The 72,089-nt window shown below is 41.5% G+C and overlaps 2 protein-coding genes and 1 pseudogene across 2 annotated transcripts; all 3 read right to left on the bottom strand.

Annotated features, from left to right (window-relative positions):
- Positions 1 to 21,667: 21,667 nt before the first annotated feature.
- On the bottom strand, positions 21,668 to 37,844 carry LOC147431775 (Transcription initiation factor TFIIE, beta subunit). Its single transcript, XM_086494273.1, has 4 exons — positions 37,533 to 37,844; positions 22,927 to 23,058; positions 22,716 to 22,832; positions 21,668 to 22,608 (listed from the first exon to the last, which is right to left on the bottom strand). The coding sequence occupies exons 1-4, from the start codon at positions 37,794 to 37,796 to the stop codon at positions 22,261 to 22,263; spliced, it is 861 nt and encodes a 286-aa protein (XP_086350399.1). The 5' UTR covers positions 37,797 to 37,844; the 3' UTR covers positions 21,668 to 22,260.
- Positions 37,845 to 44,059: 6,215 nt separating this feature from the next.
- Positions 44,060 to 45,735, bottom strand: LOC147431774 (uncharacterized; annotated as a pseudogene).
- A 6,746-nt stretch (positions 45,736 to 52,481) lies between these two features.
- Positions 52,482 to 55,304, bottom strand: LOC147431773 (uncharacterized). Its single transcript, XM_086493032.1, has one exon. The coding sequence runs from the start codon at positions 53,701 to 53,703 to the stop codon at positions 53,071 to 53,073; it is 633 nt and encodes a 210-aa protein (XP_086349158.1). The 5' UTR covers positions 53,704 to 55,304; the 3' UTR covers positions 52,482 to 53,070.
- Between the last annotated feature and the right edge of the window lie 16,785 nt (positions 55,305 to 72,089).

Here is a 72,089-nt window from a genome sequence, read left to right as displayed (position 1 = left end):
ACTTGCAATATCAATCATAACAATGATCAACATAAATGTAAGTATGACTTTTCCTTCCCCATTTAAACTTCTTTTTATCCTTTATTAGATGAAAATACACAAAGATGGACCTATTTTAGACCTACTTTAGAACATAGAAACATAGTTCCATACCATTAAGATTGGAAAGCTCATATGAATATACAAAAATCTACAAAGGCAGGGATCTCATACTATTTACTTAAATACGCTTTCAAAATAGAACCAAGGCGTCAGCTAAATTTGAACTCAAAAGATGCTAAGGCACTAGGTCTAGAACATTTGGATCCTTTGTAATTAAAAATCATTTTAGCCCAAGTACTATCAAAATATGTATCTTGTATAGAAGCAGCATTTGCCTGCTTGCACATCCCAACAATTCAAAGAAGCAATGTTGTACATTATATAGATTGTCCACCGCCAAAACTACATCATCATTATTTAAGAAAATATTGCAAAACCACACTACATCCTATTGATAGATATATTGCAAGACCTATTGATTTAGAATCCATTACATTCTATGACTTTTGGAAGACTTACACCATAGAAAAAATTCCAAGATTTAAATACGAAAGTTACTTTAGAGATACATTAGGACACTAAATAATTATTCATATTAAACGATTAAAACAAAAAAAAAGATTATATAAGAATAAGCATTTTCCAAATGGTTTAAATGATCTTCTCAAAAATAAGAATGAACACACGTCATCCATATAAACTTCTAAGAAGATTCTTATGTATTCTTCAAAGGCAAGACTCATTAGTCTTTAAAAAGTGGTTCGATCATTAGTCAATCCAAATGGCATGACTATGTAAGCAAAAATTTCCCGTTTGCTGACAAAAGCTATTTTGTGATGATCCTTAGGATGTATAGAAAATTGTTTATATCCCAAGAAACCATCCAAAAAACTATATGCTTTCTTGACTACCACCCTTTCCAAGACATGTTCTATAACTCGTAGAGAATAACTATATCCGCATTCACTTATTTGAGATTCACACATACTCAAAGTTTTGCTCATTGATTATTAGCACACTTCTACAATAGTGAATTTTGGAAATAAATATAACTATGATGTCATATTAGTAAGACCATCCATGAGAAATTTGAAAATTATTTGAGACTAAGGATACAACTATATGTACCTTAGATAAGTGGGTTGAATCACAAGAATTAATTTAGAAAATTACTCCTTCAAAGATGTGTCAAAAAATGCTATTCAAAATTTGACTCAGCAACAACTACATTTAATACTAAGCTACCCTCTTGGTTGAATTTGAGAACACAACTCTGGATGTGTGGTGCTTTGGACCATAGTACCTTGACAAGGGAGGATTGTATTTTGGAGTGGGAAGTAGAAGACAAAGACTACATCCCAAAGTCGTTTCCAAAACACATATACAAAGCCATATGAGTAGAATTAGATTTTGGCAACATTTGTTGATACATTTGTGAATGAAACCACTCTTACTTGATTTTGAAATGAGTAAGGTGATTATATAATCCCCATTCAAAAGATTTTCATAATAAGAGAGATTGGGGAAAGCTTGAGTGAAGGAATCCGATCCCATTCATACAACACTGACATAGTCTTCTAGAGAGCTTAATTCTTATTGGTTCTTTTATTAAGTGTTTTTAAATTAATTAAACTAGATTTACTCTAGCCTAATTCTCATTGGTCCACCTCCATGGCCATCCAATAGGATTTGAGTACACCTTGTGGGCATGTGGGCTAGGGAGCTGACATGTGTCCCTCATTCCCTTTGTGTAAAGGAAGTTTGTGAGTGTGTGTGTGTGTGTGTGTGTGTGTGTGTGTGTGTGTGTGTGTGTGTGTGTGTGTGTGTGTGTGTGTGTGTGTGTGTGTGTACGCGCGTGTGTGCACGTGTGCATGTGCGTGTGCGTGTGCGTGTGCGTGTGCGTGTGCGTGTGCGTGTGTGTGTGTGTGTGTGTGTATGTGTTCCTCTCTCTCCCCTACTTCCAGAGCTCGCCCCCTCCTATGTAGGAACCTTTGAAGACTTTTTGTACACACACAAAGCATCCAATTTAACTAAGCTTTGACCATTGGACACAACCTTTGAATTTTGGAACCTTAGCATTCTGAAAGTCTTAAGGGGCTGAACCTTAGGGTCTTTAAATCCCATTGTTGCACATTGCTCTTTTGCAGATGGCCCCCCCTTTGGATCCCTATTTTCCCTCCTTTGGATCCCTATTGTGGTCGGTCTGCCAGCTTAACCAATATTCTAGCTTTTTCTCCCATGGCACTTCCCCATATTAAATGATCAATTTAACATGAGAAAATCATCTAGGAGAATTAGATATTAGTTATTATGACATTACCTCTCTCTTGAAATCATAGTCGACGATTGAAATCATAGTCGTCCTTGACTGTGTGGTAGAGAAGATAAAGCCTATCCATTAGTCCTTTTTCTAGCGGGTAGAGAATTCCTATGTTACCCTACGACATCGTTCCAGAATGGATGACTAGTCCATTTGGCGCTTGAGAGCCTAAGCTGCTGCAAGCATGTCTACAGATTAGTCCTATGAATCTTCCATAGTAGAGTGACAAGCTCTACTTGGTGTTTGGGAAACTTCGTCTCCGCAAACTTGATCTAAGAATGCATACTACTTCACATTTGTGCACAATAAAGAAAAAGAGAGTCTTATAAGACAAAAACTTTGTTCATTTTAAACATTTGTACATTTGCTTACTCTAGGGAAGCATTGTAAGCATTGACAAGGTTTAGGTTATCCTTTAATTGTATGCATTGCATCCATCTAGCATCTTCAAAAGGATAATTCGTAAACTTAATAAGATATCGTCGGATAGTCTTACAGCCTCTTAATACCTTGTCTTCATGTTGGAAAATGGACTCGGGCTGCAGCACCTCTTCTTGGTCCTCAATCTTTGGTGGGTCTTCAATAGTTGGTTCTTGAGGTGGCTCTCCTTTGTAAGGCTTTAGTAGGCTCACAAGAAAAAGCATTGTGTATGAGCCAATGGCTGGGCAACTTGAGTTGATAGGCCATCTCATTGATTGGCCTAAGAATCTAGAAGGGACCATAGTACCTTTTTGCTAACTTACCATAGTACTTTTGGTGTCCTGTAGGATTCTTGCCGTCGTGTGCCTTAATCGAGCCTTGGAAAATTTTAATAAGACCCAATCATTTTCTTTAAAGTCTTGGGGTTTTCTATGATTATTAGCAGCAACCTTTTGCCTTTGCTATCAGATAGAAATAGCATCCTTAATCTTTTGGAAAGATTCTTGTAGGTCTCAGCTATACTCATCTGCAGTGAAGATTCCCGTGTACTTTGAGTAGCAAAGGACTTTTTGATCTTCCCTCAATTACCTCGAAAGGTACTTTGCCCATATAAGTATGTACAGTGTTATTGTAGGCATACTCTACTAAGGGTAAGTACTTCTTCCATTTGGATCTTTGATCTACTACCGTTACATAGGCTTTTAGTAGATCCAGAATTGTTAGGTTAGCTATTTCACTTTGACCTTCCGTTTGTGGGTGATAGGCCAAAGAGAAGTTTAGCCTTGTCCCTTAATTCTCAAAGAGACCCTTCAAAAAAGTACTGGTCATTCTAGGATCTCTATCCGACACTATGGACATTGGCAAGCCATGGTACTCAAAGATTTGTGAAATGAGGAGGGTTGCCATTTGATGGGCCTTGATAGTCTTTTTGACAAGTATAAAATGAGCTTCTTTGCTAAACCTGTCTACTATCGTCTATATTCATGTATTCCCATGGATAGACTTAGGCAATCCAAAGATAAAATCCATGGATATGCTCTCCCATGGTGAATTAGGGAGTGGCAAAGGTTGAAGCAATCCAGGTTGCTTCCCTCTATCAAACTTCGTCTTTTGGCATACCACACATTTAGAAACATACTCTTGTATGTTTGCTTTCATGGTAGGCCAATAGAAATATGTTTCAACCCCTTTTTGGGTAGATTGAATCCCTCTATGCCCCGCATAAGGAGGAGCATGAGATTCATACATTACTTTCTCACGTAGTGAGCTAGTAACGCATAGTCTATTGCCATAGAGAAGATAAACATATTGTAAAGTAAACGGTTCCTCTTTCTTCCCTAATGCAAGGGCTGAAATAACATATCTAAAATCAGGATCAATAGCATGCTCATCTATCATAGAAGATAGATCATTATGAGTTGCTATGGAAACCGCATTCACTCTCGGTAGTCTTGAGAGTGCATCGGCTACTTGATTATGCTTGCCAACAACGTGAGCAATATGAAAATGAAATTGCGAAAGTAAATTTTCCCACCTCATTTGTTTGTTGGAGAGCTTGGTCTGCGTCATGAAGTACTTAAGACTTTGGTGATCCATCCGCAGAATGAAAGGAGTCCCCAATAAATAGTGCTTCCATGAGTCTAAGGCATGTAGAACTGCGAGGAGTTCCTTTTGATATATGCCTAGAGCTTGCTCAACATGATCGAGCCTTCAACTTTCATAGGCTATGGAGTGCCGTTCTTGGAGCAAAACAACTCCAAGGCAATCACCACAAGCGTCACATTGGACCTCAAATGGCTTTGAGAGATTCGGCAGTGTAAGCACAGGTTGAGAGATAAGCTTTTCTTTAAGCTTTTCGAAAGCATTGTTCTCCTTGGCAGACCATGTATACCTAAAGTTTTTCATTGTTAGGTCATGTAATGGTCCCTCGATTTGTGAGAACTTTTTTATGAAGCGTCTATAGTATGCACACATACCTATAAAGCTTCTTAATTCATGAAGATTCCTTGGTTTAGGTCATCCTTTTATTACCTCTAACTTTGATGGATCCATTTGGATGCCATCTTGAGAGATAATGTGACCTAAATACTGAATCTCTTGTAAGAAAAACTCACTTTTCTTTCGATTAACATAAAGTTTATTCTCTCTTAAGACTTGAAATATAACTTGGAGGTGTTGATTGTGTCCATCTAGTGAATTAGAGTAGATGATAATATCATCAAAGAACACTCTAGTAAAGGTTTGGTGAGGCCTGAATAGCTTTTCCATCAAGCGATTGAATGTGGCTGGTGCATTGGTCAAGCCAAAAGGCATGACAATGTATTTGTAAAGACCAAACATAGTGCGAAATGTGATCTTTACAATGTCTTGATTAACTATCCTTATTTGATGGTAGCCACTTTTTAGGTCAATCCTATTGAAGTAGGTCGACCCTTGTAGCTTATCAAATAGGTCTTCTACCCATGGAACAAGAAACCTATTTTTGATAATGATCCTATTTAGTGCTCTATAGTCGACACACATACAATATGTGCCGTCTTTCTTTTGCACTAGTAACACGGGTGAGCAAAATGGAGATGAGCTAGGCCTAACCATGCCCTTCTCAACTAACTCATGCACTTGCTGCACATAATCTCCTCTTGTTGAGCTTGAAAAACTCTATAAGGAGGTTTATTAGGTGGTGAACTTCCTGGAAGGAGTTCAACTGCATGGTCATTATTGCCTCGTTTAGGAGGTAGTTCACAAGGGATGTCATCAATAAAGACATCTTGAAACCCCTTGAGAAAATTGGATAACTCTAATTCCTTGTGATTGTTTATATTTTCTTTTGCTAAAGCATTAGGTTCATTTTGAGAATCTTCAACAAAAATCATGTACACGGAAATAGAGCTCTTTATTGACTTATTGAAATCTTGCGTATGTATAATGGGTATGGTGTTGCCCATTTCCGTAGCATCTATGTACATATCTTTTTCCCTGAACCTAAAGTAGATTCTCCTTTCAGGGAATTTAACATTGGCAGCCATGCGATCAAACCATGGTGACCCTAGGATTACATCCTCGTGCTTGAGAGGAGAGATAAAGAAGTCCTCTTTGTCCACATAGCTTTGGACATGGAGCCTCAACTTCCCAATTAAGGAAGTGACTGAAGCTTCTAGTCCCTTGAAAGCACCATCTGCGGGTAGGACATCTCCCATCTCATAGGCTTGGATGCCTAGCTTGGTGGCCAACTCTGTGGATATGAAATTGTGAGTGGAACCAGGGTCAAAGAGAATAAAAGCATCATGTTCTCTTATCTTTCCCCAAGCATGGCATAGAGGAGATCCTTTGTGGTGAGCTTCCTCTTCTTGGATTTTGACCAAGGCACCTCTAGGAGACTCATGGCGGGTGTTCTTTTGGGGACAAGCACGGTACACATGCCCTTGCTCGCTGCACTTGAAACACCGGTTATCCTTGCGATAACACTCAAGATCTTCAAGAGAAAGTTTTTTTTTGCCTTTGTAAACTCCCTTCTCCTTAGCTTTATTGTTATTGGAATTGCCCTTAGGAGACTTTTGGACATTGTCCTTCCCCTTAGGCTCATTAGAACCCTCGTTTTCCGTGGGCATAGGATTTCTCTTAGCCCCTGTTTGGAAATTGATTATAGAAGCCACCATAGTATGGTATATAACCATGGATATAGTGTGTGGCCTTTGGGAGTTGACATACTCCGCCATTTCTTCAGTTAAGCCCGCACAAAATTGTTGTTTTTGCTCTCCAAAATCCATCTTTTTGAAGACAGTGGCTTTGAGATGTAAGTCCCAAAACTTGTCTACATATTTGTGAATGGATTCGTAGGGAGAGAGCTTCAAGCTTCACCATTCGGTGAGTACTTTGTCTTTGGCATCAGTGGCCAAAAACTGCTTCATGATGGAAGCTCTTAAAGCTTTCCAGGTTTGTGGAGCTTAACCGTTGGCCCGTAGGCTAGACCACCATTGCCTGGCGGACTTTTGAAAGTGGATAGCTAAATGGTGTAGCTTAGAGGACTCCGTGAAGCCCTCATCTCTGAAACGCCGCATTGAATTGTTGGATAAAGACCAAGACTTTGTCTGTAGCACCAAAGGTGCCATCGAAGGTAAGAAAAGAAATTCTCTTTCCTCCCTCTTTGAACTTCTTGAGCTTGGATGACCTCTTCCACGCGGCATAGGACTTCCTATGGCCTCTTCTTTTTTATGGTTCAAAAGTTGCACCATCGCTTTCTTCAAAAGATGAAGAATTTGAGGAAGATGGAGAAGAGGGTGACCTCTTTCTCGCCTTTTTCTTTTCTTGCTTTTTGTCATCCCTCTTTGAATTATGGTGTGGAGAAGTGTGCGATGGTCTTCTCCGTTTAGGAGGTGATGGAGAGCGTTTAGCCCACCGTCTTCGTGGAGCCATCTCCACCGAGGTGGCAAGAGACTCACTTCTTTCTCGTTCCTTTGGTGGGGGCTCTTGAGTTCTCCTTTGGGAAGGAGATGTGTCATCAAGAAGAAAATTTTTGAGCCCTTCGTCTGGATTCTCTTCTTCTTCCCAAATCAGAGAGAGGCCTCTTTTGGAAGTTTCGCATGGAGGCTTCCTAGGTACTCTCTCGTCATGGTGGGGAGCTTGGAGAATCCCATGAGCACGAAGCTGCCGTTTCACTTCACTTTGGAGGGATGGATTGCTCATGGCTTGTTGAAGCCTAGAAACAAGGTAGTTAACAAGCATAGGGGCATCATTAGTAGCCTGCTCATTAGCAAAATCAAAGCTATCAACATTAATTTCACTTTCTTTACTATTGTCAGCCATTCTAACAACTTTTAGGTGTAAACTTTTTTAGGTGTACTTTGTCACTTCAAGCCCTAGTTGCTACTCCTCTTTACCCTTTACCCTTTATAAAAGCACTCAAGCTATTGTACCCGTGGCTCAAATACCATTAATTGCAAGGAATAGAAGAGAGGGTCGTTCAACACCAAAACAGCACTAGCTCCTGTCAAGCTTCTAATAGCTCAATAGTGGTTAAGCCGTAGGCAAGCCCCGTGGGACTCCACTATTAAGACCATAGCTCTCGACGGTGTTGCCTTGTTATCTGCACAATGGCGGCAGGCGCACTGCAAGGCTGAAAATTCCCTATTCTACTTACTCAATTGCAAGGCTGAAAAATCCTTATTCACTACCTTTTTTGCTGATTTGATTAGGAGTGGGGTAAGTAGAGGCTAAGGTGGATTTGCCATCAATCTCTCTCTGAAATTCCATCAATGAAGTGATTTATAGAATGTAACATTTAATGGCCTAGTAACTTGTCTGTAGCGGAAACTAGCATGAACATAGTGAGAATTTCATTGGAATAGATTCCTAATGAGCATAACAAGAGTGCTTGGGTGGAAAGAGCAACAAAAATCATAACACCTAGTTAGATAGCATGAACAATACTTCAAAAGAGAGAGAAATTAAGCTATTGACAAAGTTGAGGACCGGATTTACATGGAGCCGATCCCCCCTCCAAAAGGCTTTGTATTATAGGTTTCCCCCTTCAAGAGAGACATTTTACAATACAATTCTTTGTGTTCCTTCAATAACTAGCTAGTGCAATGAAGATGGAAGCTTCAAGCACTAAGCACAACACTTATAAAACACAACATCAATTCCCATGGTCTCAGACCCAAGACCTCACACACCTTCGAAGATGGTGAGAGCTAGCGTGGTATGAGAGTACATTGAGAGGAAGAAGGAGTAGTCTTACGAGAAAGATGTACATTTCCTCACATAATCACTCATATTAGCATATCATAGCTTAGTAGTTAGCATGGTAGAGGAGATGAGCATGCATTGAAGCTTGGCTCTTGGTTGGATGTGCATCACAAAGCCAAGAGTTGTTGGGGTAGGCCTCCCTTCTCACAAGCTTGGAGTAGGTGAGAAGCTTTCCATTAAAGCTTAAGAAGGAGAGAGAGAGTCTTCTTGCTTCACACATGAGATTGTGTGAGTGTGTGTGTGTGTGGAATAATGACTTGACAAATTCATCCCCCTCTCTCTCTTGGTCGACCCCTCTTGCATTGTACTCATGCTGACACCCCATTGGACCTCTCCCAACTTAGCCAATGACATTTAAGCAGCATAAGTGATAGCCTTCTGACATGTGTCCCCCTTTCCCCTTATGTGAGATCTTTAGGTAATTAACTAATGCAACTAAACTCTCATGGACCCCTTTGTCTTCTGGCCAATAGGAATCAGGCAAGCCATTGGGCTGTTGAATGCTCATTGGACCCCTTGGGAGACTGTCCAATAGTCTTCTAGAGAGCTTAATTCTTATTGGTTCTTTTAGTAAGTGTTTTTAAATTAATTAAACTAGATTTACTCTAGCCGAGTTTTCATTGGTCCACCTCCATGGCCATCCAATAGGATTTGTGGGCATGTGGGCTAGGGAGCTGACATGTGTCCCTCATTCCCTTTGTGTAAAGGAAGCTTGTGAGAGTGTGTGTGTGTGTGTGTGTGTGTGTGTGTGTGTGTGTGTGTGTGTGTGTGTGTGTGTTCCTCTCTCATCCCCTACTTCCAGGGCTCACCCCCTCCTATGTAGGAACCTTTGAAGACTTTTTGTACACACACAAGGCATCCAATTTAACTAAGCTTTGACCATTGGACACAACCTTTGAATTTTGGATCGTGCTAGCTAGGGTGGATGAAAGAGAAACATAGTGTCAATGTGTGAGTGTGTGTGTAAGCAAGAGTATCACCCAAGTGAATTAGGTTCCAAGATAGAATTAGCTTGGACTCATAAACACAATCTTGAGTATTGACTTAGCTTAGCACAAGTTCACCATAGACAAGCATGTAGTGCAAAATGGAGTTATTTATTATTCATTCATGAAATGAGCTTTAAGTAGCTCTACAGCCTTGCTCCATAGTATGTGGGATAAATCCACTCTCCTCTCCTTGACTCACACCTTAGGACAAAGCTCACACTTTACAATCCTCCCCTTGAGGTTTTGACTATCACGAGATATTGAAGATGCATGATCCACACAGGCTAACAAAATCCACATAGGATGGTGATATCCACACTGGAAAATGAAGTCCACAAAGGATGGTGATATCCACACAGGATGGTAAAATCCACACAAGAAAATTCCACAAAGGATGGTGATATCCACACAGGATGATGAAATCCACACAGGAAAAAGTCCTCCCCTACAAGTAGAGAGTCTGCATCTTCAAAATGGGTCTTCATAAAAGACAATGTTGCTCTCGTCTTCATCCTTTTTGTCTTCTACTATGTGAGCTGATCCTCTGTCAGGTCTCTTGCCTTCGTTGCTTCTACTGTTGCTTCCAACTGCTTCATGGTCTGACTTCGTATCCTCCCCTAGAATGAGTGCTTCTGTCCCCCTTTTTGTTGTGCAATCAGGCTTTATTCCATGCGTCAGAATGACATGCAACAATATGCTAAAATGTCCTATGAAAAGGTTTATGCAAAAATTAATGCTCTCTTCCATCTTGGTTATACTCCGAGAGCCCAAGCATGCAGTGTTTCTCATACACTTTGTCACAAAGTCTTCACACATAGAGAGATTTTAGCAATTTGGAGACTCTCCAATGCCAATGTCTATCCCCTTACAAAAGCACATAATATCATCCATGTAGACAAATACAATTACATACATTGCAAGAAATTGTTGTGCTTGGTTGCAAGATTAATGTGTACTTTGGATTTTCCCTTCAATGTGAAGCTCCTCTTCACTATCAGCGAAGCCCCTCTTCACAGATAGGGGAAATGATTCTTTGTTTTTTCTTTTGATGCTCGAAAGAACTCCTTGAAGCTTGGTAATGCCGCGGTTGGTGAGAATGGCCCCTTTGGCAGCCTTTGGATGCTCGATAAAGGTTTGAAGTTTTACCCTCCCTTAAATTGCTTGGAAATGCCCTTTGAAGCTCAATGAGATCCGCCTTTGAATGCCTTTTGGAAGGCTTTGAAAGCCTTGCTGCAGCTTTGGTGTACTTGCCTTGGAGCTCTTGAGTCAGCCCAGGAAGGGGGGCTTTGGGCCTCTTGGAGTGCTCGATGTTGCTGGTAGTCAGTCCGTGGGAATGAGGTTTTAAGAAACTAGTGGCATTTGAAAAACTTTGTGGGAAAGCAAGCTTTTTAAGGGCGGGCTTCTATAGTCGTGGGAAGCGGGGCCTGTTAAGGGGCCGAGGTGAGCTTGATGGAGCTCTTGAGGCTCGGGAGCAGCGCGTGGGAAGGGGGGCCCAAGAGCAATAGCTTGGTCAAGGGCGGTTCGTCGAGCATGCGCGGGCAGGCGCGGGTAGCTCTGGGGCACACCGGGCAAAGCCAAGGCGCGTGGTCGACTGACTGTGGGATCTCCCCCTTGCGGACTCGCCAACTCTACAAAAACCCAATTGAAATCCGTTTCGGGTCCGCCCAGCTTGCCGAATTTAGGCAACCCGATTTGAGCCTCGGATTTCAATGCCTCAAATGGACTAACTAATTTGAGCTAGCCAACAAGCCCATGTGCTTGCTTGTGGAAAAGCTCCAAAAAAGAGAGTGTTAAGCTAAAGTCGGCAGGCACTTTCCCACACAAACTCACACACACACCTAATAATAGGCAATATTGAAGATAGCTTTAATGGAGTTCTCGGGCTCGGATTTGAGTGCTTGCAGACTCTATGGAAAGCTTGCGAGGAGAGCTTCGAGATGAGGTGAACAATGCAAAAGATAAACGAGTTTAATTAATTTAATTGAAGAGGAAATGATGCAAAAAGGCAATCTAAAATGCAATTCAAATGATGCTAATCCTCTCCCTAATCAAGTCTACCTAGCCATGGAGGGTAGTGGCCTCTTGGGTGTGCCAAGGACATGCCCACACATAGCTAGATTAGTGCTTAATTAGTGAGATATGCAACTTAACTATGAAATTGTTAATGGGCCATGACAACAATTATGCAATGCTAATCGATCTAATGGAGATGCTAATGATTAACACACACTAATGCATAATGAAAAATCCTAGCTAGCACACCATGGCTCTGATACCATATGTTAGGAATTGGATCGTGCTAGCTAGGGTGGATGAAAGAGAAACATAGTGTCAATGCATGAGTGTGTGTGTAAGCAAGAGTACCACTCAAGTGAATTAGGTTCCAAGATAGAATTAGCTTGGACTCATAAACACAATCTTGAGTATTGACTTAGCTTAGCACAAGCTCACCATAGACAAGCATGTACTGCAAAATGGAGTTGTTGTTTATTCATTCATGAAATGAGCTTTAAGTAGCTCTACAGCCTTGCTCCACAGCATGTGGGATAAATCCACTCTCCTCTCCTTGACTCACCTTAGGACAAAGCTCACACTTTACAAACCTTAGGGTCTTTAAATCCCATTGTTGCACATCACTCTTTTGCGGATGGCCCCCCCTTTGGATCCCTACTGTGGCCGGTCTGCCAGCTTAACCAATATTCTAGCTTTTTCTCCCCTGGCACTTCCCCATTTTAAATGATCAGTTTAACATAAGAAAATCATTTAGGAGAATTAGATATTAGTTATTATGACATAGAATTTCAAAATTTTCAATATTTAGACTCATAAGGTAAGCTTGAGAGACCACAAAACAGATTGTCTGGTCAAAATTGGCCTTCGAAAAGCTGTGGAAACTCATCGGTAAGTCAAAACCAGCTTTTGAGAAAAAAAAATTAAGACTTGTCAAAATTTTCAACTTTTTGAAAATTCTCAAAGGGGATTTGACCTATGGTAGTAATAGAGTGCTTGTGTGAAATTTCAAGTGATTCAAATTTTTTTGACTTGACTAGCCACTTGAATTGCATTAAAAACAACCAAACATAGAAACTATTGAAAATTTGAGGTAAACTTTCCCAAAATTTGTAAAAAATCATTTATATCTTATCATACATTCACTTGACCAGTGGAAATCAACAAAAGTGAAAAATATTGCTTTTTTGATTCACTAGATTAATAAGCACGCTTATTACCTCCCACTATCTAGAGAGCTCATTTTTTACATTTTTTGGTTGCCAAGATTAGAAGACCTATCATACATATAGCCTGAAAAATTTGGAGGCATTTGGACACTGTTTGCCACAAAAACTGAGTGGGTTTTTATGAATTAAAGGTTGCAGATTAGTCCTTTGGCTACTTTTTCAAAATTGAAGCTCAAGAGTCCTTGTACATACTTGTAGTTAGTAGACTGACTTGTATATTGTTGATTGTGAAGGAGTGATCAAGATCAAGCTTGAGTCGATAGCCAGTTTGGAAGTGCGATATAAGAAACAAGTCGCTATTGGGTCTAAAGGCCAGATATTTACTTCTAGGGAGCATCTTGGGTCTTTATGTACCTTAGATTAGGTTGTGTAGTAGAAAATTTAGGTTGTAACAAAGAAACCAAGAGAAAATTGTTATTGAGGAGAGTATAAACCAAGGGGGGCCGTAAGAGATCGAGGTTGAAGAATTGCTAGACACTTACTCCGGTTCTAGTTTCAAAATGTCTTCCTTTTCTACGCACTCAGGTATTGGAACCTTGCTCTGGTTTAACACTAGTTTGGTTCCACAACCCGACATTACAGTGTCCTTTCTAGATCATTTTGTAGAAAATACCAAGGCTAAATCATAATAAATTTATACCATCTTACATAGTGTGTGACTTGCCACATGGATATACTACATAAAAAAACATTACAAAGTTATTTTGAGAATTCCTATTTAACTAAAAAAAGGTTCTTTTCTACCATGTCTACAAAAATGTGTGTGAATTTTAGTATGTGGTGCATAAATCATATTTAAAAATTCTATTGGCTCTAAATTACATGAATATGTGATGTTCCTAACTCTATAGAGTGGCACATAAAGTATTGTGACAAACAAAATTTATTTGACCTAGAAAAAAATTATTCAATATGAGTGGGCTGGACAAAATCGTGCAAAAAACATGGGACACTGATGTGTCCATTTAAACTGTAAAAACTTTTCTATCTATCAAAAATAGCTTTTTGTTGCATATTTAAGTTTTGTCCATTGGTAGCTTTCCTAGAAAAATCAATTTGACATTGTTTGGATCATAGAAGCGACCTATGATTTTTTCCAAGTTTTAGGACATTATAATGTCCACACGAAATTTCAGTGTCCAGGTACTAAAATAGCGTTAAGCATATATTGACCTTCTAATAAGACCAACAAGCACAATACTCAAATTTATATGCACCCTAATGAGATATATGTGATTGGAGTCGATGACCACACTATAGAATTTGAAGTGAAGGTTAGAGCCAATAAAGAAGAAACCTTCTATATGGATCAAAACAAAGTGTAGTATCTAAATATTGTGGATCCTGACACTGTGGAAAAATGGGGTTTGGAAGTCGATACGTTGTCTCCAAACATGAACACCAAACAGGGACCCCCAATGTTAGAGTTAGAAGGGTATGATTAGGTCAATGTCAAACCTCTCAAGCATATACCAGCTGATAACCTAAGACTAGGAGTTTATTGTTGGGAGTACAATAATGTAAAATATTTGTTGTGGATAGCTCTTGCAAAACCAGGGAAACCAACACTCTCAAAAATCATGTACATTTTCAAGATTAGGGAGAAAGGTGCAAAGAACCAAATATCAGAGCTACTCGATTAGAGACATGATCATGGATATGGGACCTAATGATGCCCCAATTGCTGGATGAAAACCAGTAGCACCAAAAGTGCCATCATAGGTGAGAAAAGAGATACTCTTTCCTTCCTCTTTGAACTTCTTAAGCTTGTGGGACCTTGTCCAAGCAAGATAGGAATTGCAATGTCCTCTCCTCTTGTATTCTCTAGGAGAATAGCCATTGCTTTCATCGGAAGAGGAGGAAGGTGATGAAGGAGGAGAAGAGGGTGACCTCTTTCCCGCCTTTTTCTTCCTTTGTTTCCTCTCTTCCCTTCGGAGTGACAAGGAGAAGGACTATAGGATAATCTTTTCCTCTTGGGAGGAGTTGGGGATTGTCGAGACCACATCTTCAGAGGAATTCGGAGATTCACTCCTTTCTCGTTCATTGGATTCCTCGTCTTCTCTTATCGGAGAGAGTCTTCTTTTGGAAGTCTCAACAAGAGGCTTCCTAAGCTCGCTCTCTCTCTCTCTCTCTCTCTCTCTCTCTCTCTCTCTCTCTCTCTCTCTCTCCTTGGAGAGGTAGGGAAATCCCATAAGCACGAAGTTCTTGGGTAACTTTGGCTTGCAAGGCAGGGTTGCCCATAGCTTGTTGCAACCTAGTAACAAGATAGTTCACAAACATTGGGGCATCATCAGTAGCACCTTCATGTGCAAAATCAAAGTTATCAATATTCATTCTACTCTCTTTATTATTGTCAACCATGCTAACTAAACTTATGTAGATGCTACTTTGTGCTTTGGTACCCTCAAAAACTTTAGTTGTTACTCTTCTTTACCTTTGAAAATTAGCTCTCAAGCAGCCACACCCATGGTTTAGAGACTGTTGATTGCAAAGAGTAGTGGAGAGGTCTAACATTGCTCAGTTGATTATGTTGAGCTTGCTAGTAGCTCAATAATGGTTAAGCCAAAGGCAAGCCCCGAGAGACTCCATTATTAAGTCTATAGTTCCCAAAGGTGTACCTCAAACTAAGCCCTTTTCAACCAAGATAATAGATCCCTGTCCCACTTACCCTCTTGCAATGAACAGGTCCAACCTTTCATGGACAACTTAAGGACCTCTCTTCTTAAGCAAGAAAAGAGAAACCAATAGCTCTGATACCAATTGTAACGGAATTGGACTATGAACAATGAGAATAGCGGAATTAAGAAAAATGTAGTGAGCATTTTTATGAGAATTTTTTAAGAGCATACGGAGAAAAATTGATTAGGAATAGCAACATAACCATTATACTTAATTAGCTTTGCATGAACAATACTTTGCAAGAGAGAGAATTAGAGAAATTGACAACATTTGAGGACCGGATTTATGTGGAGGCGGTCCCCCCTCCAAAAGGCTTTTGTGTTATAGCTTCTCCTATAAAGAGAGACTTGGTACAATACAAGCCTTGTGTTCCTTGAGACCTTGATGGTGCAATGAGATAGAAAGCTTAATCCACCACAATTTATGATGCCTGTAACTTAAAACTAATGAAAGCGTTAACTTGTCCCCGGCCTCAGTCCCAAGACCTCAAACACCTTCAGAGGTGGAGAGATCTAGCAGGGAATGAGAAAGAAGTAGTGTCCTCTCATACCATGACTCATAGAGCTTAGCATTGCATAGTAGCATAGTAATGGAGATAAAGAAAATGGCAAGCATAGCATTGAAGCATGGCTCTTGGTTGGATTTGCATTCCATAGCCAAGAGTGTTGGAGTAGTATCTCAACTTCTCAAGCTTGGAGAAGGAGATGAAGTTCTTGCACTTTCACAAATTGAGAATGAGAGTATGTGAGTGTGTGTGTGTGTGTGTGTGTGTGTGTGTGTGTGTGTGTGTGAGAGAGAGAGAGAGAGAGAGAGAGAGAGAGAGAGAGAGAGAGTATCTCCCCAAGCACACCCCCAACTTGCCTTGGTCGACCCCTCCTTGTAGCTCATGATTGAATTTATAGCTCATGATTGAATTTGATTGGACCCCTGCAAGCCTATCCAATCACATGCTTAGTGCATATCGAGCAACAAGGGTAGCATTTGGACAAGTGTTCTCCTTACCCCAGGTCTTGATAATGCCTAGATAATTATTTAATTAAACTATGGACCCCTTTAAAGCCTAGCCAATAGAATTCAAGCACACCATGAGGGCAACATGAGGAGGAGCTTGACATGTGTCCATGTTGCCTCTTGTGGAAAGGGGTGACCCTTGAGAGGATGCAAGTGTAGTCTCTCATATCCCCTACTTGTAGGGCTCGCCCCCCCTCATTGTAGGCCTTGGTTTGACTTCAATCTTTTCAAGCACCTTGTCCCATAAGCATGACAAGCACCTCAAGCACCTTAGTCAAAGCAAGCACCTTAGTCAGCAAGCACGACAAGCACCTCAGGCTTGGGCCGAGTTCCCACCTCAAGCTCACTAGCTTGCCTAAGGTCCTAGGTCTAATGACTTTTAATACTAACCTTTGGAGTTCTTTAATGAAGCTATTCCTAAGGTCTTTTAAGCTCCATTAGCTGGCATTGCTCTTTGCTAGACCATCCCATTTGGACCCATTGCCTTTGGTCCCGTGTTGAGATAAATCTAAAAGCACATGTCTCTATTCTAACTCTTGTTCCCGTTTATTCTCCCACATTAAATGATTAGGTTTAATATGAGAGAATCATTTGGGTTAGTTAGATATTAGATTTTATGACAGATACAATCTCAAAACAGTCGAGACACTGCCAAAAAATGGCTCCACACGTTATACAATAGGCATTGTCCGTAATTCAATATACATGAGTGAAAACACGCACAAACAAGTGCCAAAAGTCATGTAAGAAGTGTGTCAAATTGCGGCGGTGATATCACTCTCAAAAGAACTCAATGTCACTCTAGGTGCTAAAAAAAGCGCATCTACCGATACATAAACCTCCCATTGGAACCAAAATCTCGTGCAAAACTTGTATACAACAACCTCTAATCCATGTGTCTGTAAGTGATGCGCAAACAGTATCCCTACTAGTTTAAAACTCTACCTACGATGTCGATGCAGAAAACTACTCCTCATACGAAATAAACTCCACGGTTGGAACTCCAAAAAACTCCACGTATGATGTAGATGCCAATACTCTGCCTCTGAGATGTATGCTCGGGAAACCAGCCTCTCAAGAGATCCAAAAGGGAGTGAAAAAGTATGCTCTTGTAAAAAAAGATCAGTGAGTGTAAGTTGGGAATGTCGTCAATCCGTAGGTATGTGTCAATGGTAAGCCGGAATGCACTGTTGATGTCAACGGTGCCACCGAGCCAATGTGATGCCGAAGACGATGTGAGTCGATGTCGATGTACGGCTCGCTGATACTCAAAATCATTGAGATGTAGTATCGGACTCTCCTGTTGCTCTTAAACTCCCAAATCCTATCCTCGAAGGGAAAGTATGATGGTGGTTGTCAATGAATGTGCTACACACTCTATGTGGCGTGTGTGTTTTACACACTCCCTTGTTGAAATTCATCGATGTGAAGGCTCCGATGCAAGAATGTCAATGCCCAAACTCACACACAAGATTGTGTATGTGTGTGTGTGCGCGCACAATGAAACACAAAACTTCTCCATTAGAGATCTTGAATAGAAAACTTTGCAAGCCCAAAGTCTCCAAGAATTTGCTAAAGTTGATGTCTCCCTTCTCCCAAAGCTTTAAAAGGAGATTCCATTTCTTCATATCTATTTTTTTTTTCTGGGATGTCAAGCTTCACATTTCTTTCCAAGCTTCTCTTTGCTTATTTTCCAAAGCAATGCACCTTAGCTTCTCTCAGGTTCCAACATTCCCTAAAAAAGGCTCCAAGCTACACTTTCTGTCTTTGCACATATCCAGGAAGCTCACACTTTTTTTTCCTTCTGAATTTGCTCCAAAGCTACAGTCGTCACACACGCGAGGAGAGGGAGAGTGTCAAGAAGCCAGGGTTATGGTGTCATCGTGCTTTGATACTAGTTGAAGGGCATGATGTGTGCCCCTATTAGTGTGTGCTGCCTTTATTAGGTGCATTAAGATCATTTAGTTAGTGAGTTAGTTATTAGGTGCCAGTTAGTCACAAATGGGTGGTCACATGCATTAACCCCACACTTTGATCTTCCTTTTGACCTCACCCATAGCTTTCAAAATTCAAGCCCTTAATGTTGCTATTCTTTATCATATTTCAAACTTCTCTTGATCCATTGCTTGTTCGATAGTCGAGTTATTAATCTAAGAACTTTGTAAACTCTCCATCGTTAATGTCATTGTTTGAGGAGGTCTCATCCACCATTAACTTCTGTTGGGTTTTCCGTACATTCATGTTGTTTGGTTGTTGAGAATGGGTCACGACAATTGTATCTTGTAAAATGGAATTAACCCTTGAGCTCTGCTAGCCAACTTTTTCCCTCACCACAAATAGATCACAACCCGTAAAGTCTTCACAATGCAAGCCTCACCACATGGACGTCCCCTCGCAAGGTAGAAGTCCCCTCTCTGATCTTCCCTTAGCTATGGAAGAGGAGCGTATAGCAGCACCTTGCGAGCGTCTTGCAAGCTTGCTCATTGACAATTCCCTTTGAGACAGTAATGAGAGATAGAAAATGCACAAAAAGACATGCTTGGTCTATATTTATAGAATTAAAGACATGCATACCATAAAGAAGATGTTTCTTTTTAACCCAAAATGATTTCTTCATTTAATTCTATAAACACGATCACCTACTTAGTTTTAAAATATAATCTCACACCCTCCCCACACAACTACCCTTCATATAAAGTCGGATGCCTTTGTGAGGAAGGTTAGGATAACAACAATTTTACAATATTTGAGCTTTCAATTGCACAATTTTTGAAGTATTAAGCCTTCACACCTTATAGTAATCAACAAAGAGCTCTGCAACTTTCAATTTCTCGATGCTTTGATCGTGAACAATGCTCTAACATAATATTTCTATTGATATGGGGCCAGCTTCAAAAAATCCAACCCTCTATGTCGTGTTTCTTGTGTTTGTTGAAATTTTTGTTGTGCCATAGAAAATCGCCGTCTTAACATCTCCTCTTCAACAAGATCATTGTCCTCTTATCAATGTGCAAGCATCAATACGTGGGAGACCTTTCCAGGTAACTACAAATTCTTGGAAGATACAGTTCCTCAACCATTTCTTTCTCCTATCTAGTATCTTGTTTGGACTATGCTTGTACTCTACAAATTCCAATAAAAAAATAGTTCCATCAATTACATTATCAAGTAGGTGGCCAAAACGTTTCTTCTTGGGTTGCAATAGGTTGAATCCTTGGAGATACCGCTTTGGAAAAGGCAAGGGTGGGCAAAGTAAAGCAAAAAGGAGTACAGATGTCACTGTGATGTTTTTGTGTGTGTGTGTGAGAGAGAGAGAGAGAGACTCTCTATGCGTCAGACGAGCAAAGGACGTGCGACAATTGATGAGGATGAGTTGAGGTCGCAGGAGTTGAAGCAGGCCTGCCACAAGCTCATGAACGTCTGCAGCTAAGCAAGCTATCGACGGAAGAGTGCCATGTCCGATTTCATAGGGAGGATGCAAGCGAGGCATGGTTGAGACAATGCTCTCTCCCTCTCTCTCTCTCTCTCTCTCTCTCTCTCTCTCACTCTCTCTCTCTCTCTCTGCGCAATCCAAGTCTCTTCTTCTCCTGTGTGTCTCTCTAGTGCGCGTGCGGGCGGGCATTTCATTTGTTGTCGGCATTCTTTGCATCTTGTCGGTTAAGCTGTCGTGATTGTGTGGTGAAGGGTAGGATTTCCCTACGACTAATCGCAAAGGGAGGAGCAAATACACATGGTGCTGATCTGCGATGGTGCAAAGGGACGGGGGACCGCTGTTCTGTTCTCCATCGCCATGCCCTGGTCTTGTCTCCATCGCATGTAGGGTTGCATGCAAGCTCAAGAGAGAAAGGCGGTGCTGAGTTCAGGCGAGAAAGAAGACGAGGGAATGGTGTAGAGAGAGAGAGAGAGAGAGAGAGAGAGAGAGAGAGAGAGAGAGACCGATGTCGTTTTTCCTGGGGCCAAGGCGAACACAGGAAGTTTTTTTTGGCTACTGTGATGGTGACGGGGCCCATGCTCCACATCCTGTTAGCAATAGATTGTGTGCTTTGAGAGCGAGACAAGCAAATCCATCACGAGTCTGAGAGCAGGGCCAAAGAGAGAGAGAGAGAGAGAGGAGAGAGAGGGATGCGAGGCTAAGCTCTGTGTGCAAGATGAGGGAAAGGGGGAAACTGGAAAGCTATTTCTTTTTTTCCTTTGTTATTGAAAGATTCGAATCGAATCTAACAGACAAATTAATGAGTTTGGCAATTCTGGACCCAGTAGGTACAAAGTAGTAGGCAATAGCAGCGTAGATACACTTTCTCAGCCGTTTCTTTCTCCCATCTATTATCTTGTTCAGACTATGCTTGTACTCTACGGACTCCAATAAAAGTATAGTACCATCAATTACATCATCAAGTAAATACAATTTCTCAACTCTCTCTCTCCTACCTGTATCTTGTACTCTGCGCATTCCAGTAAAAGAAAAGTTGCATCAATAACATTCTCACCTTTAGAAATAAACCTCTCTCTCTCTCTCTCTCTCTCTCTCTCTCCATCCAAAAGCTATCGGTCAATCTATCACGACATGACCAAAAGCTATCGGCCAATCTATCACGACATGACCAAAAACACGGTTCGTCAACCAAACCACTTGTTCGTTGGCGTGAGAATGAACAAACTGCTAACATAGACTTTCTGCACATGGGAGCCTAATGCACAAAGTAAGCGACTTTCTACCAACAATAGTGTGAGACACAACTCTTCAATTATGCATGTACCAATCTTGCAAAACACGCACCAATGACGCCACAAATGCACCGTATACTTGTATGTTATTTTATTAGTAATATTTTGGGGGGAAGTTCCTTTTTCTTCGGCGCGGGAGGGGGGGGGGGGGGTTGTTTACTTAACATATACCCCTCCCAGGGACCAGCCACTTGAGGATTGAGGGCAGCTAAAGCATGCTGCAAACCTTGTATCAGATGCAACACTCAAGAGCATAGATTCGGCCTTATATTGGCCAAGGACAAAGTAGGCCCGCCATCACATGCTCAATTCTGAGGGACATCTCACTATAACCAATGCACTACATCCTACCTTAAGGATGGGCCTAGTGGTCGTCATGGATGATAATACTTGTACACCTGATAACATGCTAGTATGGATAGGACGAGTAGGTATAAATTGTGGTGGTCTCCCACCACCATCATCATTAGTTATCTTTTCTTTTCCAAGCAAATATATGGATAACTTTCATAATATATATTCCCCAACGATCAATTTGGTCTTTGATAACAAAACAGTGTCATCACTTGGTCACGTTGGTCTGTGTATATACATGACAAAGTTCGTCAATAAGGCACCAAGAAAAGGAACTTTCAGAACACAAAAAACGTGTTTGTAAATATCCTCCTGACATAAAGGAGGAATCGACTGTCTCAATTGATTAGAGTGCATCAATAAAAAATAAATGCACAATTGTTCTCTGCTGCTACTCCCAGCAGAAAACAAACCGCTTGTTAGACAGGTCTGAGTTACGACGTGTGTTTTCCCTGAAGGTATGTTTTCCCTTCATATGGAGGAACTGTTTTCCCTTCATATGGAGGAACTATTTTCCCTTCATATGGGGGGTTCCCTCTTAGGTCATGCAATCTAGCTCTTTCAAATAGCGCATGTGGCTAAACAAGGCTGCCCAGCTTGCAAGTACCAATATCATGGAAGGCCGAGACACAATATACTACACGCTCAGGAGCTCTCCAACCCGAATAAAATAGCTGTTCCAGCAACAATAGCTGCAAAGAAGACCATCTCCACCAGCATTATCACCTCCATGCCATCATGTATTCGAAACTGGCAAGTTTTGGAACAGTTCTGGCATATGCGCATTGGTCAATTTCGTCCTCTTTGTGATATTGCGCTGTTTCTTCACCTTCGGCTTTTTGGGTTGCAAGCCTTGAACACTAGCTACTGCTTTCCTCCGGGCTGTGTTTGTTGCAGGTTTCATGCCAGCCTTCTGCAACTCCCTTTCAACATCCACAAACTCACGGGGTGTCTCAATACTTCTTATCAGTTGCTTGACATCATCATCAACTTTAATCTGCACTTTTGGATCATTTGGGTAAACAACATCCTGTTGAGAATCATTGTTTAGTATCAACCAAACTTGCCCACTTGCCTTCAGCTCCTGGTCATAAACACAAAAGATCACATGGTAAAAATCATGAAAGTTCCTGGCTCAGAAAAGACATTATCTATCAAAAAAGACATTATCTATCAAAAATGTAGACATGCCTGCAAATCCTTAAGTACACCAGGGTACGAATCTTTGAGATCTCCCGTAGGTATACCTTCAGGAACCTTCCTAATCAAAACAAGCAAATCTTGCTTGGTTTTCAAATCATGCTTGGACTGCAAAAACAGATCAAAGCTTATCAGCTGCAGCCTCGATCAAATGCAGCGTTTACAAAGAGACAACTATATTTGGCATATCTGCAATCAGCACCTTGTAAGAAAAGCGCTGTCCATCGAAAGAAACCTTGACATTGTTTTTCAGGCTATCAAAAACATCTTTATTATTTGTGACATCCACAAAGCAAACCTCTTCTATCTCCTTCGGTGTTAAAGCTTGCCGTCTCTGAAACAAAACAGAAACTGTTGACAATGGCTGGACAGAAGATGGGTTTCCACCAAAACATTTTTTCGTTCTTGAGAATTTTATGAAAAACAAATAGGCAGCAATAAACATCGTTACATATTTTTGCTTTTGAAAAAACAGTTGAGAGCACTGCTTTTACGGCTCTGCCCTCAATGATTAAAAATCATGGCAACCAGACTAGCCTAGGATAATTGTCACGAGGACGTGGCAACTGCTAACCTTAGTTGTTGGTTTCTTTCCATGATTTTTTTTTTATTTTTGAGACCTCTTTTTGAAGCTGCAAATGGCCGGACATTGTATGGCCAGTGTGAAACAGTAGTTTCACCCGCAGTCGGGAAGTTGGTCGGCACTGGAATTTGAGTAGTAAAAGGGTGTCAAGGCTCAGTTCAAAGTCATTTAGGTCCCCTCACCGCACTTAATAAGTTGGTGGACACTAGGAAACTAACTCAAATGAGACACAGTGCCAAGGTGGGGTCACCCAGAGAAAATCACCTGAGAACTGGGCAACATTGCATTTTTAGATGTGGTCCCAGTGGTGAAAGATGGTCTAAAGACCAGTGAGAGTCCAATGGAAGCATCTCCTAAAATTTAGGGAACTGCTATTTTGGGCCATGAAATTTGTTCGCGTCATTAGCTTCAGATGACAAGGGGAACATTTTATTACTCTGCTGCAAAGTCAACTGATATACTAGTTGAGAGATTTTTAAGCCGAAAGTCCAATGCAGGAAAATTGCATGCATGAGTGCCAAGTGGCACTTTTTGGCCAATTTACTAAACATGTGAAGAGGGCGCGAGTAGAAATCAACAGGGGACACATTATTGAGTTTCCTGTCACAGGTTAAGAGGTATTGTGTGCAAGCTTTCCCTCTCATGTATAGTGTAGTGCAAGAAGTGATGTCCTTCACACTCTACACTGCTCTCTCTCCCCCCTCCGTGTAGTTATGTAATGCCCCACAAGAGGGCTCTTCATTTGACCTATGTACAGTTGTGTGGTCTTATGCTTCTATGCCGAGGCAAGAGCCTCTTTGAGAAGGAACAGGAGTAGCTAACTGCTACTCCAAAAGCAGACACCGGTGAGGGTGATAGCCTCACCTTACAGGTTCTTTTTCAGCGCTGGTTATGCGCTGTTTTTGTAATGTTTTACAGCTGTATGGATGCCAGAAGCATTGGGAACAGTGTCCCACTATTAGAGGACAGTTCCGGGACTGTTTAGGGCCGAGACAGGGTAAAAACCAGTAAATACAGCGAGCTGTAATTGCTGTTTTTGGGCTGAAAACAGAGGGCTTATGTCTTTGGAAGCGAGTTCCAACAAGGGGATTTGTTCAGGATGAGTTTTGGGACTGTTATTGTTGCCGAAATTTCACGAGAACAGGTGTGAGCCTCAGGTTTTCGGCGTCTGCTCGGAGCATTCTAGCTTCCGAGCCGTGTGTGTTTGAAGTAATAATTCCCGTTACAGGTTTTTATTTGCAAACTTTCTCTGTGTCCTAAAGCTTAAAGTAAAGTTCCGGAAAGCCAAAGTCTACCGCCCTACGGGCAGGTTTCAATAATGACTGCAGATATTTTCACAACAGTCTAGTGAGCAAGGAACCGTTCACTCTGAGCATAAGAGATTGTTATTCTTAAGAGGACAAGAATTCCAAGAGTAAGCTGCACCTCAAGACGATACGATCCATGCAGCATAATTCCTCTTGCTTGCAGAAGGCAAGAGGTGTTGACAAGGATCAAAAGGATGCTCATATGGTTCCGTACATTAATTATTGAACCATGTCAGAAGGAGGGAAGGGGGAGAAAGATTAATGAAACTGTGTCTTCAGGGGGCGGAAGGGAGGGGGGGGTTTACAATAAAAGCCTAACCTTCCCAACTTATAGAACCTGGTCGAGAGGCCTATACCTTTAAAAAAAAAAGTTGGGACCCCCAAATTGCATAGCAGTGCTGATGTGGCAGGCTCGGATGACTTGACAGGCAGTACATAATTCCGCAGTTTTTGCTGGAAATTTGGAGCACCAGATTTTGGTCATGCAAGCTTTTAGAACTGATGCTTTTCATTGTAACTAGGAGCTTTTATAAGAGTGCCAAGGCCTCTTCTCTTGGCAGATTTTCTTGGGACCATCACCAGAGAGAGGACCTTCAGACTTTGTACTTTCTGAAGCATAATAATAAAGATATACCGAGAAGGGGCGCCAGTCTTTGGGACCAATGCATCTGGGCACAAAACTCCGTCGTGTCGTGCCGTCCTCTCTCTCTCTCTCTCTCTCTCTCTCTCTCTCTCTCTCTCAGTTCTGTGCAATTGTTTCCCCGGTTTCCCAACTGTTGATCTTCAACTTGGAGTGTCCAAGTCTATTACATTTAGCACTTCAAACAACTGAACAGAACGAGAGAGAGAGAGAGAGAGAGAGAGAGAGAGAGAGAGAGAGAGAGAGAGTCCACACGAGACACCGAGTGGCGAAGTTCCACTCCAAGACTGGAATGGCCCCAAATCGTGGTGCCCCTTTCGGTATTTCTTTATATTGCTTGAACAAAGCACAACTCTCTGGCTCTGCTCTGCTTCTCCACACGGTAGAATGCTAGAGAAAAGCATCTCACATGAAAAGAGGTAGTTCTAAAAGCTATTTGTCCAAGAGTAAGCACCCTCTGGGCTGGTCCACACAGTGCTGCCACATCATCAGCTTCTACGCAATTTGTGGGGGTGTGTGTCTACTTTATTTAGTGTTTAGCCCCTCAGCCAAGGTTCTCTAAGTTGGTTGGGTTAGGATTTTAATCCTAACCCCTTTTGTCTTTTAGGCCCATCGGCTAGGCTCAGTAAGTTGTTGAAACTTCTACTGCTAGGGTTTAGGCCCCTCGGCCGCGATCAGTAAGTCGGTCAAATCTTCAATTGGTGCCACGTCACCAGATTGTGACAATGTGATCCTCCACAAAAAATCTCGTGAGCTTTCTACCTTTCCCTCTCTTCGACTACACATAAAGCTCTTGCTTCATCCACTTGTCGCCATATCTTCTTCTTCTTTATCTCTACTTATGAACGTCTTTAGTAGAAGACCCGTTTGCTTGTATGCCACCATAGCCTGTAACCGATGGGTACCACTTGTTACAGAGGGAAAAACCAATTAGAACAGACTTTAACACAACCATAAAAAAATATACAAAACTACAAAGACTTAAAACAGAAATAGAGCTTAACAATTGAGACGAGATACGGATTAGCGGAGTTCCACTCCCATATGCACTAGCCCCTCAACTAGACGCCTCGTGCGGTATTTCTTTATATTAGAGTTGAGTGTACAACTGCTGAGAGGAGCCCACTCTTAAACCCTTAAGTTAATAATGTTGCCCCCTATGCACATATTTATAGGCCCTTGGCCTCTTGCTTTTATCAATGCTCAAAAATCAATTGCTTATAAAACTAAGCTCTCAAAATTGTCTTTAACACTTTTCATAACTTTATCCAAAAGCTTTTCTGACCAAAATCTACCACGTCACCTTGTCCGTACACTGCCATGCAAACAAATCGCAATTTCCACCGTAGATCACCCCACGATTTACAAGGGCCCCAACTCAGATTTGGGTTGGCTTGTGTGTGTGTTCGGTCTGCTTATAGGGCCATGCCACGTCACCGGTTTGTGACCGTTGCTTTTGGGACTATTTTGCTTTTGAGTTAGAAGCTTTTGGGGCTCTGCTTTTGGAGCATCCCTTGTAAGGCGCAGCAGAAGTAAATGTTGAACTTTGCTCAAGATGAGTGCTCCGAACTGTGCTCAAGGGTTCCTTTTACTTACGGAAGGGAGAGCCTTCCGTTCCTTTAGTGAGAAACCGCAATGGACACAGACAAAGTGGTGAACACTGTGAATGAAGGTACTGACACTGAGAGATAGAGAGAGAAGAAAACGACACCAGAATGTTGTCAAACTCTCCTCCGAAGGCCCCACTCTCTATGGTGTGAGCGGTCTACTTATGATTGCACAAATCTCTACACTGCTTGGACTTGCCACGATGTCGACGATGATGAGGACGATGACGACGAGACGGGATGAACATATGAGGTCCCGATTGGATCTAGATGCGATTGCTAGCTACATTGCCGATAAACCATGGTCTAAGATCCGAATAAATGTTGAATGTCATGTGATATCCTGTGATGTCTAGTGATGTCCTGTGATGTCGTGTGATGTGACTGTCGATTGGTACATCTGCTAGATGTGTGTTCCTAGTACGTAGGTACTAACAGTCAGTGTCTGCTAAGACGGTTTATGGCTTCTGTCTGTTTTGCAAGAGTAATCGCCCGTACAATGCTTTCAAAAGGGGGGTATGTCACAAAGTGATGACGTGGCTACCGAGAGCAGAAACCCTAATTCCTGCCAGAAACCCTAATTCCTGCTAAACCTAATTTCTGCCAGAAACCCTAATTTACAAAAACCCTAACTGCTGGCTGAAACCCTAAATGTGGTGAAAACCCTAATTTTGGTGGCAAAAATGCCACGTGGCAACAATACGGATATTCCAGGATTTTGCGACGGAAATTACGAAAAAGAAAACCAGCTTTTGGCGACGCAAATTTGAGCATGAAAGAGAGAGAGAGAGAGAGAGAGAGAGAGAGAGAGAGAGAGCTGCATTGCTTTATGATTATTAAAGCCCTCAAGAGGGCTTGTGAGAGAAAAACAGAGTTTGCTTTATTTTGAAGCTTTTGGGGCTCTGCTTTTGGGCATCCCTTGTAATCTTTAAATAAGCGGTGAGGGGCTCACTCTGCAGAGCATCTGGACGCAGAGCCTGAGAGTGAAACCCTAACTGCTCTCTTGTACTTTGATCTGATTAATACATAAAGAAATACCGAAAGGGGCGCCAGTCTTTGGGGCCAATATCTCTAGGCACGGAACTCCGCGGGGCCAGTGCAAATCTATTGTGATCTGTGAATTGTTTTGAAGTCGTTATTTGGTGTTGTTGTGATTGATTCTTGACTTGGAGTGTCCAAGTCTGTTACAGAAAATCCACTCCGAGTAGGTAATGCTGCCAACTAAGTAAGAGCATGGATAACCGCCAAAAGCTCTTTCTCATAAATCTGTGCAGTCATCTCCGGCCTTGAGAACAATCGGCTCTCGTAAGCAATGACATGGCCTTCTTGCATTAAGACCGCACCCAGACTACGACCACAAGCATCACAATATACTTCAAATGACTTCTGCAAGTCCGGCAAAGTCAAAACTGGTCATGTAGTCAATTTCTCTTTCAATGTCTGAAAGGCAGTCACCTCTGTGGATCCCCACAAGAAAGGGACTCCTTTCTGTGTCAGAATATGCAAAAGGGAAGCAACCTCTGCAAACTTTCGAATGAACCGCCTGTAGTACGAACACAGTCCCAAGAAGCTTCTAGCTTCATGGACATTCTTCAAATCGGGCCAATCACGGATAGTCTCTATCTTGGCCGGATCCATTTGCACTCCTGCTGCTGAGACAATGTGTCCCAAAAAGTGTATCTCTAGTAGGAAAATTCACTTTTCTTTGCATTAATCACTAACTTGTGATCTCGTAATGCCTGAAAGACCTGAAGCAGATGAATATACGCGAGACTTGGATACGGCTTTTGCCAAGGTTCGCGAGACTTTGCAGAAGTCTCAAGAACGACAGAAAAAGGCAGCGGATCGCGATCGTCGCGACTTAAAATTGAAGGAGGACGATTGGGTGCTCTTACGTTTTGAGAAGGCACGCCTAAGAAAGAAAAAGGGAAAGGAGAGGCTTTTTTCAAAGCTTAGTATGCGATACTACGGACCTGTCTAGATCATTGAAAAGATAAATGATGTCTCCTTCCGACTGAAACTGCCTTATACTTGGAGGATTCACAATGCATTTCATGTGAGTCTCTTAAAACCTTTTAAACGTGATGTGCCTGATGATGGGGGGCCTTAGGGCCTGATGAACAACCCGAAGTGGAAGAAAACAAGGAGATCCTTGTTCCTGAACAGATTTTGGCACATAAGGATACGAAGAATAAAGGTAAAGTCCGAAGGCGGTTCTTGGTTAAGTTCAAGAACTATCCTGAATTGGATGCGAAGTGGATGGAGGAGGAGGACCTAGCAGATACTCCTCAGATTGTGAAACTTTACCTCGATGCTTTTGGTTTAGCATAGTCTACTCCAAACGGAACCCAGAAATTCAGCCTGGCCAGAGATCTAGTGTAGTGGGATGCACAAGAGGGGAGTCACTCCACTCCTTTGTCAACAGATACCTTGATTTAGATACTAGAGTCACTGATGTCTCTTTGAGCTTCAGGGATACTAAAAGCTGACAGTATTCTGCTATATGACTTTATGAAATGGAATTCCTGATTATGATACTGATTTGTTCTTGACTTCTTTCTGAGTGCAGGAACTGATAGACGAAATGACTGCAGCATTTTGGTCTAATTGATCTCGAATAGACATTGTTGCAATAGGGTTAGTCAATCGGACATCGATGAGGTCTCGATTGGATCTAGATGCGATTGCTAGCTACATTGCCGATAAATCATGGTCTAAGATCAGAATAAAAGTTGAATGTCATGTGATGTCGTGTGATGTGACTGTCGATTGGTACATCTGCTAGATGTGTGTTCCTAGTACGTAGGTACTAACAGTCAGTGTCTGCTAAGACTGTTTATGGCTTCTGATTGTTTTGCAGGCGTAATTGCGGGCAATTACAATGCTTTCAAGAGGGGGGTATGTCACAAAGTGATGACCTGGCTACGAGAGCAGAAACCCTAATTCCTGCAAACCCTAATTTCTGCCAAAAACCCTAATTTAAAGAAACCCTAACTGCTGGCTGAAACCCTAATTTTGGCAACATATGGCAGCAGTACGGATATTCCGGGATTTGCGGCAGAAATTACGAAAAAGAAAACCAGCTTTTGGCGACGCAAATTTGAGCATGAAAGAGAGAGAGAGAGAGAGAGAGAGAGAGAGCTGCATTGCTTTATGATTATTAAAGCCCTCAAGAGGGCTTGTGAGAGAAAAACAGAGTTTGCTTTATTTTGAAGCTTTTGGGGCTCTACTTTTGGGCATCCCTTGTAATCTTTAAATAAGCGGTGAGGGGCTCACTCTACAGAGCATCTGGACGCAAAACCTGAGAGTGAAACCCTAACCGCTCTCTTGTACTTTTGATCTGATTAATACATAAAGAAATACCGAAAGGGGCGCCAGTCTTTGGGGCCAATATCTCTAGGCACGGAACTCCGCGGGGCCAGTGCAAATCTATTGTGATCTGTGAATTGTTTTGAAGTGGTTATTTGGTGCTGTCGTGATTGATTCTTGACTTGGAGTGTCCAAATCTGTTACAACATGCCAGAGACTGAGCCCTTTGCACATATTTGAAGGCCCTTGGCCTCAAAAGCAGTTTCATGAAAAGCAGTAAACTCAAAGCACTTGGTCCAAAAGCGCTGCACCCAAAAAGCTGCCATCGAGTTTTACGAGAATCTATACAACTCTGCCACGTCAACAGCCAACGTAAAACACGGAAATCCGTACAATCTGCCACGTCAACAGTCAACGTAAAATCCGATCCGTACAACAGCTGCCACGTCATCAAACTACTTGTAAATTAGCCTCTGTGTGTGTGCGCGAGCACGTGCACGGTAGGTCCAGCTTTTTTTTAATGCCTTTATGTCTCTTGGGCCCCATCGAGCGGGGTCCCATAAGTTGGTGGGAACTTCTTCCGCTTCTTCTTCTTCTACTGCTTCTGCTTCTTACGGTTTAGGCCCCTCAGCCAAGATCTGCAGGTTGGCTCCGTTTTATAGAGACTTGACACGTCAACAGTTTGTGACACGTAAGCCAAAAAGAACCCAAGACATGGCGTTGAAATGAATTCGGCAGAATACTTGCACTCTCTGTCACAAGACGGGCACCACGTGCCAATAGAAAAGAACAGACTGAACAGACTTTTAGCACTTCAATAACAACTAAACCGACAAAGAGAGAGACGACACGCGACACAGTGGCGGAATTCCACCCCACACAGTATTGGCCCCAAACCTAAGCGCCCCTTTCTGTATTTCTTTATATTGCATCAACACAGTACAAACCGATACTCCAGACTCTGCACCTTCTCCAGGAAGCATGCCAGAGAATGAGCCCTTAGCACATATATAAAGGCCCTTGGCCTATTAAACGCAGTTTACATGAAAAGCCTTTAAACTCAAAAGCTCGTGGTCCAAAAGCAATGCCAAAAAGCTACCAGCGTAATTTACGAAAATCCGTACAGCTGCCACGTCATCAACCAACGCAAAACGTGAAATTCGTACAACCTGCCACGTCATCATGCTAGCGCAATTTTCGGAAATTTGCCACGTCATCAGTTTTTACGTGTGGATCCTGCTTTATTTTAGTGTCTTTATGTCACCGGGGCCCCATCGGACAGGGTCCCCATAAGTTGGTAGGATTTCTTCTTCTGTTACTTGTTCTTCTTAGGGTTTAGGCCCCTCGGCCGACATCTACAAGTTGACTCCCTTCTTCAGGGCTTTGACACGTCAGCAGTTTGTGACATCTCCCCTTCTTGAAAGAGAGTAATCATCCGCGATTACAGCATATCTGCAAAACAACTCAAGTTAGCTCAAAAACTTCCGAGAGTCATTCCGAGGGACAATCAGTTTGCTCTTTTTGTTAAGGAGTTAGCTTCTCCTTTCGACTCTTTTGATCAAGGAGTTAGCTTCTCCTTTCGTCCAGATCAGAACTCTCGATATTCCGGCATAGTAAAATTAGCCATCACACCCAGACCGTACTGATCTTCCACGGGTGTCTTGATTCACTAAAATTACATACCCAGGCAATCTCATCCAGTTAGGAATATTCAGTGGTTGGCACATCACAATGCAACACAAATGCTCACATATGCATGTTACAAGACAGAGAAACATAAAGCCGCCAATGAACGCTCCTCCCGCATAACCTAACAAGGTCCGGGCCGGGAGATATTCAACCACTCCCTCATCACTCCTCCCGCATAACCTAAAAAGGTCCGGGCTGGGAGATATAGAGGCCTTTTACAACCAAACGCCCCCCAGACCGCAACCTGCGTCATTTGGAGGTGCTGAGAGTAACCACTACTCAGACTTCTTAATACTCTCCCGCATAACCAGCGAGGTCCGGGCCGGGAGTCACAACAACAATACTCCCCCCATAAATTAACCCCAAGGGTTCGGGCCATGAGTAAAAACAACACTTTTCAATCATCATTTGTCACTACTCCACCCAAGAGAAAAATCAACAACCATTGAAACCAATATTCAAACCAGAGTCAAACATTTTAAATAGGCACCAAAACAAGCTCAAAACAGATACCATCCATTTCAAACAAATTTTCACAAACAATACTTTCTAGCTATAAAGAAAAACAAGTAGAGAGAGTTCATTCGAGGTTTTGTTCGGACAACCGAACTTTGAGGAGGACTGGCTTGTCCTTGTGCATCACGGTGATGGTTCAGTTCCGAACCTGGAGAGTCGCATCATTCTTGTCGTACCAAGGCATGCCCAAGAGAACGTCGCAATTACCCAACTTCATGATGTGGAAATCAGCTTTTCCATGATAATCTTGAATAGTCACTAGAAGAGCACCAATGAGCGGTATTACTTTCTGAGTTTGCCCTGTGGCTAGTTCAGCTTCAATTTCTCCACCCTCTGCATCTTAATCAAAGTGCATCTGCGTTAAGAATTCTGGATGGATGAAGTTGTCTGTAGCTCCAGGGTCAAAGAAAATAAGGGCTTTGAAGCCATTGACTTTGCCATATGCTCGACACAATTCATTAGTACTCTCAAGGCGTATGCCATAAATATCAAGAACTAGTCCAATAGTGGGTCTAGCTCTCTTAGCAGGAGGTGGCGTTGGGGTTCGGTCAATCGTTGGTGCGGGTGTCGGATCCTCTGGTCTATCAATGCGTTTGGGACAATTAGAATGATTACGACTTGTTTGAAAGCATCCAAAGCATCGGCCTTCATGTAGTAAGGTGTCTCGTTGTTGAGGCGTCAAACGAGGCCTTTGCGATTGATTTTCACGAGACTCGAGAATTTGTTCGTTGTTGCCGAGGATTGTGGTTCGTGAACGGAGATTCTTCTGTGGTAAACTCTAGCTTTCCCTTCATCAGTTTGTAACCGACCGCGGCATGGTCCATAAGTTCTTGCATGGTGGAGACCTGCTTGGATAGACGATATTCCTGCAATGGTAATGGTAGTCCAATGGTGTATCGCTCGCATTGGGCCTCCAAGGGAACAGATCTAAAGAAGGACACCGGAAGGTACACGTCGAGAAACCTTTGGTTATATTTGTCCATGGTTTCGGTGGCAAGCATTTTCAAGTTGCCCACTCTGCCAAAATCCGGACTTCAAACATAGAAGTCATGTAACTACGTGCAAAAACTGTATTGAAAGCTTGCTAGGTCCTTGGAGCATGCAGTTGTGTCGCGATTGAACTCCACCATTGCATAGCATTATCTTTAAAGAAATCCCGCTGCTCGAGAAATCTTGGATTCTTCAATATAGTTCCCTAAAGCATAGACGTTGTCGAATTGTTGTAGGAACTGCAATGCTTTCTTGCGATCTTTCACCCGGGAAAAAGTGAAAAGTTTGATTGTCGTGCCGCCATCTTTGAAATCTTTGGGTTCGTTACGCGCATATCCCGGGTATAGATAATAAGGGTATCCATATGAGCTCCAACCATTGTAGCCTGGTGGCGGAGGTGGTGGTGGAGGTGGGGGCAATGGCGGTGGCAAAGGCGGTGGCAAAGGCGATGGCACTCGATCAGGGTCAAATGGCTGCACCATATTCCTGAAAACTCCCCCGATCGGAAAGACGGCTGAGAAATTTGCAAGTTGGAAGCTCTCGTACTTTCTGATGTCGGAGGAGGTACCACCTGGGGAGTCAGAGGGGGTAACATGTAGTTCAAAACTCTACAGCATCGGAAGATTCTGCTGAGGATGCCGCGAAAGAATGTCGTGGAGTTCGTTAAGCAAAAACTACAAATATTATGTTGAATCCATGAATTCCAAGTCTTGGGTTCTTTATGGCTTATGCCTTGTAAGACGGGCGATGGAGACGGGAGCGCGCCCGATGCGCGATGAAGTAAGGGTGGGAGTAGCTAATAAGTCCGGGGTCGTAGGCCGAAGATACCTCAAATAATATTCCAATAGCTCTGTTTGCTCTTTGTAGGACCGGTATGCTTTCAGAAAAGCACACGCCTAATGCTCTGATACCACTGTCACAAGACGAGCGGGCACCACGTGCCAATAGAAAAGAACAGACTGAACAAACTTTTAGCACTTCAGTAACAACTAAACTGAAAGAGAGAGATGACACGCGACACAGTGGCGGAATTCCACCCCAGAGAATATTGGCCCCAAACCTTGGCGCCCCTTTCGGTATTTCTTTATATTGCATCAACACAATACAAGCCGGTACTCCAGACTCTGCACCTTCTCTAGGAAGCATGCTAGAGAATGAGCCCTTAGCACATATTTAAAGGCACTTGGCCTATGAAAAGCAGTTTACATGAAAAACCTTCAAACTCAAAAACTCCTGGTCCAAAAGCAATGTCAAAAAGCAGCCAGCGTAATTTACAGAAATCCGTACAGCCTGCCACGTCATCATGCCAGAGCAATTTTCGAAAATCTACCACGTCATCAAATTTTTGCGTGTGGATCTTGCTTTATTTTAGTTTCTTTATGTCACTGAGGCCCCATCGGACGGGGTCTCCATAAGTTGGTAGGATTTCTTCTTCTGTTACTTCTTCTTCTTAGGGTTTAGGCCCCTCGGCCGACATCTGCAAGTTGACTCCCTTCTTCAGGGCTTTGACACGTCAACAGTTTGTGACATTCTCCTCGACGAGCTTCGAGGCATTCTTTCGCGACATCCGCAACAAAATCTCCCGATGCTACAAAGTTTTCAACAATTTCTGAATTACATGTTACCCCCTCTGATGCCCCATGTGATACCTCCTCCTCCTTCGGCACCAGAAAGTACGAGAGCTTCCAATCGGCAACCTTCCCAGCCGTCTGTTTCGATCGGGGGAGTCTTCAGGAATATGGTACAGCCATCTGACCCTGATCTAGTGCAACCGCCTTTGCCACCGCCGTTGCCCCCACCACCGCCACCAGGCTACAATGGTTGGAGCCCATACGGATACCCTTATTATCCGTACCCAGAATACGAGTCTAACCAACCGAAAAAATTCATTAGACAGTCAAATTTTTCACCTTTTTTGGGATGAAAGATCGAAAGAAAGAATTGCAGTTCCTACAACAATTCGACAACATCTATGCTTTGGGAAACTATACCGAAGAATCCAAGATTTCTCGAGGAGTTGGATTTCTTAAAGATAATGCCATGCAGTGGTGGAGTTCAATCACGACGCAACCGCATGCTCCAAGGACCTGGCAAGCTTTCAAGACAATATTTGCACGCAATTATACGACCTCTCTCTGAAGTCCGGATCTTGGCAGAATGGGTCGACTTGGAAATGCTTGCCACAGGACGATTATAATCAAAGGTTTCTCAACGTCTATCTTTCGGTGTCCTTTGAGTTTATTTCCTTAGAGGATCAGTGCGAGCGATACACCATTGGACTACCATCAACATTGCAGGAATATTGTCTGTCCAAGCAAGTCTCAACTATGCAAGAGCTTATGGACAATGCCGTGGTCGGCTACAAATTGATGAAAGGCAAGCTAGAGTTTACTACAAAAGTAACTCCGGCCAATGACCAGAACTCCCGGCAACCACGAACAAATTTTCGAGATTCTCATAAAAGTCAACCGCAAAGGCCTCGTTTGACGCCTCGACAATGAGACACCTTATTACAAGAAGGCCGATGTTTTGGATGCTTTCAAACAGGGCATAACTATTTTGGTTGTCTCCAACGCACTGACCAAAGTGACTGAACATGTGCGTCCTACATACAAGCTCACAAAGGTGCCAAAACACTTCCTAGGTTGTCCTCAACCCTAGAAGTAGGAGTTATCTTGTCCACATTCACATAGATTTAGATATACTCGTGACAAGTGGACCTCCTTCGGATGCAAAAATATAAGTGAAAGATGCTCCTCTACAACCACCATGCTAAATTTAAAAGTAAAGTAGCCTTGTGTTTGTGCGAAGTACTAGTTCCAAGTCGAAATCCTTAAACACTTCTGCTGCACCTGACAACAAGCCTAGGCTCTGATACCAAGTCAAAGTGTGCAGTGGAAGACGACACCATGGCAGCAAGAGGAGAGGAGAAGCAAAGAGAGAATGCGAGAGAGAGAGAGAGAGAGAGAGAGAGAGATTGGACAAGAGAATGAAGCTAGATGCCTAAAAGAGCAAGAGCACCTCTAAACAAGAGAATGAAGCTAGATGCCTAAAATGAGCCCCCCCAACACACACACACACACACACACAATAAATAGGGGGTGTCCCATGGCTACTTGACTCCCCACAATCCATATGTCACAAAGAGATGATGTGGTAGAAATACCGGCAAAAGAAAAGAGAGAGAGATGTGGTTGACCGTACGACACTGATGTGGGAGGCCCAAAAATTGCGACGACAATCTCAGGCACCGTATAACTGATGACATGGCAGATTTTACAAGTGTAAGCTTTTTGGGGCACCACTGTTTTTAGTAGTTGCTTTTCAAGTACCACCAGCTTTTTGTATCTTATGTTTTTCGGCCAAGGGCCTTTATAAGAGCCTACCCCACTTTTGCAGATCAGATTGGTACCACAATCGCAGAGTGGACTCCACGATAGTTGTACTCTATAGAACTATAAAAAGAAGTATCGAAAGGGGCGCAAGACTTTGTGGCCAGTGCATCTATGAGTGGAACTCCGCCACTTCGTGTCACAACTACTTTGACTTTTCAAGTTCAAGTGTTAAAGTTTTCAGTTATGTTCGTGTGTTGCTATGAGATTAGCCGCCTTGGAGCCGGTTACAATGGTAAGAGGGAGTTAGTTGATTCTTCTAATAGGGAGGATCGACTTTTTGCAACACACACCATGGTTTTTTCGACACAAATTCAAGCTAATGATTTCATGATAAAACCGACAAAACTTTTCCTACAGAACACAAGATTAGTGAACTAAGGAAGCGAAGGGAAGACTGAATATCACAAACGGTGAACAAGATAAATCCGTGACAGCATTTTCATTTGGGAATGATATGCCATACTGTGCTTTCTGATAGAATCAGGTTTTGACCCATCACAGATCAGACATCATAGTGAAAAAGGTGTAACCTATGACACAAAGCTTCATAAAGGAAATCCACAGGGTCTTGTAATACAATGAACTAGCCCTTGAGACAGGATATACTAGTCCTTACGTCAGGCTGATTGACAGCAAGACTTTCTATCAGAACTATCAAAAAATAAAAGCCTGCATCAATCAGACATAGCTGCAAAGGCACAAGGTACGGTTTAAACCCCTAAAAACAAGTGTCCGTGCAGATCTCCATTCGAACGTATACTCAAGAGCATACCTCCAACAGGACATCAATGACACGTTTGATCTGGGCACCAACGGGAGCCTTTCTGACGATGGCAATCTGCTGCAGTTTTTCCTTGTCATTGGAGAAGGAGAAGCGTTGTGAGAGCGGAAGCTCTTGATGGTCTGCGATTTGAGGTGAAGGAATAGGAGGCTTCGTTACTTTCGATGGCGCCGCACGTACTGCAGTCTTCGATAGGGTCTCTTGAGCCCTCTGCTGCTGCTTCTTGAATTTGTCGAGCTGCTCCTGTAACGCCATGCTCTCTCTCTCTCTCTCTCTCTCTCTCTCTCACACACACACACGCACCTCGTTTATTGTAGTTCCTTATTACCCTTATATTTTGTGACTGGAATATTAACAAGTGATAAAATCACAAGGCCTGCCAATAGATGAAACAAATTAAGAACATGGAAGGGAAACACAAATGCGCAAGGATGGAAGTCATAGAGTCAGTTCACATGGGCACTGGGTTCACAACTGGTTGCCAACCGGTTGCGTACCTTTCTAGTTCTCATGAGTGGTTGCCAGAAGAAAACGCGCAACCGGTTGGCAACAAGTTGCATTCCTGCTCGAGGTTGAAGGGATGGAGCGAGCCTGCAATCGCAGAAAATGACAAGATCATGCAGGAATAAAACGTTGCCTTTCATGCTCTGGATGCTATTTTCAACCTTTTTCTGAATTTTTGAGGTCATTGTGCGACTTCGCTTTGCCTCATGGGAACTTGCTAGCTACTGGTTTCCAGTTGCGCATTTATGCGGCACCACTGCACCATGTGAACTGCACCATATTGTTTGAGAAAGTGACTAGCAGATTACATTACAGAATGTCGGTCTCAATGAAGGGTTGAAGAGTAGCAAAATTGCGTTTTTTCAGGATAAAGGTAGGCATAGAATATGGAAACATGGTTTGTTTTTGTGGACAGGATGAGGGAAGGGAGAGATGACGGGAAGAAGGGAGAGAGGGAGGTATAAGAATCATTTAGGAATGATTAGATGTGTGGATGAATGATCGGACCAGAAGCAAAACCTTGTGCCTATGATGAACGATGCAGGGGGATTTTTAATCCAAACATGATCGAGCTTTGAGTTGTACACAGTGGTCACATCATGAATTTGCTGTGTGTAGCCATGTGCTTGGAGCTTCTCCTCCGAGTAACGATATTGATTGTTTGTGGGCTCATTGTCTACATTAAAGTCTCCCATGATGACACTCATCCGTGTAGAATGGGATTGTTGCAGCAAGGTATAGAGTTATGTGACCAATGCGGTTGAAGATGTGTTTGGTGATTTGTAAACGCATATGATTTCCCAATCAAGGTGTTCATGAATGGCTAATATAACTTGAATGATTTCTATTCTTGGAGCTAAAAATGTTTTTGCAGAGTGGAGCTTGATGCTAGGCTTGTAGTAGATTGAAACACCTATTTTGCTGTGGTGATGGACATGATGAAACTTTGGTGCAAGATCATTGGAAGGATTTTTCTGCTTTGTTTCTTAGAGGTATAGAATGTCAGAACTTGTAAATTCAAATCGTCTTTGATATGTTTGAGATATTTGTGACTAGAAACGATGTTCAATGATTGAATGTTATGATGTGTGTGTTTGTATGCGAATGGAAATTTTATCAAATACTCCCATTTGGCATCATTGTTGAGGCGGTCAAGCTCATCAAGCACAATTTTGTGGACTTTGATTTGAGTTGGATGAATCGGATTGAGAATGTGGAGGTTTGATGGATCTTTGATGTGGGAAAGAGCTGTGTAAACCAATCCATGTGAGTTTATTGATGTTGGATCAAAGGCTACTATGCTCATTGTCAAGCCTTGTGACCTATGGATAGTACGTGCATTCGCTACTTGTATTGGAAACTGAGTTCGAGAGACAGTGTTCAATGCATTTTTACCAACTTGAAATTCTTTTGTTGTTTGAAAAATTGGTGTCCATTGAGGGCCAATGGGAATCGTATTAAGGTGTTGGTTCACATGTCGTTGTTTGCAGCCTGTTGAGGAATCAAAAAACTCTATCCATGCAATAGGGCAGTTAGCTCTACTGTCCACAAGCTTCAGAATTCCATCTGCGCCATTCACAAGACCGTTAGAAATATCAATATATTGCCACCACAAAGTTCGACAATCATTCCTGCTTTGAGCTCCAAGGTTGAGGACAAGCCTGCTGTGTTTTGTGGGTTGTTTGGAACAACTAGGTTTTTTGAGCAAGTTTTATGGTGGTTGTCTCTCGCATGGATTATGTATGCGTGAGTAGGCAATTCCTCAAAAACAAGTCGATTATGTGAGTCTTTCAAGTTGTTGGTGAAGTATAAATGGGGTGTTGTCAATTTGTTAAAGACCTTGTCGGTATGGTTGGTATTCAAGAGCAACAAATCCTCGGTTGTGTGTTTTACTTTGCGTATTCTATTGAGAATGGCAATGAAGTCATTATCTGATTGACGCATTGTTTTTGTGAGCTCGTGGCATTTTATATGGGTGAGCCAGAATGAAGGCAAGAGCAGTTGCAGAGAATCCTGTGGCTCGCTAAATATCCAACGATCTCGAACCGGGCTTGCTTGACACAGGTCACCTCAGAAGATGACATCTAGACCACCGAATGGCTCTATGTGATTGTGCTTAATTGATCGTAGCCTTGTGTCTATGATACGCAAGAGTCTATTCCCAATCAAAGATGCCTCATCAAACACAACAAGCTTGAGATTTCTATACAGTTGCGAGAGCTCGGCAAGGCTCTCGGAAGAAAGAGAAACATTTGGTTGGAAGACAAGGGGCAAACGCAATGCTGAGTGAATCGTTGTCCCTCCAAGGTTGAAAGCTACTTTTCATGTATATGCCATTAGCAATGTTGAGGGAAGATGTACATCTAATTCAAGTGAGGCATTGTAGTGACGAATCAAGCCTTGCACGATTGTTTGCAAAGTGAAAGTTTTCCCCGTTCCTGCACCGCCAGTCAAGAAGAGATGGATTGGTTGAGTTAAATGCAAGCGCTTTCTAATCATAATGTCGTCAAAAAGGGAACGTTGCTCGATGTTCAACTTGGACACAAGTGAGTGATACTCCTCGTTACACAATGCCAATTTTCGAAATGTTGGTAAGGATCTCGTAGTGGGCTTGCTTGGTTGAATATCAAGTGCCAACTCATATTTGTATGACTCGCCAGGCTTAGATCTTGAGGATGAGGGCAATGAAAGTGTGTTTGAGGTTGTTGCACGTAGTTCGACCCTACAATATTTTTGACGATTGTCATCTATAATTGCATAGTTTGTGGTAAATTTGTCTTTCCAACAATCAACACTTGTCTCAAAGGTTTTTTCATCGCCGATAAATGGAAAGAACAATAAGCAAAGCTCATGAAAATGCCTCTTTGCATCCTTCTCTAGAATGAAGTTAGCATACCGTATCACTCGAGGGTTCCTAGACTTGCGGGTAGAGCCACGCACGCATCGGTAGTTGCTTGCATAATCAGCCAAACATATGTGTGCAAGGTTGTCTGGACGATGGGTGTACTTGGTGACAATATCGTCAAAAAAAATGTTAGAATCGTCAAGATTCAAAGTATTCAATGCAGCTCTTCTTTTCAACAACAATGTGCGTTGGCTTTCGAAATCTGCATTGACGAACACAAATTGTCTACTCGCACTATGTAAAGGCAATGAAAGAGAAATGTATGTGGCTTGTTGTGATGTCATCTCTTGTGTATTGGTCAAAGCACCGCCAATTTTTTTCAACCGGTCCAACGTTGACGCACTTGTCTTCTTGCAATCTTGCAATATGTGCTTGATTGTTTTGCTTGTGGTCGAATCATTTTTAGTCATGTATAATGTGCAATATGTAGCAGTGCCATGGCCATTGAATATAAATTGAATGTCAATGTTTGCATCCCATAGACTACACAACTCTTTGTTGAAATTGTTTGTGTAAATGTCTTTTCAAGAGTAGTGTTGGCTCTGTGATGTTCACCGAAAGGGACTTAATATACACTTCTTTTGTCATTCCCAAAGAGGTCAACCATTCATCATATGACACTTTTGAATCATGTCCAAGAGCAAGCAATTGTTCGTCAATGCACTTTTTGCAGGCTAACAATGCGTTTTTCTCCATTTGTGCCACTGCGGCTAGATATAGAATCATAGTTTCTCGAGAGGGTGGACGTGGGAAACCAAACCGGCAAAAGCTTTTACGTTTTCTGCATGTTTTACAATGGTAGTGGGCTTGCACGGTTCAAAGAGTCTCTTCTAACAAATTCTTGTCGGTAGCAATATAAAATGTATTGTTTCATTATCCGGCGCTACACCAAAGAGAGGTGCATGTTTTACCCAAAGCAATCCATGATCATGCTGACTTCCTCTATTTTGAAACTCGGTCGCAAAAAAGTAATCCGTCAACTCACCAAGGATGGCATTGTTGCATTTCAATTCCGTTTTCATTGCTTGAAATCTATGGACATAGTATCGCGCGGTTGTTACAGGATCAGAACGTACAAGTGTACGAATGAATGAGGCCTTGGTTGGGTAATCTGTTTCCTTAATTTGAGGATTCAATGCACACAAACATTTTTTCAAAGGGTCCCATCTTTGCTCAGCACATGAAAATGTTACAAAGAAAGTCGGCTGGCCCAATTGACGAATCATTGCAAACAAACGTTTCGCTTAAGCTTCACCTTGTAATCGATTGAAGTACGTAATGATTGGAAGTCGTGGTACCTTAGCTCGGATAAAAGCAGCTGCTCTATGTTAGTGCTAGCTTGAACATCTTTTGCTTGCAATTGTTTGCCACAGAGTTTTCCCTTGCGTAAGCGCACCCATATAGATCCAAGCACTTTCACAATAATAATTTTCATTGTTTTGAAGAACAAATTTTCAATGTTGCTTGCAAATCGTCTATCCACATTTTTAAGCTCCCATTGTGCTACTTTTTGGTATTTTTTCTTCGCCAACACATGATACTTTCTTCTTTGACCAAAAAACAATGTTGGGAATGACAACTCCTCACAAGATTCATCATCGAAAATGCTCAGAGGGCTGAATCCCTCACAAGGTGCTATACTTGCAACTTGTGAATTATGGTCCACAACTTGTTGAGCGGAGTAGATACCATGCACCAAAGTGTTTGTAGAATCATTATCGTCTTCAAGATCTTCTTGATGTGGACTGCGACACACATCTACATAGATTGTGAAACTAGATGACCAAGACATATCGATAGAAACACCATGCTCAATGTACAAGGAAGTGCTCAATAGGTCAACCAAAGCTTGAAGTACACAATTTGGCCACACAATGCCACTCAAGTAGGCATGATCACAATCAAGCTTACGCTTTATCTCAACTAGAATTGAAGCTTGATCACTAGAGAAGAGTGGTAACACTCTTTGTACTCATGACAAATCTGCCATTACATTCACAATGCTTCCGCGTAAACCAAATTGACCTTCGAAGTTGAGTTCTCGAATTTGTGCGAATGGTATGCGCAATGATACAAGACGACTCTCTACTAAATTCAACCTTTCTACACTAGATATTTTGACACTAAAAGTCATCTTTCTTCTCATGCAAAATAGTGGTTCCTCTTGTTTTTTTAATGCGACCTTGCACGGGTGACACACTCGAAGCACCTTATCGTCAACTACCGCGATTGATTTTATTTTTTTGAGAAGCAATAACTCCACCTTTGACATGCCATGCAAACTTTGACGAAACATAAGTGAGCCACATGAAGCACAATCAAAAGAAGGGGTATCCTCGATGATCTTCGCATATTGTGAAGTTCTACTAGATGCAACTGTAGAGATTCTTTGATGTTTTTGAGATGACTTGGACATATTGTAAATTTTGGTTGTGACTTGCTTAAGCATAAAGGTGTTGGGATATAGACTCAAGAAAATAGATGCAATTTGCTGAGTAGCAACAGTATGGTTGTCGACAAGTGAAGCTAGAGACAAACTAGTCTCTTTAGTCCATACACATCGTTTACGTTTAGGTCGATCAAAACCAGCTAGAAACCATAAAAAATCACCATGAAAACTCAGAACGACCAAAGATGACAAAATGGATGAAGATGGACAGTCATGTGCAGCAAAGGAGCGAACTTCCTACATAACCTCACCTTGGTAAAAGTAAAGTTTACACGCAGCAGAAAACATCCTGCACATTATACCAACCAAGTGTACGCTTAACATCATTGACGATTGGTGACTAGACAAGAGAGAGATTATAAATTCTCCTTGATCAAAAGAGGGCGATTGAAGACTTATGATCCAAGGCTGCACCCAAATTTTCAAAATGTCTTCATTTCTGAATGCTATTTGCTTTACAATAACATCAACTACTTTGGACTCAAGAGATTGCAACGAGACGCTCAAGTTAAAAAGATGAAGTAAGCTTAGCAAAACATCTTTGTTGCTCGGAAAGTTACATATAAATATGGGATCAAGGTACAATCTTTTACTTTCTGCCCACAAAATGAGATCACTTGCCATTTCACAAAAAGTATAGCGTAACAAAGAGCAACACAACTAAGCACCTTTGAAAGCAGTAACCTGACCTGACTTGTCAATAGTGAACCAACCAGCCTTCTTAAAGTTCAAGAGTGACGATTTTAAATCCACCAAGCTTTGCTCAAAGAGATGCAGAAATGGATGAGAGAATCCAAGTACGGAGTCGACTACAGCACCTTGTAAAATAACACCAACAGCCTCTCCATCTTGAGGATATAATTTGGCAGGTAACACAGGTTGCTTATTGATTGTAGATTGTCTTCCACATGAGTAGCAAAATGGATTGCTAGCTTGGCGGCTTACATTCAAACCTTTGCACGTGCCACAAGAGAACTCCACATCCAAGCTATTCACACTCACAATCTCCAAAGTTCCAAACACCTACCAATTTCACATTTACCAATCAGGATTATAGCGATTTTGATTTGATATCCAATAAAAAATTTACCTTTTTCCCAAAGCCTAAATTCGAGACTTGTTTATGCAAGTAATTTTGAAAGACATCATCCAATGAAGGAGGCAATGGACACAAGATTGTAGCATCGACGACACTTAGAGTGTTCGATAGGTGCTTGAAGACGTTGATGTTACGAGCAACACAAGTGTAAAATCCCTTTTCTTTAACCTCGTTGACCATAAGTTGATAGTCAAGGCGCCGTGTTGGGACAAACAAAAGCTGCCATAAAACAAGTCTCAGGAAAGAGATATGCACTATAAATTTAAAGGCTAGCCAACACTTACACTAGCTCGATCACTTGTTGACGGACCATCTGCAATAGTCAATCGAAAACTAGGAGTGCCATCACTTCTAGTTGCATTCTCTATTTTGACGATGATGAACGCAACTGTTGCCACAGACTCCTTGGCATTGGAACTTTGGGCCAACAGCTCTTTGATCTTCTGTTCTGGATAAAGGTAGAGGCAACACTCAAAAGGCTCTGCCTTAACAACCAAAGTAGTTGCATCTGCATACAAAGCCCACAAGCAGGTACCGCCGTCTTTTGCAACAGCCCTTTTTACACATGCCCCCTCGATGCGCACATAATCATGGACAGCAAAGGCCTCAATAAAGTCTGAGAGGTATATCTCAGTCACAACAAAAGTCACAGTATGGCGAGATTCTCTATCAAGGAGGTCTGCACGTAGGTATCTACCAAAGTTAGACTTGGGTATTTTATAAGTACCATACTTACAGAGCACTTTCCCTTCTAATGAAAATCTAAAATTTGCAGTCTCTGACAACTCGGAGATAGCTAAGTTTCTTAGGGCAGGGGTTATGGCTAGCTGTCAAGAGAAAGATTCAACATTTAGCTCATCTTTCTCTTCGCCTATATTTTTTATGAAAGGGGACGAGAATGAGGTATCTGCCAAGCACCTACTCGCCTTACCTAAAAAAAACCATTTGTGTGAGCAAGATACTCTATCAATCAACAGAAAAAACAATAAACATTACCTCTAACTGCGAGCAAAGCCTTTTTTATAGCTGAGGAAGAGGTTTTGTTCAACTTTCCTCTTGGGCTAAGTTTTTTGTTGTGCGGGGAAGATTCAGAGATTTGATTGGGGTTTCGAGACAAAGGTGAAAAATCAGCAGCAGTGCTACACTTCGTACTCTCAAGAAGCTCTACTTGCAAGGAAGGTGCTTCTACACGCTCGGGCTCAGACAATGCCTCATCAAAACTAAGATATACAAACATATGCTCATGTCAATGCTCAAGATCACATGCTCAAGGTAATCACAGCTCAAATAAAATCTTGTTAACATACTCACCCTTCATGGGAGTATCCATTGTATGAGGTATATAAAGCTAGAATTGCAAGTAACTGTGAGCAAGAAGAGCTAAGGACTCAAGAAAAGCATATGTATATTGTGCAAGGAATAGTTATATATATAGGAGCTGCTTGAGTGGCAGAGGAGAGGAGTAGTGCATGTGTTTCTATAATGAGAGCCAATGCCTCATGTTCAGCATAGAGGCCAAGACCAAGAGAGATTGCAATAAAATGATGCAATATCTTTTCATAAATGAGAAGGTATCATTTCACATTTTCAAAGTAAGAGACCACGTTTTTTGAGGGAAACTTTATTACCCGACTACGTGGCAATGAAAGTAAGCTCTAATTATTTTATGCTTTTTAAAAGAGTAAGTTGATATCTCACAATAAATCTAAATAAAATGACATTATAGTCAACATATATATACCAAGACGGAGTACTTATCATGGGCGACGTGTTTGGTTCAAGAGATTCTAAAATTATCAAAAGTTTTAAAAAATAAATTTAGAATTATTATTGTTAATATTAAAAGCTGTTGACTACATTAAAAGAACCTAGTTCTATTCAAAACCCTAATCTTTTAATAAATACATGTTTCTCAAAAATAATATAAACCTGTCTGTTTTAAAATATTAAAATTAGGATACGGTACAATAATATTTTCTTAGTTTTGATCAATATTTAATGTGTTATAATACCAAAAAGACTATTTTGCTCAAAAATTCTATACTAAGTTTGAAAAAAAATTAGCAACAACATATTTTCATAAGAAATTACTAAACAAAATTATGTACAAGAGCAATTAAGTTCGGCCTATCTCATAAGCTTGACATTTGTCTTTCCCTATCCCATAAGCTCATAATAGAATACCCAACATGAAGGATGTAAATCCATAGTTGGCTATATGGTCATCATCACAGCTTATCCAATAGTACCATTCGTTTTAATGCTCAGTCTGTTTTTATTCCATCTCTATTCATGTAGAGATGAATAGCAAATGAGCAGACATCACGGCATATCCCCGTTAAAATGAGAGTAAGTCGTAGATAAAAGGCTATGTTTCTTTGCCTAAAGAGGCATAACAAAAATACTTTACTTTACAACGGAGGAACTTGACACATACAACATACAAAGCTAACCATAAGGACAAGACAGTAGGGGATCAAAAGGCTACTAAATCTCGCATCATCATGAAGAAGTAATTATATAAAAAACATAACCAATTTTAAGCATCGAAGATGCTCACAGAAAACTAAAAGACAAATTTCTTTACTATTCCAAGATTAGCCTTGCGAAACTGAGAGATCAAAGTAAAATTCTTGATTACATAAATAGTTCTCGTCACTCAGCTTAATCAGAAAACAGTCCTGCATATTAGCAACTGGTGCATACAAGAAAAGCCTTGAGCTTCTTTAGCAGCCGCAAACCAGAATTGAACATGGTTAGAGCTGTACAATTAGCCAAGCTAATGGCTAGAGATCAACAACATGTGTGCAAGTACTCCAGAAAAGCTTTCATCAATAGATCTGCAGAGTCAAACCAGACGGTTGGTATAATAGATAACAAGAATGATCAAATCCGAATGTACTCAAGACTTAGAACACTAAGAAGAACAACCAAAGCAGAAGTAAATAAATAAAGACAGGGACATGAAACAAAGCCAAAGATATCCGGCCCCAGTCCCTACCCGAAACCTCAACTTTATGTAAGCCTCAACATTATGTAAACTTTGACATTATCTAAAGGCAGAATTAGTGAACTTAACATCCTAATTAAATCTGCTCGCATTGCGTCCCAGTTCTTCTCAGCAGCCGTGTCCCAGCAGCCAACTCGATAGCTACCATTGCCCTGTAGTCCGAAACGATTACAAACACAAAATAAAAAAGCATAAGCAAAGTAAGATAGACATGACACATTGAATCGAAAGGTAAATGCAAAGCTCTCCAGGAATATGCGCATCAACCAAAGCAGAAGAATACCATCTTCAAACACAAGCTCTTGAGATGTTGTTCACAGGCAAATACGCATTAAACTCAGGCCTGTGGAAGCGGCAAGAGGAAAGTCCCAATGCGCGAGCAAAGAAATCTACGCACGCTGGCTGATTCTGCACATTGGGCGAGTTGTCTTGGCATCGAAAGGCAGCTTCAGCAGCGGATTATACACACGCTAAAGCTGTCGAGCAAAGGTAGCGGGGCTGACACCGTGCAGACCCATCATAGTGTAGAAGCCCCATACTTGATACCTGATACACGAAGAACACATAAGCCAAAGCAAAGCGAGAGAGAGAGAGAGAGAGAGAGAGAGAGAGAGAGAGAGAGAGAGAGAGAGAGAGAGAGAGAGAGAGAGAGAGAGAGAGAGAGAGAGAGAGAGAGAGAGAGAGAGAATCTCTGTGTGAGCGAAAGTGTATTGCGCAGCAAGGCAGTTCGCAAGGGCGGCGATGGCAGGATGACCTTACCTAGGGCAGGCCCTATGGGCCTCACCGCCTTGAAGACGTTTGCACAAGAGTGCCAAGCAACCGTCTCGACCTCACCATCCCTCTGCGGCAGTGGCTACGCACCCAAATGATGGGCTACTTGAAAACCTTAACAGCGTGTCTTATCACCCCTCTAAAAATCATCATAAGCCAATAAAAATGCTACACATCGCCAACCCATATCCCTATCTCTACCAACCACTTAGGATACCCATTTTGCGCTCATAGTGGCCACATTCCCCACCACTTTAATCATGCCACAAAGTGGTGCTTGATTAAAAACCACAAAATGACCATAAAAAAAGAAAAAATATTTTAGTTAGCAAAAAGAGAAGTGATCTTGCCCTTTGGGCAGGCCAAAAACAAGGGAAAATTACCAAAATACCCCTCTAATTTGTGGAAATTCCCAAAATACCCTTGCATCTATTTTGGTTGAATTTTTCAAGATTTTCTAATCTTTATTCCTTTTGAGAATCGAGATCCGTTTTTGCGTGCTTAGCATGTAATTTGTCACAAGTTACCTCACAAAAAGGGCAATTATGTTAAAAAATAATGAAGCAATTCGTCTCTAGAGCCTACATAACCAACTCAAATTCTAGTTTTAGCATCTTGTATTGATAGGCAATCAGTCTTCTTATGGAAAGCTACAATTTTTTTTATCTTTGGAGAAATTTAATCTCAAAACTGGCATAATTTGGGAATTTTGAAAAATTTGAAGGGCATTTTGGGAATTTAGGACAAAATATCGGGGGTAGTTTGGGAATTTTTGAAATTTGAGGGGTGTTTTGGGAATTTCCACAAACTAGAAGGGTATTTTGGTAATTTTCCCTAAAAAAAAATGGATACTCAATGCCCGCCCTCGTGTATAAGCGACACGGGAGCACCGAAGAGGGATCGACAGCGGCTATTGATCGGCAGCGCGCGGTGATTTGGACCATGCGTTTTTACATTTGTGGGCTCGCATTCCCTACAACGATGCGGACTAGCTGGATTGGATAGGGTGTTTCTCTGTGGAGTGGGAGGTCGGAGATTCTATGGGCATCCCCGACGGATGGAACCCTAATTTTTTTATTCAATGAAATGCCATCAACGACGGATTAAACCTCCGTCGTTGATCCCTTCACGAATGCCCGCAAAGAACCTCTAGATAGCTAAGAGATGGCAAAGTTGTTCTACTCTCAGCAGTTTTGTCTCGTTATGAGTTGAAAAGCCTGCCAACTTTGCCTTTTTTGGCGGAGTTAGCTTCATGAAGGTAGCGTTTAAACTACACGCCAAGAGCTATTGATGTAAGAAAAACTCTGTCGATACTCTCGTGCGAAACCTATCTAAAACAACCAAGTTTTATTAATGAAATAGAATATTCACACTTTAGAACTTGGTATCATTGCTTAGTGCCACAAGATTCCACCACCCTCCAATCATACTAGCAAGCACATGAGGTCATGGTTAAGTAGGGCCAATTTCACCCCTGCTTCATTGCTCTAACACCGGGTGGAGACCTTAAAGATTCACCTTCTAGAAGTCAATAAATGTCAAAGTAATTGGAAAGGAGGGCATCGATTCACATCTCCACATATTCAATGGTCCTGATTGAGGGGTTACTATACATGTTGCATTTACATATCTCAAGGAATGAATGACAAAGGGAGTGTCATACCGTCCATGGATATTGAGAGAGTAAGATAGCTTGCTAAATAGGGCCAAGAGGTGGAGGGTTATTGACTTTGAAATCCATGGGAGGAGGATTGATGTTGTTGCATGCTTTATGACCTCTTGCTAATCCTATCGCTACCTAATTTCCAAGTTTTCTACTTGCAATCCATGGGAGGAGGATTGATGTTGTTGCATGCTTTATGACCTCATTGCTAATCCTATCGCTACCTAATTTCCAAGTTTTCTACTTGCAATCCTTGCACCCACTCAAGTATATTGGAAACTATGTGCGCTACGTCTGTATGTGTGTTGTGTGCACCTACAAGTGTGCATGCATGTGTATGAGACATGGAGGATAACGACATAAGGTGGATGTATAGGTGTGATGACAATTTCCTTAGAACCTAAGTAATTTAAGATTTAGATCATATCCTCAACTTCCTTTGGCCTCAAGTTCATACTTGTCTAGATTTGGGCATCCCTATTTTTGGGAACAAAGGTCCTCAACAGGTAGCCTTTCCCATGGCAAGCTTCTCCAAGATTTTGTGTGAGCTTGACATATTGTTCGGTTGATCATGACATCAACAAAAATATGATAGCAACATCAATTTGTTGGCGCATAAGCTTTGAAATTATACTTTAAGTTTTTTTGGGGTGCATGTTTAACATGTGTTGTATTCCCAAAACACTCATTTACACACTTTTGGCATTTGCAAGTGTAAAGTGGCAAAGTTCACTAGGGTAGAGGTGCCAGTTTAGAGACGCCGAAGATGAGGGCTCATGTAACTAGTCTAAAAGTCATCCGAAACTACATTTGGACACATGGGCTAGTAGGCCACTTGGCCCTCTACATATGGAGTAAATTTGTGCCAAAACAGTGCCAGCTAATAAAAGTTGGAGTTGGCGAGAGAACCATCCTGTCGTGTCTGCTGATATCCGAGGAAACCACCTTGGGACTCAAAACTGAGCGTCAGTTTCCCCATGAGCCGCTTTTAATTCACCCACGATTGAACGCTTGTGCTTCAATTGTGGTACGCTGGTGCTTGTCACTGCTCGGTTGGGCACTGCTCGTCACAATGTGCTCGTCACTGTGGGGCTGGGCAGAGCTTCTGCGTGCCGACGCCATCTTCTAGCCTAACTTCCATCTCGCCCCCTTCTCAATGCTCGTCTTGAAGGTTGCTGCCTTGCTATTTTGCACATCAGTCAAAGGAAGGAGGCTCCATTTTTTGCATGCTTAGAAGATGATGTTGAGACTGGTATGGTTTCAGCCGAGTTCGATACTATTCTGGTGGTCTTCTAGAGCAGCCAGTTAAATAACAGATCTTTGTGCTCCTATTCTTAGTATTTCTCCAAGGTTAGTGGATGACAGAAACCAGAGCTTTTGTAGAAGTTCACTCCCTGCTTTCATGGAAGATCCAATGTGGCTTGCAACTTGAGTTCTAAGGAATTTCAAGATGCTGAGACAATTATGCGATCACAGGAAATTGAGGACACAACTGTGAGGACATCACTTGTAAAGTCTAACTTGCAGGCAAGTCAAAAATGATCCTCACCTACTGATCGTCTGTCACATGCAGCAAGTCTCACATCCTCGCGATGGGTCTGTCTCCAAGGTTGCAGCTCATTGGCGGTGGTGTTTAGTGTTACTGCCCTTATGGCCTTGAGACGGCTTTGCATCCTCGATTGCATCGCATTGAGAGGGATTACGGATTTGAAGCATCACTAAAAGAGGGGGGCTGCAAGCAAGAAGTCCAGGACAGGCAAGGAGGAGCTCCTTAACAGCATAGCTGTGAGGGTTTGTGGGCGCTCTGTGGGCCATTTTGGTGTGAATCCCCTTCACTTCTGCTCGTGTCCTTGTCAAAGCCACGACCAGCTCATGCTGATGATGAAGCCTTGTACTGACCTACTCGATACAACCACAAAAGCAAGCTCAGGGCAGCCACATAAGCAAGCAAGAGCTGCCGCAAATGCTGCAGCCCCTTCCTCCACATCCTAGTTGTTCCATGACAAGATTATCAATGCCTTGCTTTCTAGCTCGTCCTATTCGTTCAGACCGATGCACAAATGTTTTGGAGCCTCGATCTACTCTGGTATGTAGCAGCAACTTCAGCAATTGTTAGGTACTTGACCATGAAGTAATTTTGACGTTTGTTTTTTCTACCGCATGTCTCGTTTTTTTGCAGGCTTAGGGTGCTCTAGAAGCTATCGCAATTCTCATTAACCATGTAACACTTGTGGTCATGACACCGACGAAGTGAGTGAGAATTCCTCACTCACTCAGCAATTGTACTCCCATGGAAAGCATGATATTATTTGCATTAACTTTAAGATAACTGTTTGACTGATTTAAAAAAACTATGACATTGTTGACATTGTATTCTTGTCTCTGAACAACACTTAAAAGAGTCTAGATTTGGAGATGACATTGCAAATCTTGTATGTGAAGGTACAAAAAGGCAAGGCTAGAGTAGCATGTAGCTTCAAAACTTCAAGAGATAGAAAACGACAAACTTGCTAGAGTAAGTTGCAGCTTCAAAACTTCAGGAGTTACAAAATGGAAGTACTACTTCCTGCTAGAGTAAGTTGTACCTTAAGTACTTAAGTAAAACCGCCAAAAAGACTATTAAGTAGATCTGCCTTGTAGTGCTTGTCGAAGTTTTTTAGTCGAACTCGAATTTTGCAACTTCAAAACTTCAGGAGTTACAAAATGGCAGTAGTACTGTGTGCCAGAGTAAGTTGTACTTTAAGTACTTAAAGTAAAACCACCAAAAAAACTATTAAGTAGATCTGCCTTGTAGTGTTTGACGAAGTTTTCTAGTTGAACTAGCTTTGTGCTTGTTGTCGAGCGCTTCTGAGTTTTTCCATTCGTAGTCTCCTTCTGAGAGCATGGTAGGGTTGGTCTATGTGTAGCGGTCGAAGGAGTAAACCTTGGGTGGTCCCTTGCTCCCAAAGTAAAGCTCGCAATCTTTTTTCAAAAAGAGTTTGTTGTGCATCCCATGCCTTTTTGGACTCTTTAGCCTGGGTTGCATCCTCTTTCTGTTGTTTCCGTGTTGCCTTATCTACAAGAGTTTGCCTTCGCTTTTGCTCCTTCTCTACCTTTTTTTGCTCCTTTGCTTTTGCTATCTCGTCTCTTCATGCATTCTTGGCCTTCATAGTGTCGATGTACTGCGATGAAGTGAGTATGAGACTATTGGTGTAGTCAACGAAAGCCTCTCGAGGTGCTCTTTGAACTGAAGCTTCTCTCATTGGGACTTGCAAGAGGTTAATGATACGGCCTTTCTCTATGGTATCCTTTTGGCTACCTTTGTTATGCCCATTCTCGTTGTTGTATCTCCTAATTTGATGGGTTGGCAACTGTTTTCCCTCTTTTGCATCGCTTGTCGTATCTTGTACATGGTTTGGATAGTGTAGTGCAGTGGGTATGTTACCATTTGTTGCAGCTTCACATGCATCTTGCATGTGAATCTCTAAACTGTAATCTTCTTCTCGCAGCAAATCCATGAAGCTAATTGTTTGAGAAGACTCATGTGAATGATCCTTCGGGGTTGTAATGTGGCTAGTGTTGACTATGTACCCTTCTTGAATGTAATCATGTTGACCACCTCCATCTTGAGCACTGCCAAGCTGTTCTTGGTTTGCCATGATGTTCAAAGCATGGACTGCTTCTTCTTCGATGTCTTCCCTTATTAGCGCATTTGGAACCTGAGACAAATTGTCCTCCTCGTTTGCCATTTCTCTCTCTGTACTAATGTACATGCATGGCATGCCATCAAATTTGTAGGCTGTGTTGTATAGAGGCCAGATTTCTGTTGTCCTGAAGCCTGCCTTGATGTTGTGTTCATTCAAAGATAGTTGTATTGCTTATGATGCAATGCCAGCGAGCTCTCTCTTGCTTGCTTGAGATGAAGCTGTTTGATGCTGCCAAGCTTGTCTTTGTTTTCGGAAATTTACCTTCAAAGACTTAAAAATAGAGACATCCAATGGTTGCAATTTGTGTGAAGTGTGGGTTGGTAAGGTAGGAGTGTCGATGCCGGCATGATAGGATTTGCTTACAACCGCCAGTGACACGTAACTACCATGACCATCTAAAATGAGCAAATGTCGATTTTGCACTCCCATGTCCTGACCTATGCATTTTTTGAAATGCTCAATCCAAGCTTGAAATAATTCTTCAATCATCCATGCTTTCTTTTGCATTGCCATGACTGCGCCTTCTTCACAGTCTTCGATGTAGTTGCCAATCATACGACTGCCCTTGAATATGTAGAAAGAGGGAATGGATTGTCTGGCTGCATTGACGCAACATAAGACGGTGAGCCACTCCCTTGAGTCACACGTGAGGCCATACACTGACCTCATACCTTTCCTTGCGAGAATCTACATTCCCTTATCTCATGATCCTTGAAATCCTGTCTCATCAGCATTCCATATGTTGGTAGGTGGATAGCTACTTTCTGAGTAAAGCTTCTCTAAGTTCTCATAGAGACTTTTGACTATATCTGGGTGAAACCTTGTAGCTCTTGATTGATCCAAACCTTCAAAAACTCGAAATACAAGCTCCGAATGTCGCCTTTGAAAACCATCCCACCAACTCCTTCTTGGAATGCCGTTGGTGAAGAGTGTTTCCCGAGTTTGACAAATTCTCAACTTTCAACTTTACATCTACTATAGCTACCCCATAACCTGAATGAGACTTTTTGAATATTTACTCTAGCAGCAAAGCTTCTTCTTCTTCCGAGAGGATGGTAGGAGGGCCCTTTTGTTTCTTTTGGGTTCGATCTTCTTCCCAATTGATTATTGCAGACTTACTCATCCCATACAACATGGAGCATTTGTGCAGTGAGAGACCTTGGTCACAAGCACGGAGAGCTTTGGCCATGTCCTAAGTTGTCCATGAAAGAGTTGTATGCCTTTTTTGTTGTGATGGTTGTGTAGCTTCTATCTCCTTTGTTTGCTCATCGTTGTTGTCATCTATTGACTTGGTTGGAGTGGGTGATGTTGGAGGTGAGGGTTTGGGAAATGTTGCCTTTGTTTGAAGCGCCAGAGGTGGTGTTTTATTGATTTTAGAGTGAAACTTCTTCTTTCTCCTGTTGCTCCGAGCATGTTGTCTGATGGTGATGTAACTATGGTTTTCCTTGCTGCTAATGTTTGGGCACGGCTGCTTGTTCGTGTGCCTCTTACCATTTTGTTTGTTTTAAAACAAAAGTTATTATATCAGAGTTAAACAAACTGTCTTTATACATTACATTGAAAACTAATGAAAATGATTATGATTAAAAACACGGTTGTTAGCTCACCTTTTAGAGTTAACTCAAGAAAGAATATCAGTCCTCAAACTCTTTGAGAAGATGTGAATAGTCTCTCACCAAAAACTTTTTCTTAGGAGGGGGGGGGGGAGAAGTGCGCTTGGGACTTGCAGCTCGCTTCTCGATTAAGGTTGATGAGCAGGAAGTTGTTGTTGATGAGGAAGCCTTGGGTGATATGAATGGGCCTTTTTTGCATTGAACTTTGCAGAGGAAAATTGGCATCACATGTATGCGTCCGCAACAGCATACACGTCCCCCATGCTTGTGAATTAGTAGAGAAGTGCATAGTAAATTTTCAAGTTGTGGATGTCTTTCTAGCAAACAACCCTTACACTCACAGGGTGCTACTGAAGCCATAAGTTGTCATAGAATAAAGCTTGCAGAAGCGTGCCAGGTATGTGTAGCAAGTCTACTCCTTGAGAGTGTTGGTGTGTGTAGCAAGTGTACTACTTGTGAGTGCTGGTATGTGGAGCAGGTGTAGATCTTGTGGGTGTTGGCTGTTGGCAATGAGTGTATTGCTGAGCAGGAGGTGTAAAACGTGAGGGCTGGTTGCTGGAGGTGAGTGTATTGCTGATAGTGTGAGGTCTTGTGCCAGGACAGTTTGCTGGACTAAATACACAGCTCGAGTTCATTTGAGCTATTGCTTAGAGGCTTAATGAGCAGGCAATTTCCCCTGGTTGTAATGGATGAGGGTGTTAATGGGAATCATTGCACTGAATTCAACATGTCGTTTTTTATTTGGTATGATAAGTGTACAAGGTATTTTCATGACGGTGTGTTGTGTGTGTCATCATTTGTAGAACTGCTCTTTAATGCATGTTGGAAATATGATAGCCAATTGCTGACAAGCTGCTACTTAACTGTTGTGCAGGTCCATGATGAAAAGGGAAGGGTGCTTGCTCCATTTGTAGAAAGGGATGCGATGAGAAAAGAAAGACAAGCCCGCTAGTTGTAGAAAAGGAAAAGCTTAGTGTTAAATTAATAGTTCTCCTTGTATGGAAAAATAGACACGGTGTAAAAAGTGTCTCTCTTTTGGGACAAAAAAGTATCTTTAAATAGTAGTAGTAGTGTCTAATGTGTGTCTCTAATCTGGCCCCCGTACTTTTACTGGCACCTCTACCCTAAGGCTTCTTAATGAATTTTCATTGCATGCAAGCATCCCGATTTCTTGACAAGGTGCAACACATTTTTGACAGGCAATTTTTATCAAAAAAACTGTGGCAAATTCTCTACATGCAAGGCACAGATGTGATCTAAGAAAATAAATGACTCTATTTTGTTAACAATCAAGCAATCATAGAGTAACACTTTTGGCACTCACTCAGACAACCAAATTTTTTTTGTCTCTGATTGCTCCCTAACCAAAAAATATTTTTAAGTTATGTATGTGATCTAAGAAAATAAATGACTCTTTTTTGTTGACAATCAAGCAATCACAGAGCAACACTTTTGGCACTCACTTCGACAACCAATTTTTTTTGTCTTTGATTGTTCACTAAGCAAAAAATATTTTTTTGCAACTCTTTTCTTTTCAATAGTGCACTATGCATACGCACCATGGCTTTAGTGAAGGCGTTCGCCTCAGTTTTCTTGATTCTCTGAATTTGGTTGATAACTTATTCTTGTTCGCCTTGTCACGGATGGCATACCACAAAGTGTTGGTGCCTTGGTGAGAGGAATATCAAAAGGGCACAATCTATTTGCCTTCAAGAAAGGTCTTGCCATCTTGTAGATGGTAGTATTCCTCTATTTGCCTTCAAGGAAGGTCTTGCCATCTTATAGATGGTAGTGTCTATTCCTCTACACTTGTGAGCCTTCAAGGAAGGTCTTGCCATCTTATAGATGGTAGTGTCTATTCCTCTACACTTGTGGAGCTTAGATTCAAAAAACATAGGTATGTGTGTTCATTGGTCAAGAATGCGTGCGATCAAATCCATACACAAATTGGGCATACATTTCATCACCAAAAGGCCCTCTTAGCAAAATTGTTTGAGCACCACTAAACCAAGTTTTGTATGCTTAAACCATTTCTCTATTGTAACATACCATATGTGTCTCCTCCCAGGCAGCTTATGCCTAAGAAGCCTCCGAAGCACTCACAGTGATCTTGATTATGTCTTTGCTCATGCCCCCGAATCGATGAGAGACCCCCATCGAGTGAAAAAGTCCCTTAATTGTAAACGATGAGGGCAGCACATGCTAATTGAAAAGAACAAAATTGGAACAGACTTTAGCACTTCAAATACAACTAAACACACACACACACACACACAGAATCCACACGGTAAACATGGAATGGCAAAGGCGTTTATTCCTTGTCTGGCCGCCCAGGCTATGGGTGCCCACCCACTATTCACTTTATTCTTGTACATATACCAAGAATAAGGAGTAGCTCATTAGTGCCCTACTCCACCCACACATCGTCTACTCTCTCTCTCTCTCTCTCTCTCTCTCTCTCTCTCTCTCTCACACACACACACACACACACACACACACACACACCGCACTGCACACGCGTGCATCCGCACACATGCACTCTTTAGCTGGTATTAGAGCTTTGCAGTGATCGGTGTGCGCACACTTTCCCCTCTTAGTGAGCTCTCGACGATGGTCTCGGGAGCTTGGTCCTCACTGTCGTTTTCGGATCGAGAGAAGATGGTCGTAGATCTCGGATCTCATAGATTTGCGGTAATGACGGATTTTGTGTAGGAGCCGGATCCACAAAATCGGAGCCCCGACATGGTCAGCTCACCTTCTACTCAAGAGGGAACCTTTGAGAGAATGGAGCTCTAGGCAGATGAGCTTTGTGCATTTGGAGCCAAGGGAAGTGAGCTTAAAGCGAAGGGGAGCTCATGGGCCAAAGTAACTAAAGCTGGAGAATAAAAGCAAGAGAAGGGGAAGGAAAGGTGTGTGTATTGCACACACACACAGAGGGGTTTTCGACAGAGAACAGGGAAGCAAATTTTTTTCTTCTTTCTCTTCTCTGAGGTGGTGTGTACACTCTCTCTCTCTCTCTCTCTCTCTCTCTCTCTCAAGAGAGCAAAAATGCAAAGATAGCGATCGAGAGCTCTCGAGAAGAGAAGAAAGAAGTGTGGCGCATCCTCGACCTCGGGCGAGGTAGTTGGAGCGGGAGTAGAGTGAAGGTGCGTGCGCTCTCAATGCGTGCACACACGCATACATGAGATGATTTCTCGGCATTCTTCTTGGCCCTCGACATTGAAAACATCATCTCTCAGGTGTAGCACTGCAACATCTGCCATTTTTCTTCCTGCAGCAATTTCGTGATTTCGACAGCTAGAGAGAGAAAGCAACATCGGCTCTCGGCTTGGTTTCGCAGCTATGACGAGCACACTCTCTATGGCTTTTTGGCTTTGGCTTCTTCTTGGGATCCGCCTCGAGCATCGGCGAGCACTTTCGTCTGACGGTGGAAGGTGACATCGACCTTCTTTTCTTGGTTTTGACATAGCAAGAGCGAGCGAGAGCAATTTGGCTCTGATCTAGTGTAGCTTCGCCAGGGACGACCCTCCCACATCCCATTCCAGAGCGGATATGCTCTGGCAGACATCCCCCCAACACCCTGGCTTTTTTTCCGACCTTCGACTTGACAGGAGACAGACAAAGGTAGTGCGACATCGGATCTCCTCTAGCCCCCATCCGGAGCAGCTCAGCTCCGACGTAGTCTCTACAACGTTTAGCCTTTGACAACTCCCAATTTCCAGCTTTGATGGCACATATCGATGCATAGCGGCTCCAACGGACCATTCCACATCAGTTTTTCTCGCAAGCGTGGCTCTTGGACGACGATTTCAACCACATGCAACTGGTCATGCTTTGTGTTTTGGTTTTTGATTGATGTGTTTTTTGATTGCTGAGGTAGTGTGCCCAATTTGTGATGTTTTGCTCGCATTTTGCGTTTTCTTGTAGTGCATACCATGTATGATTGTGTGGGGCATTCCTGAGAGCAATTTTTAGCATGGTTTTGTGCAGCTTATGCCATGTATGTATGTGCGGATACATCTTGAGCTAGGTATAGCTTGCAAGGTAGCAGGTTCACATGTTTACAACCTCTTTTGGACAGGTACAGGTCCATAGAGCCGCTCGTTCAAGAGTGAGCTTGTTTGCCAAGGTTTTGGCATTTTATGTATATCATTTGTGGATATGCTTACAACACTGAGTGTTTGTCTATGCTTTATGCAGTATTGTTGAGATTTATTGAGTTTTCACTCAGTTTTCAGGGAAAAATTTGTCGAAATTTTCCCAAATTCTTGCCATGTTCTATGTGTATCTACAGTTTCACTCTTTGATGGTTTAGTGGACAAGTTTGCCTCCCACTTTGACAGGTTTTGTTAGCTTGGACATAGTTTAGTGTTCTTGTACCCACTCTTGCAAGAGTGAGGATTGCATATGCTTGTGTGGCTACAGACAGACAGTCACAGGTTTCATAGTTTTTTTACAGGTTTTTGTAGGCAGTTTTTCTTCTGGGATGCGTTCTGAGCTAGTTTGCTCACTACTTGTGTATATGGTTATGCGCTTTACACTCAGTTGAGTTGTTTGTCCCACATTGTGCGCTTGTAGTTTGCAGATTGTGGAGTTGATTTTATGCATATGTGAGCATCAATTTTTGATGAGTTTGATCATGGGTTTCATGATTGTGTAGTGGTGGAGTTATCTCCCACTTTGTTGCTAGTTTGGCATAGTTTATGGTAGAGATTGTACTTGACTTTTTTACTCAGTTTACAAGGGAGACTCTGCCAATTTTCTCCCAAGATTTCTTGCCATAGTTTCTTGACATTCACTTGTGGTTGCAGACATGTGTGATGGTGTAGACTTGACAATGATGACTTGTGAGAGACTGCGGTCTCGTTCTTGCCGATATATGTGATGTTGGCATTGTGGTCAGACAAGGCACATTAGGCACTGTTGTTTCAGACGTATGAGACAGAAGCGGAGATCTATGCGTGGTGTAGATGAGGTTTTGACACATGCTATAGTGGTGGCTTCATATGCCAGTGTGTTGGAATTAGGGTTGCAGAGAAACACACACAGCTTGAAGAAGATGAAGGAAGCTCAAGGCACACAAATGAGAGTGTGTTACTTAGTGTGCAATGGAAAGATAGATAGCCCTAGAGTGATGGGTGTATATACAATGCACGGGGGAGAAAACCTCCTAAAGAGAAAAAAAAAAAACCCCAACGGTCCTACTGTGTTCACACACATCACTACCACATGTATATGGTAACAAATCCCCCTTGGAGTGATCCGGTGAACGAGAGCTGGCACATGAGTCACATGAGTCAAGGAAGTGCCATGCCCTGAGGAAATGATCAGTCCACAAAGGGGAGTAAGCCCAAAGCTTTGCGGAAAGCTTCGAGCTTCTCATGAGACAATGCCTTTGTGAAAGATCTGCAAGGTTGTCGTGTGTTGGCACATAAGCCAAGTTGATCTCTCCTGCTGAGAGCCTCTCCCTGACATAGTGGTAATGCATCTCAATGTGCTTTGTGCGAGCATGAAAAACTGGGTTCCCCGCAACTGCCAATGCGCCCTAACTGTCAATGTAGATAGTGTTGGCAGTGTCCTGTCCAACACCCAAACCACCATAAGGCGTCTGAGCCATATACACTCAACCGTAGCTGTGAAGACTGCCCTGTACTCAGCCTCACAACTAGAAGTGGCCACAGTAGGTTGCTTCTTGCTAAACCATGATCACATGAATTGCCAAGTATGAAACAAAAACCATTTGTGGACGCTCGTGTGTCAAAACAACCAGCCCAATCTGAGTCCGAAAATCATGTAAGTCTTACCAAAAATATAGCCTTCACAAACATGTTTGACATGTGCTTTAGGAGGCGGTAAAGAAGCAGCCTTATTAGATTTCTGCAAACGGAGCAAACTAGCAAAATTCAGATGCCCAAAACGTGCATGCCACAATTTTGCATCTGAAACAACCCATGAATCTGCAACTGTATTTGCAAAATTTTGTCCACACTTGGCATGCAAAGTGAGCTTATACAGCCAACGACACAAAAGGCCAGATGCAACAATTTCATCACCAAAACTATGATCATAAACTGTACATCTGGCATCCACAAATTTGACTACAAGTGCAAGTCTAGCAAGTGCAGATACAGACAAAAGATTCTTCTTGATCCTAGGTACATAAAGTGCATCAACAAGTGTGAAACAATTGCCATTTGCAGCATAAGCACAATCTTTCCAACTCCTTGAACAGGATAAGAGGCATTGTTGGCACAAGTGACTGAATTTTCATGAGGGACAGACTCGAGAGAGGTAAACAAGTCAAAATGTTTTTCAACCCAATATCTCCATTGAGGGGGATGTTTTTGTAACATTGAGTAATGTCAGCAGAAAAAAGATTAAAATTTTGTTTGGGGAGGTTGAGTGTCACTTTTGCAAAGTTCTTTACTAGCCAAAATGGATTGTAGTGGACTTTAAGAAAATCCAAGCATACTTTCTGTTTCTTTGCACATACTAATTCAAATTCTATTAATATGAGATCTAGGAACAATGTGATGTCCTTAGTAATTCTTGTAAAGATCCCATTTGAGGCGTCAAAAATCCATCGAAATTTATGTTTGTGATGCTTATAGGTAGGAAATAATATAGGTAATTTGACATCATCAAGAATACCCGATATTACTAAAGTGATTTGAGATACGTGTAGTGGCTTCAAACAGAGATAAGTTAAGTAGTACAAACTCATCCCTAGTAAGTTGTAAGTGAGCAGCCCTCCACATAAGGTTTTTTCATTTAAAAGCAGGGAAATTGGTTGCTTTATCAAGACCAACAATAAACCATTTTTGTGTGAGTTTTTGAATCTTTAGACTAAAGTCAAGAGTGATCCAAGTGTTATCATTAGATAACCAGTTATGTGATAAAAGAGCCACTTTTTGCAAGAAACATTGTTTAACCAGTTTGGATAAGTCGAGTAGGACTATCTTCTTGAGTCGGAGAGTGTTGGTCAGCTCAGTCAAATAGCTAAGTAAAGTTGAAAGAGCAATGTATGGGTTTTTTGGAAAAATTGGAATGTGATTCAGAGCTTTGGCAACGATCCTCTAAACTGTGGAATCATTAATAATTTTGGATAAGTCGAGTTTAACCAGTTTGGATAAGTCGAGTAGGACTATCTTCTTGAGTCGGAGAGTGTTGGTCAGCTCAGTCAAATAGCTAAGTAAAGTTGAAAGATCAATGTATGGGTTTTTTGGAAAAATTGGAATGTGATTCAGAGCTTTGGCAACGATCCTCTAAACTGTGGAATCATTAATAATTTTGAGATCACAAGTGCAGACATGCATACCTAAATCCCCAAATTCTTTACAAAAAGCATCATACTTTTCACAGGTTCATGAAGGAATGTCACCATGACGTAAAAAGTCATTGGTGTAAATTAGATTTCTTAATAGGTTGATGATATGTCCAACCTATCAAAACATTATTTAACAGGTATATCAAAAAAGTATATCAAAACATTCACAAAAGATAGATTTGGTGAAAAACAATCAAGGAGTTCATTACGATAGAAACAATGTATATACATATGATTTGCTGTTGAATTCTTGCTGGAAATATGTTTCCTCCCGCATGGGCCAAAAATTACTTGAAAACTAAATAAGTTACATGTCAACGAGACTTTCCTCTATTAAATCTAGAAGAAATACCAGATGTTAGAAAAGATATAAAAGAGTTACTAGGGATGGTTACTGAGTTAGGTCTTTTGAGCGATGGGGAATCCTCATCCTCGATGCAGGGTTTGAGTAAACCAATGGCAATTTTAACACCCTTGTAGTTGGCGTAGGTGGTGAGATATGTATCGGGCTCATCCGATTTGAGTTCTTTAAGGATGTCAAGCATAAAGCTTCAAAAATTATTTGAAAGCAATCTCAGCAACAATCACTAGAGATTTAGCTTGGCCACCCAACCAAGAGCAAATGAGAGATAGATGGAAGTCTATAGGTTTTTCTAGAAAAAAATTGCTCCAAATGATTGAGAATGTACCAAATAGCATGGTGAAACCACATGATGCTAGAATCATAGAAGGCTTTTGGGTTGAGGAACTTACAAACACATTTTAAGTAGGGATGGAAGACATTCTAGATAGATTCAGTGTAGAAGTCGGGATTGCTATTTGCAAATTTGATATTACCTTTTGTGCAGATATAAAGGCCAACATTAGAAGCACCTTTAAAGTGATCATTGCAATTGAGCTTAAACGGAGCCTTACTGAGCTCTCCTTTGTCCATTAATTTTCCACCTTCTAGTACTTTGAGTCTACAATCCTCGACTATAGAAGCAGGTAGGTTGGCGAGATAGACCCAGGTTTCACTGAGAATGGGTGTTGAAAAAGCTTTGTTTGAAAGAACCCATATTTGAAGGTCTACGCCAAAAGACTCAACTTCGTTTTTGTGACTGGTAGAAAAGGGAAGACTTTGGAGACATTAAAGTGAGAATGAGGTATCACTCTAGTATTTTTGTACATGGGGTAGTCTAGAGTGAGTGTCTATAATGTGGAAAAAGATTTAGGTACATCAATGATGGACAACAACTAAGCCAAAAAAGATCCTAAGAAAAGATAGAGTCCTCACATGCATTCATGTAAACAAGACAACAGATTTGTTAACCTTGAATACGTATTACAGGTGTCGACAAACCCTATCAGTCATTATCCATGCCCAACTTACAACCTTTTTAACCTTAAAGTACTATCCAAATCCATGTGAAAAAGAAATCATGGATTTTATCTTTTTGTCTTGTTGAAAATATATAAAGCTAATTGCATAATAGACTAAGTTTTAAGGAGTCTTTTAGTTCTTTTTAGACTTCTTTTTTAATCTCGAGATAAAAAAAGTTCTTAACTCCTTTTAGATCCAAGTGAGATTAATAGGTTTCAAATAAGGTTATTTAATCACCCCAAATTTTTAAGGTCTTTTCACTAATTTATTTACATAGGACATGTTATGATCGGAAGGCCACCACCCCTTTTGATTTCAATGTTTCATCCCCCCAATTTTTCAGAGTCACATAGAGTCAACTGTATTGAAAATAAAAAAAAGTGTATGTTTAGAAATCCTTTTTGAAGCTTTGTCAGCAAGATACATTAAGTACTATTATGCCAAAAAAATTTTAAAAATTCATGCGCTCTTTAAAAAAAAAACACAACAATTAGGTTACCTCCTAAACAAACCAAGATTTGAAAAAATCAACTAGGCTCAACCATGAGAGCCTACATAATTTTGTTAAAAAATTTATTTTAAAGGTAAGATTTAAACATTCTAGAGTTATTAATGAACTAGTGGGATGATAACCAACCATAAAGTTGATGGTCAATCTTCAAAAAGACTCCCTTGTCATCGGTAGATGGAAAATGTATCACCTATATTGCAACCATTATGCAAAATAGCTTTTACAAAAATAACTTTTCATAACCATCTGAGAAGGAGCTTAAACAACATGCTGAATCAATCCCATGGTTTAACAAATCTTGACAAGCTGCAGTGCGTCATGTCGAACATAGCCAGTACTAAAAAACAACCAGTAGCAAGAACCTTACCCCCCCCCCCCCTTTTTTTTAAATTATTTTTCACATGTTTGCGAATTAGCTAACGATCAGCCCCATCAGCAAAACTCACCACGTTTAACAGAGAACAATTTGCACCACAATGAGCAAAGTAATATCCTTTTAATCAAAAAAACTGTTTACGGTAGGGGAAACTCAGATGTATAGAGAAAATCTTGTTCAGGGACCAACTTGCGAGGCCCCGCTTTTTTTGACCAACTCCATGCAGGTAAAGCAAACCACCAGACAAGGCACACAATAGAGAGACAAAGAGCGCTCAACCTAACTTTCCCTGACATACACAACGAAAAAGATGGCTAAGTGAGGGGCCAAAGCAACCCTCACCTATATTTATAGCATCTCCCAAAGGTTGAGCCCGTTCATTTTCACCAAGTGGAGCATCCCCCACGACCTGCATACTTGAATGGTCCAAGGCTCAAGACAGGTAGTCACACCACCTAGTCGCCACACGGATAATCAACAGATGCATAGGTAGGAGAGAGAGAGAGAGAGAGAGAGAGAGAGAGAGAGAGAGAGAGAGAGAGAGAGAGAGAGAGAGAGAGAGAGAGAGAGAGAGAGAGAGAGAGAGAGAGAGAGAGATGGACAGTAGAAGAATGCAGTGTGTGTGTCAAAGCACCTGCAAAAGGTGCACGGCAAAGAGGGAGAGAGAGTAAGAGAGGGAGGAACATGTAATGAGAGGCTTATTAAAAAAATCCTCATTAACCCATCCTGCCTGGAGGTTATAACCACTTGATTCCAGACAGAGTGTATTATACCTCAAGCGCCCATAAAGGGTAACATTCCCATGAGGAAGTAAGAGAGGGGGGGGGAGTGTGTTCTATAGACAACAAAAGGGTGGAAATACCCCAAATTAGTGAGAGAAATCCAAACCAAAAGCCTAGGGGTTTGCTATCACCCAACCACTTGGTTGATCAGAGAAGTGATTATTATAATAGGAATGGCAGTAGTCTAAAATAAGGTTAAGGGTTCACAGTTCCTAATATGTTACCACGAGATGTTGTAGCATGTATGTATAAAACATGGTTTGAATTAGTCAAAACAAAATTAGAACCGATAGTGGTATGTGTGTGTGTGTGTGGGGGGGGGGGGGGGGGGGTAAGGTCTTTAGGGGATTACTTGACTTCCCTTGCTTGTTCCTTGGATGTTATCCTTCACATCCATTCATGTAGGCCCATATCTTAAGCTATTACATCTTTGTCTATTTATCATCACAAACTCTTGCTATCCTCCACATCGCCAATATCCTAACTACTTAGATCTTTGTCTACTTATCACTGCAAATGCTTATAACATAACTCACAATCTACATTGTGTCGAGATTGTGTCCCATGCTTGCAGTAACTCTCACAAATTAAGGTATTTAAGAAATTTTGCGAGCGTGCCATTGTCTACTAATCTCTCCTTAGCTTTCCATGACTATTGCTCTTTCGAGAAACGACTCTTGTAAGCGTTTGTACTTGCCACCTAGATCTTCGAGCATCTGTCCACAATGCTACAACTATAAGATACAACTTACATTTCATCACTTTTGCCTATTAAGGATGGAAAAAATAAGATGAATTCCTCTTCACTTGCTTCATTTCATGCAAAAAACGAGGTCTTTAGAGAAGCCCCCTCATAGAAAATTGCAAAGAAAGGAAGAGATTTATTAATACCAAGTCTTGCCCTCAATAAATGTTGCATCATTTGGGTTTCACATGTTGGAATTATGATTGCAAGGATGCATATACGACTTGGAGAAGATGAAAAAGCTCAAGGCACACAATAGAGAGTGTTTCTTAGTGCCCAAAAAGAAAGATAAGTCAGCTCTAGAGTGATGGTTGTATATACAATGCAAGTGGGAGAAAACCTCCAAGTGAGAGAAACATTTCCCTGATGGTCCTAAGTGTGTTCACACACATCACTACCACTTATATGGTAACAAATTCCCATGGGAGTGATATGGTGAACGAGAGCTGGCACATAGTGTAGGGAAGTGCCACGTCCTAAGGACATGATCAATCCAAGTGCTCTCTTCATGGCCACAACACTAATTCCATTTCAATTACTCTGTGGACGGGTCATCTCTCTCTCTCTCTCTCTCTCTCTCTCTCTCTCTCTCTCTCTCTCTCTTTCTCTCTCAAGCACATGCTAATGGTCAGTATGTATGTCAAGTGCGGTGCACCTGTCATGGTGCAACAAGTCTTTGACAAGTTTCCTCTGTGGGATGTCATCTTTGATTGCAGGATATGCCCAAAATGGGAGGGCCAGGAAACTCTTGGGCTGTCACACTCCACTAACCAATCTCCCCTTCTCTCTCTTCATCTATCTCCTCCATCTGCCCCCCTGCCTTTTCTTTTTTCCTTTGATGCCTTGAACCTGCACCTATACTATTTCGACCTGCTCCACTTGCTGCCTCAATAGACCCTTGCAGAGCTGGTGATGCCATGAACTTTAATTTTTTTGAACTTCGATGATGCTTACTATTAGAGCATGTTGCAGCAGACACGTCGTCTTCGTCGCTCAACGAGCCCATGCAGAGGGAAAATTTTGCCTTCACAACGCTCTCTCTCTCCTCCACATGCGATTCACCCTTTTTTCCCTCAAAGCCAAGGTAGCATCTCGGTAGATTCCCACTTATGCGGGTCCTCAAAAAGGATTGGACACACCTACTCTCACCAATTGTTTGGTCAAATGACTCTAAAATCATACCAGTGACATGCATTTGTTAACCAAAGAATCAAAGTACCCATTGCGTGGAGCCCCAACAATCACAATCTCTGAGTACCACAATTTTGGACCTTTGACACCTCATATGGGATACACTATGTGTCTACAAGATTTCCTAAATATATTGCATCATTTGGCCTTTAGAATACTAGCCTATTCCAACTTACTAATTTCAACATTTGACTGACCCTTTCTAGCCTTAAACTTTTTGGCTCAAATGAAACCAATGAATCATTTGTGGTTCAAATGATCCAAAGTTTCGTGAATATGGGGCCCACCTAATGCTCCTACATGTTGAGTCTGATCCTCTGGATGTGGTCCTACTCCTATCTGTATTTGCTGCTCAATGTTGAAAAACCGGGTCTGAAACTTTGATCTTTCTTGTACCTCCAAGATCTCTTGGATGTATTCTTGCTCCATCCACTCTCTTGTGTGTTGTGACTCCCCTCTATGTGTGTGAAAGTTTAAAGTGTCGCTGGTAAAGATTACACACGGGAGGGAGCGTGAGACCAATGGTTGCCGAGTGTGTGCAAGGCTCTAGTAACTCCACAAAGGAGGAGAGGAGATAGAGAGATTGGGTGGAGTGAGTAGTAATATGTTACACTCCTTATTATATTGGAATAGTATGAATAAGGATTATTGGATAGGTTAGTTGGTTGTCCGACTAGCCACTTGGCTATGACCCTTACAAAAGAGAGGGAGTTCTCCCTCATAATGCTCCCATACCCCAATTTGTAGTGTAAATTTTCAAGTTGAAAATGGAAAAAACAAATCCCAGTTGTCTACCAAGTTTTCCCTAAGAAAATAAGGGCTTGCTCAAAGCTATAGTAGTTTTTAGGTGAAAAAATGAAGCTTGGGCCGGTATTAACACTATAACTTGTGCCATTTTGCCAATTTTTTTAAAAGGCTAGCTCAAAAATCAGCCAAGATTTTTCAATTTTAGACAGTTAAAATACGTTGAGAGTTTAATGGATGACGACCTCCAAACACATAGGTGGATCAATTTATAGAGAGCCATGCTAGAGTGAAGAGGTCAATACTGCAAGGCAATGAAAATGGCGCACAAAGAGTAACAGATAATGTGAATGATGAGACTATGTATTTGGTTAGAGGATCATGCCTTATACAAAATTCCATATGGGGGATTTCAAGCTTAGAATGTGGAAGTGCAAGTGCAAGATTGAACCTTTGTTGAGTTGACATCAAGGAAGGACTTGAAATACATGAAACTGCTCCTAAAATTTGATCGCAATTGGGAGTTGTACTTGGTAGGCTTGACGATTGTAGCTAGTCTATAGCTATCCCTAAATGAGTTGCATCATCATGGGGGCTATGCAAGTGAGACAAACAACATATCTAAGATGGTACTAACACTAAATTGAGTACCATATACATACTCTTTCATATATACGTAAGTGCATGTGGTGTGGTGTAAAGAGTTACTTGTTATAAAACTTACACCTCAACACAGATATGGAAATGGATCAAGGTCAAGGTCAAGAAGTACTAACTACATGTGCAAAAAGAGCATCTTGCTAAAAATGCAAGAGAGATTGCTACATAGAAAAGGGGCTAGATGAGCATAGTAAAGAATATATAAATTCAATAACCGATCTCTTATATAGACCCTTAGATTTGAAAGAAACAAGGTCGTTGAACATGCTCATTTCAAAAATTTATATTGTTTAGCTAGGTACTTTGCCAAGTATGGATGCTCTTCTAACAAACTTGGTTCCACTTTATTTCCCAAGATTTAATCGCACAATGATGAACAAAAGCCATCAAAGTCTATAAACTTGATAAAGAGACCTCTTTTTAGGTGTTTTAAGTGGGTTTTAAAGCGCCAAATGAGATGAGCGTAAGGAGTTTCTCAATATGCCCTTTGGACGGAGTGTATAAAATCCAAGTTTTCACTATGAATGAGCCCATGTGATTTTTGATGCACCATAAAATCAATATATTTGGGTCTAGATAGAGATATTGTGGATGTATAGTGCCAATGGATATACAATCAATGTTTGTGCCAAATTTGGAGCCATCATTTCAACGTTGAATGAGAAAAAGTTAAAAATATCCCACTTACAAATGGCCCAAATGTGGACCCAAGCTATGTGCCTCAAAGCGGTTTTGTGATTCAAACGTTCAAATTTTTCTGGAGAGGTGTCTAAATAACTCCAAGAATGACTAGAAGGGAGAATTGATTGCCCACATTGAAGAGCCCACAGCCCCAAGAATCATGATTTTGTTGGAGTTAGGGTTGTAGGAATGCGCACACAGCTTGGAGATGGAGAGGAAACTCAAAGTTCACAATAGAGAATGTGTTACTAAGTGTGCAAATACAAAATAAGATAGCCCTAGAGTGATAAGATAATCCCTCCTAATGAGGGTAAAAAGTGCTTGGATGGTCCTAAGTGTGTTCACACACATCATAGTCATATACATTGCCCATGCTCTAATATTAATGGAGCCAAACGGAACCAACTTATTATCTGTACCAATTAAGTTTCTATGGCACACAAAAAATTGCAACAAACACAAGAAACGTGACATAGAGGGTTGGATTTTTTGAGGCCAGCCCATATCAAGGAAATGTTCTATTAGAATGTTGCTCACAATTAAAGCATGGAGAAATGGAATTTTGTAGAGATCTTTGTTGATTATTACAAGTTGTGAAGGCTTAGTACTTCAAGAATCGTGCAATTGAAAGATCATTTTTTTCCCCAAATTGCACTTGTGATCCTAACCTTCCTCACAAAGGCTTTCAACTCTACATGAAGGGTAGTCATGCAGCGAGGGTGAGAGATTCTATATTAAATCCAAGTAGATAATTGTGAGTATAGACTTGAATGAACAATCATTTTGGGCTCAAATTTTTGCAAGAGGGCGAGAGATTTTATATTAAAGCCAAGTAGATAATTGTGATTATAGACTTGAATAAAGAATCATTTTGGGCTCAGAAGAAACCTCTTCTTTTTCATGTTGTGGTAGAGTGACCGATTATTACCTCTATAAGAGAGAGAGAGAGAGAGAGAGAGGAGGAGGAGGAGGAGGAGGAGGAGAAGCATAAGATTTTTTTAACCGTAGGAAACTATCCACATAGAGAGAGAGAGAGAGAGAGAGAGAGAGAGAGAGAGAGAGAGAGAGAGAGAGAGATGAAACTTTGAGCGAACTTCTAGAAGAGACTTAGCATGCTTTATGCATGCGCTTGTGCACATCTATCTTTCTATTTAAGAACTAGATATATATATATATATATATATATATATATATATATATATATATATATATATATATATATATATATATATATATATATATATATATATATATATATATATATATATAGAGAGAGAGAGAGAGAGAGAGAGAGAGAGAGAGAGAGAGAGAGAGAGAGAGAGAGAGAGAGAGAGAGAGCTGGAACTTTGAGCAAGCTTCTAGAAGAGCCTTAGAATGCATATGTATTCTTTGGCATGCTTTGTACATGCGCGCATGCACACACACACAAGTGTAGGGGACTCCATCTCTCAATGATGGTTTTGCTCTATAATGATCATGCAAGGAAGACATCAATGCCTCAAGCAATCAGTCAAGACCGAATCACTAGTGATGGGTTCTAGGGACTATTATAATGTAAATCAAGATGTTAGTCCCTAAGACCCATCACTGGTGATGGAAATCAAGATGTTAGCCCCTAAGACCCCATCATTGGTGATGGGGTATGAGAAGTATGATTATTGCATTTATAGAGGTTCACATATTGTGGTTGACATCATGAAATTGACTCAAAGCTTCACATCATGAGTTTTACGCATGGCATTAAGAGAATATGTTTTACATAGATCAAGCATGTCTTTTTGTGCATTTTAATCTCTCATTGCTGTCTCAAAGATAATTGTCAATGAGCAAGCATGCAAGCTATTTTGGAGATGCTTGTGGGTTTCAACAACAAGCTCCTCTATCATAGCTAAGGGAAGAGCAAGAGAGGACTTCTACCTTTGCAATGCAATGTCCGTGTTGTGAGATTGGCATAATGGGGACTTGCTTAGTTGTGATCTATTTGTGGTGAGGGGAAAATCGGCATGTCTTTTTGTGCATTTTTTATCTCTCACTGCTGTCTCAAAGATAATTGTCAATGAGCAAGCATGCAAGCTATTTTGGAGATGCTTGTGGGCTACAACAACAAGCTCCTCTATCATAGCTAAAGGAAGCGCAAGAGAGGACTTCTACCTTGCAGCAATGCAGTGTCCATTTTGCGAGGCTGGCATTGTGGGGACTTGCTCACTTGTGATCTATTTGTGGGGAGAGACACCGCTTTGCGAGCTTTTCGCAGAAGCGGCATAATCCTTAGTTTCATACGTGACGTGACTCTGAGGGGAAAAATCGGCTAGCAGAGCACAAGGTCAATTTCATTCTATAAAATAGAGTTGATGTGACCCATTCTCAACAACCAAACAACTTGAACGGATGGCAAACCCAATAGAAGTGAATGGTGGATGGGATCTCCTAAAAAAATGACATTAATGATGGAGAGTTTACAAAGTTCT

The sequence above is a fragment of the Adiantum capillus-veneris genome, chromosome 21, assembly GCF_014529385.1.
Source record: "Adiantum capillus-veneris isolate H3 chromosome 21, ASM1452938v2, whole genome shotgun sequence".
In the NCBI taxonomy this organism is placed as follows: domain Eukaryota; kingdom Viridiplantae; phylum Streptophyta; class Polypodiopsida; order Polypodiales; family Pteridaceae; genus Adiantum; species Adiantum capillus-veneris.
Note: the sequence above shows the minus strand (reverse complement) of the source record. Positions and strands in the feature narration are given on the sequence as shown.

What these genes read in the sequence shown, in the direction of transcription:
- LOC147431775 (XM_086494273.1), bottom strand. Translation starts at nt 37,796, where the DNA reads ATGGCGTTACAGGAGCAGCTCGACAAATTCAAGAAGCAGCAGCAGAGG. An exon ending in GACAGCGCTTTTCTTACAAG is followed by an intron (nt 22,833 to 22,926) that starts GTGCTGATTGCA and finishes CTGTTTTTGCAG; the next exon opens with TCCAAGCATGATTTGAAAAC. An exon ending in GTGTACTTAAGGATTTGCAG is followed by an intron (nt 22,609 to 22,715) that starts GCATGTCTACAT and finishes GTTTATGACCAG; the next exon opens with GAGCTGAAGGCAAGTGGGCA.
- LOC147431773 (XM_086493032.1), bottom strand. Translation starts at nt 53,703, where the DNA reads ATGCCATGCATGTACATTAGTACAGAGAGAGAAATGGCAAACGAGGAG.